We start from the raw sequence: 72089 nt of genomic DNA on the forward strand, positions 1-72089 counted from the left end.
CTGCATAGGATGTATTATTTATACCCTGTATCCTTTTAGTGCAGAACCTCTGTGGCTGCTTCAGCTGTTGCATATAAGCACATACATCTGCAGTACCTACTAACACACACTTGCATAACAGTGGAGTCACCAACCCTCCCTGGTCAGTCTACTGAGCTCTTCAAAATCTCATATCCATGCTTCACAGATACAGATGCACAGACACACATACACACACACACATGCACACACACACACACACACACACACACACACACACACACACACACACACACACACACACACACACACACACACATCACCCATTGTTGACACTTGTCACTCCAGTCCTACCCACATGTGCATATTATGATAACTATGCCCTGTCCATAGCACTGCTACTTGGGTAGTCTATATTTACTTCACAGTATGGCTAGTGCACAGCCTGGGTGTACTTTTGCATGCATACCATGGCGGCCATCTCCAAAGATGACATATAGATTTCATCACATTTGAGTCACCATCCCCCTTGACTAAACACTCACAAAGCTTTCACCATTCTTAATTTTTTTTAAAAAAGAGTTAATATAATGATCTGCTTATCTATGTATATATCTATATCTACCTATATCTACATCTATCTCTGTATATATATATATATATATATATATATATATATATATATATATATATATATATATATAAAACATTTTTTTTTTGTTTTGTATACCACATTTAATTTAAAACACTTGAGGTCGACTGCAAACATGTCAAAAACACAGTACTCAGCACACTACCATGCATGTGCTGAGAAACAACCTCAGCACATGCAAAATCTTTATTTAATAAAGAAACATTGTTTTCTGCAGGGGAGGTAAGCCCGCTTGCACCTCCGACACCCCCATGCTAATTTTACATACTAACTCCAGGACTGCAAAAACAAGGGATAAAGGTAATTTTTCCAAACCTAGGACTTTGTATGATCTTACATGCCTGTTGATCATCTGTTTACTCAACAGCTAATTAAGCAGCTGTCAACCTAACACATGCTTGGCCATTTTACTAGTATCCATCTATTATCCATATAAAACTATCTGTACATTTTGAACCTTCTTCTCCCTTTATTCCACATTTCCTTTTGGATAATGGTCATACAACAAATTCTTATAACCATTTTAAATATAATATATAGTAAATCTCCACTATGACCCCATAGTTGCCAGGTTAACAATGGGGTAAGCTACTAAACTATTTATGCTGCAAAGATCATGCAAGTTCACAAACAGCAGCATTCCTGATTGGGTTGACCTCTGACAGAACTAGGGGTGTTTCTACTCCATATTTTACCTTTTGCAACAATTGTGTCCACGGTATCCATCAAAGACCTCTAGTATGCAAATGGTTATGCCATATTTGTTCAGAAAAGCCATTGCTTATGGTGTTTTTGGTAAAAACTTATCAAATCTAGATACCATTCATCAATACTCAGAATACAATTTACTCTTTATCACCTGATCAAAGCTTACATAAATCTGTCCTCAGTTTACCACTGAGGAATGAAACCTAGAAACACTTCCACACCTCCATTATTTTGAAAGCTGCTTATTTATAGCAGTGAATATAAGTGTTGTGGCTCAAACAGAAGCCAGTGTGCTAGCAATTAGATTTAGTATCTGCCTGAATAGACTTCAGCAACTTTGCACTACTGGAAATCACCTAGACCTAGGTACCTAGTTCAGTTGTTATACAGTTATAGTCCCTGCTTTATTTATATATGAGAATCTTGAGTGATTTGCAAAATTTATATGAAGAACCTAGTAGCATTGCATTTATTATTAACATATCCTCATGGATTGTATGGGAAACCTACCATATCAATAGCCAGGGTATGAAGAAAGTCACTGTCATTAGCAGTGACTTTGGTTTTGTGTCACTATGTAAGGAAACTTTATTCTCTTTTAGAAATACAGTTTCATACAACTATTGTTTGCAGAGCAAGGAGTGGTATTATGGCTTGCAGTGTTATAAAACTTCATTGAGTTTACCCTAAGAAAAGAAGCATGGTTATAAAGAAAAGAGCTGGACATCAACTACTTCTGAGAACTAAAATCTTCATCAGCTTGGGTTGATTCAATATGAAAGAAGATGACTAGGAAATAATAACCAACCATTTGCAATTTCTTATCATATAAGTCACTTACACTAAGAGCAAGTCTTTTGGAATCAGAGCAGATGTACATCAAGAGCAACTCTGTTGTAATTTGGCCCATACAATGCATAGGGCTAGATTCCAAAAGAATTGCTATAACTGTAAGTCTGCCCTGATATTGAAAGACTTGCTCTCATTGTAAGTGAATTACTTCAATGTAAGGCCTTTAAGCAAGCTTACACTGGCAGCCAGATTTCAAAAGACCTGCTGTCAACCTGCCCTCAGTGTAAGTGGTCATTTACAATGAGAGCACATCTTTTGGAATATGGCCCAGATTGCACTTTTTTGGTACACTAACATTTAGGAGCAGGAACATTTTTGATTCATTCTGATATCTAGGTCAACCCCTTTATTAATATTTGTATGGACTACTATGATAGGACAAAGGAGTAGAAACATATGTTTCCTTTTTTTTTTTTTTTGCAAAGAGGAATTAATTGATTTACTTTTGATTCATGCTATGGGACTGGCTCAAAGGGTTTGTTATTCTAATAACAAAAGCCTTTTCTAGACACCATGGATTGTATTGCATTTGATGAAATCAACCAGCAAAATTGGTTTTCGAAATAAAATTCCTCTGAGACACTTTACTGGAGAATAAACATTATTTGAAACTTGATTTTTTTTTTTTTTTGTTATAACTCAGTTGTCTTACAAATGGACCTAATACCATCAAGGGCTCAAACACTCTTGGAGCTCTTCTCTGCTCTCATATGAATCCCCTAAGATTTTTGTTTCTACTCGTCCTGGGTGCAACCTGCTGGCATTTGCAGGTTAGTTTTAGCATAAATAGGATGACCACAATTATTCACACATATCAAAATCTATTTGACACTCTTGGGCAAATGACTGTCAGTGTCTTATTGTGATGATTTTAGATGTCAGCATTTCGACTCATATATCTAGCTATCTACATCTATCTATATCTATCTATATCTATCTATCTATGTGTGTATATATATATATATATATATATATATATATATATATATATATATATATATATATATATATAGATATGTGTGTGTATATATCTCTAGTTTGATTCTCTGCTGGGGTGCCTTCTCTGCGGAGTCTGCATGTCCTCCCTGCAGTCATGTGGGTTTCTTCTGAGTGCTCCGGTTTCCTCCCACATTCCAAAGACATGCAGTACATGGATTGGGCACTCTAAATTGGCCATAGGTGAGAGTGTGTGTCCATGAGTGAGTGGAACAAGTGAACTATCGCAGCAGGGCTAGCCACCCGGTGGTGTAAACCTTGGCTCGAATTGATTGTCACTGCAAAAGTGATACCCTGGTCCCATGTGCAAAAAATGGGAAAAGGGGTTGAGGATGGATGGATACACACACACATACACACACACACACACACACGCACATGCACACACACACACACACACACACACACACACACACACACACACACACACACACACACACACACACACACACACACACACACACACTCACACACACACACTCACAAATAAGAAATGGTATTTTTGCATAGAGACATGCCCCCCACACCCTGATAATTATATATACTACTTATACCATGACAGGAATGGACCTCATTCCTAATTCAAAGTATAATTAAAGTTCATGAAATTAGCATTGTTTCAATCTTTGATGTCAGCCAAAAGTGCTCTTTACAGCACCCTCAATGTGCCCAGTAATGGCTCCTTCTGCAATTTGTATGGGGTTACATGGATTGGTTGTTGTGTCTTTTGGCTTTTCCTGGTTAGGGGTCACCACAGCGGAACTCTAATCCACTAATGATCGACAGTAGATTTTTACGTGCCGGGTTGCCAGCTCTGACTCACAACCTTCAACAAAGGTACGCCCATTCACACATGTCTCCACACAGAAGACGCTCTAGCTGAGAATCGAACAGGACAACATCTTACTGTGAGGTGACAAAGTTACCGCAGCACCACCACTGCAGTGTGGTTACATGGAATGGTAACATATCTAAATATTCTTGGAGATTGTTTTTTATAAGACCGTTGCTCCTACTACTATTGGAACTGTCTGGGTATGTTTCTTCCATTAATGTCATTTCTGCCTGCAGATCCTGATATTTTATGACTTTGTGTCTCTCTGTATGCAACACACTGTAGTCACTTGGTGTGGCAATTTAAATGATCAATGCTACTTTTGCCTTCTTTTCATGGACAACTATATCTGGTTTTCTAGCATCTATCTTTTGAACTATTGGTAATGGGTGTTTCCTTGGGATGTAGACGTTCATTTTCTATGATGCTTTGTGGCTCATGTTTCCAGTGTTATTCAGCCACTTTAATAGCATAATGTTTGCACAGTCCCCAGTGCAACAGTCTTGCAACATTATTATGCCAATCAGTATACAGTCCTTCTGCCATTAGTATGTCACAACCGGCAATGGGGTATGTGATTGTTTCCAATTCGGTTTTACAAAATCAACATTTGTCTGTTTCTCCCAAATGTTCAATAGACTTTGTAAACCAGTGTGTACGTAGCTCACTATCTTGGGCTGCCAATATTAACATTTCTCTTGGTTTGAATTCGACTCTCCTTAACCATTCCTGCATTTGTTCCTGATCAACATGAGGTTCTTACAGAGGTTTTCCATACTTGCAACTATATTTAGGCATTTTCCACATTTCTTGCTTTCTCATCTAGTCTTTCTCCTTATATTCTTTCTTTTGTTTTTTTTTGGCACATTCAGTTTCTGCCTGATTTTTTTATTTACTTCTGGTTTGATTTCCATTCCAGCTTGACGCAGATACGCTTCTGCTAGATTAAGCAGAAAAGTCATCATAGATTTATTCTCCTCATGTTTAAAAACTTTCACAATGTTTGGGTCTTGTGAGGTCAGCAGATATGTATGGAGTCCCACAATCACATATCTATACATGTAATCAATTTCAAGGAGGCCCATCCCTCCTTCAGAATGGGGAATATATAATCTTGATATACACTGATTTTTATAAATCATTTGGTGAGCATGAAGCATCCTTCTTGTTTTATTATCTAGTCTATTCAACACATTTTGGGGCCAGTCAATCACTCCAAAGCTGTAAGTTAGGACAGGAAGACCAAATTGGTTTATAGCTTGGAATTTGTTTCTAGATATCAATGATGTTGTTAGGATTAATTTAGGTCATCTAAAGTATTCCTTACTGAGTTTTATACACATTTGTTTATGTTTTTTGTTGATCCTTCATCAGTTCCCACATATTTATACACTCCCTCTTGCTCAAGTTTTTTTATATCACATTCTTGTCCCAAACTGATGTTTTCCTGATGCTGCAGTTTTCCTGCTTTAAAGGTTACTTTTTCACATTTATCAACACCAAATGACATTCTTATATCATCTGAAAAACTTTTGACATCCTGCAGTTTTTCTTTTATTTCCTCATCTGATGAGCTATACAGTTTTAAAACATTGACAAAGAGAAGATGAGAAGTCTTTACATTTTGTTTTCTAGGAGCCAAATCATAGCCATGGCCTAAGATGTTAAGTAAACAGCTTAATGGGTTAAAGGCAAGGCAGAATAGCAACGGTGACAGTCACCCTGGAATACCCCCTTTGAATTTTTATCCCTGGTATAATAATTTATCCTTTATCATGGCTTAATTGCAAAGTGATCTGCCACTGTTTCACGGTCACTGTACTGGTCAGTCATTATCTGGTGTATCTTTTATATTATTAAGCACTCTTTCATCCATGAATGTGGGATACTATCACATGCTTTTTTTGTAGTCAATCTATGCCATACCTAGATTCTTCCCCTTTTTACAGTTCTCCACTATGACTCTATTTAACAACAAATGATCCTTTGTTCCATATGAATTTCTTTTATTGCCCTTTTGTTCTACTGCCATAACTGAATTCTCTTCTAAATGACTATAAACTCTGTCAGCATTATTTCCCATGTATAGATTATACATCGTCAGAAGGCAAGTTATTGGTCTATAATTTTTAGGGTAGCTTGCAGGTTCACTCTTAAGTAGGAGCATTGTTTTTCCTGTTGTTTTCCAGGTTGGTGTCTGTTCAAGGTGTGCATATAAATAGTTCTTACTCATGACTAAATATTTGTACAAAGATGTTAATACGTTTAACCAAAAGTTAGGTACTATGTCTGGGTCTGGAGTTTTCCAATTAGAGGCTTTTCTTAACTTTGTTTCAGTCTCTCTACCTGTTACTTCATCCCATTTTATATCCTGTACCTTTAAACTTCTTATTCATTCTTTTACTTCTTCTATCCCTTTAGCATCTTTTTTATGTTCCACAGGATATAGATACTTCTACAAAATGTATATATTTCTTCTTTTTTGACAGTCTTTCACTTTCTTTTACCTTGTTTCCCAATTCTCTATAAAACCTTTTTGGGTCATCAATAAAGTGCCTATTTTGTACTTCCCCTTTATATTTAATTTATCTTCTTATCTTCTAAGTCTTTCTACCTGTGCTGAAATTTTTAGTTTATTTGGGATAGTGCATGATAGATCTTGGTCTGTTCTAATACTGCACATTTATTTTATCACATCTATCTTTCTTAGTATTTTTGATGCTCTATTCCCTCTTCTATAGTCTTCTAACAGTGACACTTCTTGTCTTAATTGCTTTATAGTTTTCTCTATTTGATACGTCCATGATGGTATTCTATTTCTCCCCTTCCCTTCCCTCAATACCCTGTGTTTTTATGGCAGAACTTTATCAGTTATTAATTTAGCTGCACAGTAATATAGCTTGTTTACTTCTGTTATATCACATGGATCTCTATGGACAGTCCTAATTGCTGCGTTCATTTGTTTTATTAGATTTTAGACTTTTTGGGTTTTATTGACCTTCTATCTACAGTCTATTTCTTTCATTGATTTTAATATATCTATCTATGTCTATTAAATCAGGCAATTCTTCTCTTAGATCATTTTCTTCCAAACTGAGGGCACATCCCTTGTTTTCCATTTCTTGTGGGCATTCTATAGAAAGTTTTATAGAATCTTCCTGTGGCACATTCTCTTCAATTTCGCCCTGTGCCATCCATTTGTCTGTCATATGGGAAGCCACTGGCCTATCACTCCTCAACTTTGACTGCATCAGAGTTTCCACAGTTTCCTGTTCCTTCCTTGCTGTTTAGCTTCAAGAGAATGTTTATACTGGTTTCATGTGGAAGGCTCCAAAATATGTTCATATGGCACCTGACCAATAGCTTCTTTTTCCACTGTTTTCCCTTTACTTTGGATATCCATTTCTCCATCCTGTTGTGGTGCTTTCTGAATTAGATTTTCTACACTGAATCCTTCACATTGCAGGTGCTCCATAACCTCAGTTTCTATTTCATTAACTTCTCCATTACTGATCTCCTTTTCCTCTTTGTCTCCTTATTTTTTGTATTGTAAAGTTTTCCATGTCCAGATTCCTTTGCCTGTATTTCTCTTAAAATATCTTTGGTGCCGCTCTTCTGGTATTGGTTAGTTTTTCTTTCTCCTTTGCATTAATATTACACCATATTAAATCTCTTTTCCTTTCACATGTCCATATTTCTTCTTCAGATGTCTCCTAATCTTCCTGCTTCTCCTTACTTTGGTGACCTACTCCATCATGCTGTGATGTAACCTGTGTTAGATCTTCTACACCAAATCCTTCACTTCACAGGCACTACATAACTTCAACAATTTTTTTAACTCTACTTTACTAAACTTCTTTTCTACATTCCCTCTTTGCGATATATATATTTTGTTTATTGTGAAACTCTCCATATCGAATCCCTTTGTGTGTATTTCTCTTCAAATATCTTTGGGGCTGCCTTCTTTATATTATGTTTTCACAAATCTGTTGTATTAATGAACACAAATTTTCATTTGAAGCTTCTGATAGTTTTTCCTATGGAAGTACTTTTCTTTCCTCTAATTTTTCTCTTAATCATTTTGTATATCTTCTGTCTGAAAGTTCCGGGCTTTTTTTTGCATAACAGTAACAATACATAATGTCTTTCTTATCCTCAATAGTCCACTTTATCGTCTTTATAGCTCTTCTTTGGGCTATCAGTTTTTGTGATTTTTGTGGACTACTACTTTCTTCTACAATGGAGTGGGGCATCATCCTCCAGTGCCTGGCCCCATTGTAGGAATGTTTCTGTATTTTGAGGATTCTACACTGTCATCTTTCCAATCCTGACGCCAGTGTGCCTACCAGGATTGGGCACTTTTTTTATTCTGTGTCTTGTGCACCCAGCTCTTTTCTTTTAAATTTTAACCTACTTCTTTCCATGATATATGCTGTATAAATGAGATTTTGTGAAAAATATGGTCCACCTCGTGAAGGTACTCACCAAGACTTGAGGATGAATTCAGTTTCAACTATAATACCCTCCTTTACTTGCTGACTTATCATATCCCCATTTGAACCCCAATATACTACCTCTGAGATTGCACTACTTTAGGTAAAGGTCAAATTCCTTTTCCCTTGTGCAATGCAATCTTGCACAAAATGATGCCTGTAGCAGAAAAAACAGTCAAATATAACTTTCAGTCTTATGGGTGTAGAATAATAGCTATTGCACCTAATATTTCTCTCTTTTTATATGTATGTATGTATGTATATGTATATATATATATATATATATATATATATATATATATATATATATATATATACATATATGTGTGTGCGTGTGTGTGTGTATGTATATGTATGTATTGAGAGAAAAAGAGGGAGAGAGAGAAAGAGTCATTAGATATAGAATAGCATTTTGAGTTTTATCAACTATGTTTAGTTTTAAATGTACTTTTTAGAAATTTTCCCAAATTATTATATGGGATAAAACAATATTGTTTTTCATGCAGCTTTCTCTGTGGATTGCCACACTTCTACAAGCCAAGAATCTGATCAGCTGACTTGAAACATATATTTCTTTAATACTCTGCGATTACTGTATATTAACAAGCAGCTGATTTATTGATTGACTATAAAATGTTGTACAATGAAGCCTACATACAGCCTGTAATTGAGCATCATTCCATCCTCAGACATAGACTATAAGAAAGACACAGCAGGAACCAATGGATTTGTATATGGGACCATATCATCTCAATGTGTAAGCCTAGGTTAGTAATATAAAGTAGTTAGGTACCCCAAGGAACACATCAGCAACAGAAGATCTTGCTAGGGATATCTGCAGAGGCATACTAACAGATGGAGAAGCAAGACAATCATTTTCTTGAATTCATTTAAAACTGTGTGAGCTACCGCCCATCCCCATCACCCTGCTGCAGAAAAGGTAGAAACTGCTTGGTTGGCAGATGCAATAACAACTGAGGCAGGCACCTCTAGGAGTATACCTGTAGTGATAGTGTACCACTGTATGGAGATATCCAACATGGAAGTAGGGCATTCCCTGCCACAAAGAAAGAGCCTTCAGCAGATCACATGGATTTGCAACAGAAAGAGGATGGCAACCACCTTGAAAAGTTTCACCTCAGTATTGGATACATCAGTGAAAAATGTGCCCATAAAAAGAGGTGTATGCATAAACTGGAAGGGCAAGGTGAATGCTTCTGGGCAATGCATGCTCCTGATGACAATGTAGGGGAACCTAGCCAAACCTGAAAGCTCTTCTAGCAGTCTGGTTTAGTTTATGGATTGCACTTTACTGACAAGTATGTCAATGTATCACCAGCTATATGTGTTCTTCTGATAGCTGAGCACCACTGATGTTAGTTAGCAGGTGTGGCTTGAAATGTATTTCTGATACATTCAAACAGATAGAAGAGGTTTGATTGCTGGCTCAAGCAGGTAATTGTCTTGGCTGAGGAACATGGATTGCACTTGAACCAAATTAATTCTCCTTGACTTTGAAAGGGCCACTATTAATTCAATGCAGACTAGCTTTCCAATGTACTAGTTGCACATTTGTTGGCTCCATCTTAGGGTCATAGGTTCATAGGTAGGTACTAGGCTATTGTCCCTAGGGCCTATATAAGCCTAGCCAAAAAGGTACCCTGGCTTTTGCCACCCAAGACGTAGGATGTCCATCCACATCGTTATGAGTTTCGATTATGGCTCCTAGTTTGGACTCATCTGCGAACTTTGTTAGACAAAGACCTTCTGTGTAAGCCTGTACTTCAGAGAATTAGATACCAAACAGGAGAGGACCCAGGACTGAACCCTGTGGTATTCCACTTGTCACTGGTCTGAAGTCGGATTTGGAGTCTGCTACTTTCAAAGTGTTTGTTCTGTCAGTGAGCCAGTTGGCAACCCATGTTGTGACATAGGGATTTATACCTAGTTTAGTGAGTTTATCTATAATTCCAGAGTGGGGGATGGTGTTGAAAGCCATGGCAAGATCTAGATAGGCTGTGTGAACCACCTTACCCTCGTCTATGGTTTTGGTGACTACTTCAAAGAAGTCTATCAGGTTTAGGAGACATGATCTGCCTTTTACAAACCTGTGTGGGGTCCAGAGTTTGGAGATTACCAATGTATTTGTTTATAAGTTCCATGATGATACATTCCATGGCATTGCAGTCCAGGCTTGTCAGGCTAATGGGGTGGTAGTTCCCGGGGTCAGTGGTGGCTCCCACTTTGTGGAGTGGGATAACCGTCGCTGTGCACTATTCAGTGGGCTCAAAACCTGAAGTGAGGCTATGACTGAACATGGTACTTAGGTGGGGTGCCAGTTTGTTCTGTAGTTCATGTAGAATGCAGCCTGGGATGTTGTCAGGTCCCATGGATGGTGTGTTCTTGGGTTTGGAGAGTGTGTTTTTTACCTGTGCAGCCGTGATTACAGGAACTTTGCATTCTTCCACTACAGAGATGGGTCCTTTAGGGGGTGAGAAGGGGGTAAAGTTAGCACTGAACCTATCTGCCAGGATGTTGGCAATATCAGTTAGTTCTGTATATTCAGTGCCTTTGTGCTTTACCTCAGAGCAGATCTGAGAGTTGCCATTGAGATTCCTGACATAGCTATAGAATGCTTTGTGGTTGTCTTTAGAATCAGTGGCGATTTTATTTTCGTAACTAGCATTGGAGGATTTTATGAGGGATCTCAGCTTCTTACTGAGGCTGACCAGGGAGTTCCTCCAATCATGGGATTTTACTCTTTTTTTGCAACAGTTTCTTTCTTCTATTTTAGAGTTTGTTTATGGCAGGGGACCTCCAGATTGACTTCATTTTTTTGGAGGATAGCATCTTGGTTCTGTTAGGCATAGCACGATCCATGCACTCATGTAAGTGCTTATAAAGTGCATTTGTGTAGGATTCAGCAGTTGTACCTCTATTGTCCATCTGCATGGGTGTTGTGAAGTTTGCCACTTCTGTCTTAAGAAGCATGAAGTTGGCTTTGGAGAATTTTTTTACTGTGGTTTCCCTAATGGGGGATGGGGGCGGTATGTGTATGTGTATGTCTAGGGTGATTAGCTTGTGGTTGGATCTGACCAATGGGGAATTGACCTCTGGTGTGGAACACTGGTCACCCATGTTGGTAATGACCAGGTCTAGGATATTCTTGCCCCTGGTTGGGGTGTAGATAATTTGGGGTCTATATTAGAACACCGAACATTCAAAATGTCGAGTGTTCTAATATCGACCCGCTGAAAATATCAAAGAAACAGAAAACCAAATTTTTTTCTAGGGAAAGAATTTGGTTGTCCATTTCTGTTGCTTTGGTATTTTCAGCGCTGTTGTGGAAAGTTACGGGTCAGGTTCAGGTAAGTATGCGATTGTGTAGACATGAGGGTTAGGGCGGGTTAGGTGAGTTAGGGGTTAGGGTGCGGGTCAGGTAGGTCTGCGATTGTGTGGACATGAGGGTTAGGGCGGGGTAGGTGAGTTAGGGTTAAGGTGTGGGTGAGTTGACTGTGCGATAGTGATGGACCTTAGGGTTAGGGTTTAGGTTAAGATAAGTAGATAGTTAGTGGTGTATGTATAGTTTAGTGTAGGGTTAGGTGTAAGAGTTTTGGTGTATGTGTGTGGATTGTTGTTTGTTTGGTGTGCTTGTGTTGTGTGTATGTGTTTTGGAAGAGCAAATTTTTTCCCTAGGAAAAAATTCGCTGTTCTGTATGGTCGATGTTTTAAATTTTCGATTCGTAGGGTTCGATATTAGAACACTCGAAATTTTGAACGTTCGGTTTTCTAATATAGACCGAATAAGCTGATCCAAGACATTGGAATTTATGATTTCCAGAAAACATTGAGCAAAAGAGTTGGTACATGAGTAGTTTTCCCAGTTAATGGTGGGGTAGTTGAAATCACCCATTATTAGGGCGTTGGGTTGTACCCTAATATTTTCCAGTGTATCAAAAAATGAGGAGTGAGAATCCTGGGTTATGGTAGGGGATCTGTAGCAAGCTACAATTTGGATTGCGAACTTTCCCAGAGTTAGTTGCACTTGGATAATCTTAGATGCATTATTCTGAGCAACTAGCCTGGAGGTGAGGCTATTCTTAATGAATATGGACACGCCTCCACCTTTAGTGTTTCAGTCCAGGTTAGGTGGCCGAAAGGTGTGGTATGAATTATAGCTTGGTAACGCAGGGTGCTCTCTGGAGCCTTGAGCCGGGTCTCTGTCATGTCACAGATGTCTATGTTATCCATTTTAAGGAGTGACTCGAGTGAGTGCATTTTGAGGTTTAGACTTCTAGCATCGAGTAGCATTACCCTCAGATTTAGATTAAGAAGATACTGTGGTGCAGGTTCCAGAGCCTGATCCTTTGACTTAACCATGACATATACCTGGAAGTCCAATAGGAAGCCAAGATAATCCTTATGCATATATGCTGCATATCTGGTGCCACAGGATATACTACCAGCCTTTACAGCACTATAGGAGCAGTGTTCCCAGGGTATATTTCCTGGTTCAATGACAATTACTTATGAGTAAGAAACAATGTGTTGGCATTTACACAGCCCATTAATGCACACAAACCCCTGCATACCTTTGGCATAATTGGTGAGGGCTAGTTCACCATGCCATCAGTACAGTGCAGAAAAGGGACACCTCTGCCTCAGTATAATATGTGGAACATAGATTGGAGGCTTGCTTGATTTATTGGGTGCATTTTACCATGAGCAAAACCATGCTGATGGAATTTGTGAGTCTGGGCTACATGGACTTCCCCCATCTCCTAAGCATCATATGTGTATGGCAAGACATGGCAACCTGTGTCACTCATGGGTTTGTCTGTGCTATAGCATACAACCTTCAGCTGTGTCACTGGCAGCTGTCCATTTTGTAACTGCATATGCCCTGTCAATGCCTCTACTACATCTGTTTGGATTTTGGTATATACTACTAATGCTGGCTGTGACGTCACTTCCATTTGGTGGATATGGTGCCTGCCTTACAAACACCTTAATATTTGTGCTGTCATACTGAGGACTGCATGGCTATGATTATTAGATAGTGTGTCACTTTATTTATTTCCAGTATGTAAACTGGGCAAGTGTGTTGTTTTACTGGCCCTTTTCAGTTATGACCCAAGGACACTAAATCAAGCAACACGTGGTACAACTTATCAATAAGAAAATTAGAGATATAGGAAAATTAATACCAAAGCTGTAAAAGAAATGATAATACAAAGAACAAGTCACAGGAATTTACATAAACTGAACATTTTTACAGCTAATGAAATTAGATGCAGTTATATACAAGTATATAGAGATGAGCAACCTTGGGTTAGAACAGAGTGCTGGGTTCAAAAGGTTGCACTGAAATTTAAATACAAATGTTGGCAAAATAATGAAATTAGCTTGTGGCCAAAAGCAGTTGTTGATTGCTTCATTGTATCAATGATTATTTAATGGAGTTTTTAAGGTTTTTAATGTTTGGTTATTTTAGCATCATATGGGAAGTCATTCCAAACTACAGTCCTAATCTGAAGGAGGCAATTTCACCAATGGCATTTTTAACTTGGGTGTAGTGAGTGAACGTGAATTCTCTTTACTGCTTCTTGGTGAGCATTTTGCTTCTCTATTTGGTAGCAACCATTTCAGTATCTATCATTTTCCATTTATTTGTTTGACACATTGCCTGCATCATTGGTGGCATATGGACTGCTGCTACTTTGTGGAGTGGGACACTGTTACAGCAGCAGTTCCTAAATTTCCATTATCTACTTCTTTGTCTGTGATATTGACATGTTCCCTCAGTGGTGACATGTAGACTACAGTTGTGAACACCATGGGCTTATGTGAGGAGCTGATGTTTTATGTTGACTGCAATATGTAAAGATTATTATGTACTGCACCACATGCAGATAAGCATTTATTAGTGGCGTGAAGATTACAAGAAAGCTTCACTGCAACTAACATTCAAAGAATTATGTCAGGAGTTTTTTTTCTTCCTGCACTCCATTTAGTGTCCTTTGGGAAATGTTGTGACTTGGCAATTGCACTGAAGCTTTAGGATGGTTGTAGTTACCATCTGCTCTTTACAAGATTGGGTAAGGAGCCTGTTTTTTTTTTTTGTTGGCCTACATTCATACTAATATGGGAACTGTTGATCTCATGGGGATTAGCCTACTGCTCCCTGAGGACATATCTGCCTTTAGAGTTATTGGTAAACTGAGGATTATGATGGAATGAAGTCCCATATCATCCGCATCATCAACACCCTTGTTTCCATTTTTATGTGTATCCGTGATGTCATGTTAACCATTATCACTTATTTTGAATAAGAACCCCTTTCCAAGTTTCTTCAATGGTCATGCCTGCCTGTTTCTCTTACACAATCCATCCATCCATCTCTTGGCTGGATGTCGTCATATCATTTTGTCTTCTTTCCCCACAGCTGCTTTATCAAATCATCTTTTTTTCTGTAGATGAGACCAAACCACATTATTCTGTTCTCATTGATCATCTTTATAAATGGGGTCACTTTGCTTTCTACCCTGATGTAATAATTTCATCTGTCCCACATTGAGCATCTTACTGTCCATTTTATCCACGTCATCTCTATCACCTCAACCTGCCTGAATTGCTCTGCTTTGGATGCACAGACACAAAGATTTCATGACACAAAACCACTGGTTGCATCACTGTTCTGTATACCTTACTTTTTCAGCTTTTTCCATACACTGTTATCACACATACACCTGACAATTTGTTACATCTGGTTGCAGTACCTTTGATTAAAGTTTTGACCCCTTCATTCAGACTTCCTTTATCCTTACCCATGACTCAGAGTTACTTGAAACTTTTAACCTCTTCCTCTGTTTTTCCTTCTATTTCAGTTTTATGCATCTGATTTCCATTTGCTGCCATCATACCTTTCACCTGCCGAGATTTTTACCTCATATTTTTCATCTGTTCCTCATAGAACTTGTTTCTGCAAACCAGTGAGGACTGAAGTCATTGAATAATGACAGGCAATTGAATTTCAGACTTACATCCTTCAGAGAATGCATGTTAATGCAAAATGTATTATTCTAGCAGCTATGTTTATGAGCCATATTTAAATTCTGTTCCTATTTTTGGGCCTTTCTTACCCCATTATTATAGGCTTTGTCAAGATTTCTTGCATTAAGAAGTTGAGAGGTATGGTTGTCATTACAAATGTCTTGTTTTTACTTAATTTTATCCCATGTGCCTTCAGTTATACATTGAAGTCCCTTATCATTTGCTGCTGTTCCTGTCAGGAGTCTGTCCAGAGTCTGCTTGTAGTGCCACATCATCTGCATAAAGCAGGTTTGTTGATCAATCCAGTCTGGCCCATTTGCTGCTGTTATACATCAGGAATATGAACAGAAGTAGGCTTTATAACTAAGCCCTGCCTAAACAGTGTTCATACTTTAGTCAGAGTCGTCAGAGGACTGCCTGAATCAGCTTTTTTGTGATCTTGTCTTACATTTTCCATCAGTCTAGGAATCCTCATCTCCAGCTTCTTCTTATATCTTGAACTGAATCCAAGCTGGTCATCTCCCTTCTTACTTTTTCCTGTTCTGCAAATTTGCTTATCACTACTGCTTTCCAGCAGTTTTGCAGTGTAGCAGCAGTTTAATATCTCTATACTGCCCTTAGTCGTGAATGTCCCCTTTGTCTTGTAGTGTCATAGACTGGCACAAGAATCCTCATTATCCACTCAGAGAGATATGCATTTCCATGTCTGCACACATTTTTTGTACTGTCATCTGTCCTTGCCTAGGTGTTTATTAAACATTTCCACTTGTTTTTGGCAACTTGTTAACAGTGTTCTCTCATGTTCAAATCTGTACGACATTCAACATGTCTTCAGGGAGTACTTCAAGGAATACTTCTGTGTCTCACTTTTTGTGCTGTATATATAGTCTTGCCTACTTCATCTCCTCTAATTGTATATTGTTTGCTGAATTGCATGCAGCTATTTGTAAGTCTGTGAGTTCAACTGTTTGAGAACATTAATTCATTGAACAATAGCTGTGGTCGATGATTACTTGATGAAAAGTAGGGTAGTCATCTAAGTGCTATCTGTAATGACAAATGTCTTACTGTTTTGGGTTCAGTTAAAGTTACACCTGACTCCACTCTGAACTTGCCTGCAAACATCTATAGTTGTGTAATGCTTTGTGATTTTCATACAGAGATGCCGGAAACTGTTGAAGACTATTGTGGGGGGGGGGGGAGAGATGCACTTAGTGATCTACAAAGGGCAATTTTTTAAAAATATTTACTACCACAACATAGGTTCACATGGAGGACATTTTAAGCTTAGCCAATTTCCATTTTGGTGCTTGAATTAACATTTCCTGATTGGTCTAACCTATCCCATGGCTGTTAAATGTATATTAGCCTAGTGAGAATAAATGTGATCATGTTGTAGATAATTTGAGGGGACCCATGTAAGGGATGCAGCATTTAGGAACTACATCTATCCATTCGTGGCACGAGAGGTAATCCTGGAATACATTATTTTCTATTACCCATCCTTAGATCCAAGCTGCATTTGAATATGGACAGGGATGAGCTTTGTTTTACTTGACTGGATAGTCTGTTCTGGATATATATCCATCTCTCCACAACATTCAGTTTAGATACCTGGACTGAGTATTTCTGATGCTACTTCACTTGCTGATGTTCAGTAGGTCCATCTGTATTAGGTCAGAGGATGCCTTGAATGCCAGAAGCATCACCTCTAAGCACTCTGTAGGATACAGAGTATAGTGATAAATCTTTGAGGTGGTCCATGCAAGACCTACTGTTTAGGACTTGTATCCTTTTAGTAAGGTATCTCTGTAGGTATTCCAATTATTGCATGAGTATGGACAGATACATGCCAAAGTGGGTATTATACAAATGATCGACCTAATGAGGGCTTTGTAAAGGGGGACAAAAACATCTCTAGATCTAGTCACAATCAATTTGTTTATAAGCTGTGCAATATAGAAAGACTTTTTATGACTCTGGGTACATGTTGGTCAAATGTTAGGTCACTGTACACACAAGTTCCCAAATTCCAAATAACTGGGTCAGTTCTCAGGGGACATTGTCAGTTTGGCAGTTCCCTAGAGTAGATGACTTATCAAATGATACGATAATGTATTTCTTGGTGTTTAGTTTCAATTCATAATTCTGGCACAAGTTATTATTTGGGGCAAGCCTTTTTGCATGATAGTTAAGTCATTTGGGGATTCAATAACTGCTCCTAGCTTGCAGTCATCTCAATCTTAGTTGGCCAAAGCCCTTTGGTATTTCCTTTTACTTTTGAGATGTATATGCCAAACGGAAAAAGTCTCAGCTCCGAACCCTGGGTGACACTATTGGTGATTGGTCTCTTCCCCTGTTTTGATCTCCTGTATACTGTGAGCAGGCACTGGAAAATATTAGGGTTCAACCAAACACTCTAATAATGGGCGATTTCAACTACCCCACCATTAACTGGGAAAACTACTCCTGTACCAACTCCTTCGTTCACCGCTTTCTGGAATTCATAAATTCCAATGCACTGGATCATCTTATCCACACCCCCATCAGGGGCAGCAATATCCTAGACCTAATCATTACCAACATGAGTGACCGGTGTTACACACCTGAAGTCAACTCCTCATTGGTCAGATCTGACCATAAGCTAATCACCCTAAATATCCACATCCCGCTCCCACCCACCATTAAGGAAAAAAAATTTCTCCAAAGCCAACTGCATGCTTCCTAAGACAGAAGTGGTGAACTTCATGACACCCATACAGATGGACAATACAGTTATGACTGCTGAATCCTACACAAATGCACTCTATAAGCACTTACACAAGTGCATGGATTGTGCTATCCCAAACAGAACCAAGATGGTATCCTCCAAAAAAAGTAAGCCAATCTGGTGGACCCCTGCCATAAACAAACTCTGCAACAGAAGGAAGAAGCTGTTGCAAAAGAGAGTAAAATCCCATGAGTGGAGGAGCTCCCTGGTCAGCCTCAGTAAGAAGCTGAGATCCCTTATTAGATCCTCCAAAGCTAGCTACAAAGACAAAATTGCCACTGATTCTAAGGGCAACCACAAAGCATTCTATAGCTATGTCAAGAATCTCAATGGCAACACCCAGATCTGCTATGAGTTACAGCACAACAGCATGAAAATTGCAGAACCAACTGATAGTGTCAACATCCTGGCAGATAAGTTCAGTGCTAACTTTACCCCCCTCTCACCCACTAAAGGGCCCATATCTATACAGGAAGAATGCAGAGTCCCTGTAATCACAACGATGCAGGTATAAGCTGCACTATCTTAAACCAAAAACACAGTATCTATGTGACCGGACAACATCCCAGGCTGCGTTTTACATGAACTTCAGAACGAACTGGCTCCCCACCTAAACACCATGTTCAATCATGGTCTCACATCAGGCTTTGTGCCCATTGAATGGCACACAGCAACAGTTATACTACTCCACAAAGGGGGAGCACCACTGATCCTGGGAACTATCGCCCTATTAGCCTGACGAGCCTGGTCTGTGAGGCCATGGAACGTATCATCATGGAACTCATAAACAAAGACATTAGTAACCTTCAAACTCTGTACCCCACCCAGTTTGGGTTTGTGAAAGGCAGATCATGCCTTCTGAACCTGATCAACTTCTTTGCGGCAGTCACCAAAGTCGTAGATAAAATGAGGTTAAGATAGTTCACACAGCCTATCTTGACCTCGCCAAGGCTTTCAACACCATACCCCATTATGGAATTATAGCTAAACTCACTAAACTGGGTATAAATCCCTACGTCACAAGATGGGTTGTCAACTGGCTTACTGACAGAACCAACAATGTAAAAATTGCATACTCTAAATTTGACTTCAAACCAGTGACAAGTGGAGTACCACAGGGTTCAGTCCTGGGACCTCTCCTGTTTGGTATCTACTTCTCTGAAGTAAAGGCTAACAGAGAAGGCCTCTGGCTAATGAAGTTCTCAGATGACTGTAAACTATGAGCCATAGTCGAGTCCCCAAATGATGTGGACATCCTACAGAAGGGCTTCACTGAGACACATGCCTGGTGTCACAGGCATGGCCTCAAGCTCAATGCCAAAAAGTGCATTGTCATCCCCTTTGGTAAAAAATCTGTACCCATGAACTACCACATAAACGGCAGTTTACTTAACACCAAATGTGTGATAAGAGACCTTGGGACTCAGGTTGACAGTAATCTCTCCTTTGATAATCACATCACCACAGTAGTCAGGAGATTCTTCTATGTGCCACACCTCATCACAAAAGGGTTCTCATTCAGGAAAAAAGAGGTCATTGTTCCCCTCTACTCGGCACTCATTAGACCGATTATAGAGTACAACACCCCTTTTGGAATGTACCTCACAAGACATCTGCAGCAGCTGGAAAGGCCACAGAAGTACCTCACAAAGAGGATTACTGACCTCAAACAGATGCCCTACACTGACTGTCTCAAAAAACTCCACCTTTACTCTGTAGCATATCACCTATTCCGAGGAGATCTCTGCCTAACATATAAAGCTATGTTAAACCCAGAGCTGTTGGACATGCTACACCTAAAGAAATCCCAATCCCTCCAAGCAACATGCTCTAGGGACCTAAACCTTGTCACCACAATAAACAGGGCATGCTGGAGGGATATATTTCTGTCCCAGAGACTTCCTATACTCTGGAGCAAGCTACCCATCTATGTCAAGCAAAGTTCCTCATTAGCACTCTTCAAGAAAAATCTTGATGAGTGGATGGGAAATAGGAAATACACCCCAGGGATCACTTCTGTGGCTCTGCTCGACAGGGGCAGAGGCAATTAACTTTCTTAGGTGGGGTAGGCCAGGGAACCTTGTTAGCTAGGCTTACTTAGGCCCTTGGGGTGATAGCCTAGTACCTACCTATGAACCTATGAACCTATGAACATGTATAAGTTCTTTGATTCACCTTCCTGATTGTATCAACCTGATTGTATTAAATTATATTCCTTGTATAATACAGCTGTAAAAGTGTGTGTGTGTGTGGGGGGGCTCCCCCTGGCTCTATGGTTCCGGCATCCATGTTTTTATATAACATTTTTTTTTATTTTAGGATACTCCATCACATATTTTACAGATTCAAAATATCTTTTTGTCATGATATTATAAAAATACAAATGATTATAATATTTACTTATCAGCCAGCATATGTCATAGGAATAGGTTTATTTTGAATTAAGTTTTAGAGAACTGATCAATGTATTGACTATGCAGGCATAGTCATGGTCCTCACTCATACATGTCTCTTGTCTCAGAAATAGATAAATAATTTCTTACTGAAATGAATTTAATATCGAGCAACGTGTATACATTATGGTGGTAAAGGCCCATCATCATCATCTTCTTTCGGCTGTTCCCATTAGGGGTCGCTACAGCATATCACCTGTTTCCATTTCTTCCTGTCCTCTGCATCTTGCTCTGTCACACCAACCACCTGCATGTCTTCTCTCACCACATCCATAAACCTTATCTTAGGCCTTCCTCTTTTCCTGTTACCTGGTAGCTTCATCCTTAGCATCTTTTTCCCAATATACTCAGCAACCCTCCTCAGCACATGGTAAAGGCCCATTTCCAGTAAAAGAAACAGCATGTCATTTTATGCATATTCTATATGTCTCTGATATACTTTGACATTTTCTAATAAAATGTTCTGTACACTATGCCTAAAATTAAATTATAAAATGAACTTTCATTGCATTGTTATATGCACAGTTGATGAAATATCACCATCTTAAAATGCTGGGTACTGGGAACGGTTCCAAGATGGCTGCCATGTATTAGCTGTATTCAGATGCTCTGCATACGATTCAGAATTTTAAATAGAAACTGTACATTTATGACGGTAACACAGTAATAACTTGGTCCAGAAGTTGTAATGTAGGAGCAGAACTAGCAAAGGCGATGGCAGCAGCATGCTTTCTGAAATTTTGAGTTACAGACCATTAAAATCATGTAAAAATAGCAAAATGTAGACATAGTAACTGACGAGTTGTTTTTGAGTTATTGTTGGAAGCAACTAAGTTTAATACCTCAGCAAAAGCTTATCATAAAATGCAGAATTAAATTGATCAAGCAGTAGGATGTCAGGACATAGACTGTCTCAGAGACCATCATCTCTGAGTATGCAGATTTACAGGAATGGAAGCTGGACTGATACTGCTGTTGGATCAGTGCTTAACACATTCACAAGACTAAACTAATATCCAACAATGGAAAGAAAAAAGCATCTTTTCTGGAGTCAGCTACAACTCTAATTTCATCTCAGATTGTAGAAATACAAACCTTTGCTATGGATCTAGAAGCAACTATCAGATAGATACTGTAAAAATAAATCATAATTTAAGGCTCCTCCAGGGTTATTCATCTGATATGGTGATGAGGTGCAGACCATTCACAACCATTGCTAGAGTAAAGCCCTCACTGTCTTCAAATATTTAGCTACCCAAAAAAGGCAAATGGCACAATGGCAAAAGAATATTTGACTCTTGGGACGGTGATGCATTTCCTTAAGGCAACTACAAAGGAAACTGTGAGTAATCTCACTATACAAGAATATAGCACTGTGAGAGCTTCAAGTGACTGTCTAGCCAATACACAGGTACAAACCATTCCCTAATTCCTGATAGCCCCAGGGTAGTTTGCTGGTGTATCTTAAAGTGACAGCCCAAACAAGCTCAGATCCCTCCAAAATATACCCAGACAATTATTCAATATTACAATGAATAACATATCTGAACCACTGTGTCGTGATGATAAACAAGTACCAGACAATCTGAACTGTGAGATGATGGATGACCATGCTGAAGCTGCATTTCAATAAACTAGAAGGCGTCCACCTAAAAAATCATGCATCACTACTTTAGTGGGAGATCATCCAGGAGAGTTCTATTAGCAAATAGAAAGCAAAAGAAGCAGAAATGAAAACATAGATTTTTATGTCATTATTTGCAACAGTTTATGCCCCAGATCAAATGAGAGGCTCCTAATGTGTGCACATCTTTAGTGAATAACTGAGCACATAGGTAAGTGCTTACATGATAAGATTGGTTAGCTTGCCAGCACTAACAGCCAGTTTATTTTACCCAATAGTTTATGTATTATATTGATTGCTGCCTTTGTTTTGTTTCTGATTAGCAACACAAGTGCACTTTTATTTAATGTATCTATTTATTTATTTGACATTGGTTTACTATAAAAGTCTGACTGGAGAAATATCCAATTTTCAGAGAAGGCCTGCAGAGAAGAGCTTGACATTGATATAATATGGTTACAGTTAAATAAAGTTAATACAAAGCAGAATAGAGAAGATTGCCATACTAACTAAGCAAACTAAGCAATGTACAGTTTCCATTTAAAATTCTGAATCGTATGCAGAGCATCTGAATGCAGCTAATACATACAATGTGAACCTATACATACATAGTGTAAATATTTCATCAGTTACAACAAGTTGCACTGTCAATAGATAAAGTATTCAGAAATTGTTGTTCATGAGATGACATTAAAAAAAACTGAGTGCATTCCTTAGAATAGAGATGACTAAATATATTTAGCCTAGGCAACTATATATTTGATCTGTGTCTATGAAATAGATTTTACTAATGTATTCTCTGTGCTGGCAGTGGGAGGAGACAGGGATTAGTTCAGCCTGGGGCAGTGCATGAAGAGAGGTTTTATTTTGTTAGTCTTTTGATAGTAGCACTTTGAAGTGAGATGGATCTAATTTGCAGAGGGATAGACTTTCATTTTTAGTAACAGAATATGAATAAAGGGGGTCTATATTATAAACACGAAAGCTCAAAATAGCGAATACATCTACATTGACACATAAAGGTTGATGTACAAAAAGAGAAAAATACGTAACTGGTGAAATGAAAACGCCGAATGTATTTGCTTGGCCAGCAGGGCGATCTTGGGGATGAGGAAATATATAATTTCCCCCACTATAGTGCGGTCTCGGAGTTGGTATATTTAAGTAAGGGGGTGTGGGGGTGCAGGAGGGTTTGCCCCCCTTCAAAAGTGTGATAATTTAATTTTATTTAGTTAGTTTGAGCTTACCTGCATGGCACTGTTGGTTGACGAAATACATTTGGTGTTTTCATTTTCGCCGATTACGTATTTCGCTCTTTTTGTAGATCGACCTTTATGTGTCATTGTAGATGTATTCGCTGTTTACAGCTTTCATGTTTATAATATAGACCAAAAAAAAGACTTTAGCCAGAGAATATGTGTGGATTATATATGCTGAGAAGATTTTGTTCATTAGATCAAAGTAGTCTAGTAGGGTGAAAGAAATGGAGAGTAGTTGTAAGTGGAGATACGAGTATGTAATCTAAGTGGAGACACTTCAAGCCAATTCAAAGCATTAAGGGCAATACAGTGGTGGCTGTAGTATGTTCATCGGTGTCAAATTTTGCAACTTTATTATAACATGCCTCCAGCTTATTTTTAACTGTAGACTGAAGGTTGGTTAGGACAGGTGCACCATATGAGAGACATGGGAAAAAGTAGGCAGTGGCAAAAGTGGTTTTGTTAGTGTTGCTAAGGCAGTTTTAATGCCTGTAGACCATTTCTAATTTTTGTTGAGTCCTGAGAGGTGGAAGATGGTAGGTAGTGGCAAGAGTGGATTGGATGGTGTTGCTAAGAAATATTTTATGCCTGCAGAGCATTCCTAATTTTTGATGAGTCTTTTTATGCAATTTTGAATGTGCATGTCAAATTTAAGGTTACCATCTATAATAACTTCAAGAAGTTTTGTATGGAACAATACTTCAAGTTCAGTTTTATTCAGTGAGAGGATTTTACAATTTACTTTATTAGACGTGTGATTTTGGAAAAATAGCACTAACTGTTTTTTTTTGTTGTTGTTTGTTTTTTTAGGATTGAGTAGTAGCTGAGCATTATAGAGCCATTTCTCAGTTGAGGAAAAAGCTTCTTGTGTGAAATGAAGGAGATGAGGCAACTTATTAAATGCACATCTAAGTGTTGAATCATTAACATATTGCATAAGAGAGACTGGACATATATAGGTATAGAGGTTAATGATAAAGATATTAAAAAGGAGGGGACCAAGAAGAGAGCTGTAAGGTACATCAGTGTAGACTTCAGGTTTGGTGAGAGAGAGGGTAAACGATAGGGCCACATTCAGTAAAGCCTACACTAAGTGTACACTGTTCTGAGAGAACAGACAACACAAACATAACACACACTGTCTCCCTCCTAATTTTAGTTTTCCTACTGATAGTCTTGCAGCTTTAAATATTGACAGGGATTCATGAAGGTCACCACAAAGTGCAGATGACATGTACACTTACTGTAATCTTTGAGTGACTAAAAAACACAAAAATGTGATAAGAATGTTATTGAATACATACTGTGTACACTTAGTGCAGGCTTTATTGAATCTGGCCCATAGAGGATTCAGACATTTTATAGACTGGATACTGTCAGTTAAATAGCAATTAAACAACAGTAACAGCAAATGGAATATTGCCATGAAAAAAACACGCTATTTACAGTTATCAAAAATAAGACCTTTGTTACTACCATTTTAGTCTAGAACCACCAGGCAATTAAAATGGAGAATTAGGTCTTGGACTTTTATTTTTAGAATAGACTAATAAAAATCTACAGTTTGGTATGAAAAAAAATGCATAAAACATCACATTCACAGTGGATTGTGTCATCCCAGTTCAAATGTTGCATCTCATTAGCTTCTACTTAAATAACTAAATGGCTCTCATCAAGTGACATAACTTTATTCCAGTTAAAAAAAAATGGTACTGACTATACCAGCAAAGAAACACCAACTGTTGCCAATACAGATTGCAACCCTAGAAAATACTACACTTCTAAGGTGTAATCTAAAATGTCTCTTTACAAACAAACTTTTCTAATTCCGATTTGCACACAGTCAAAAAGTAGATATGTCTAGTGGCTTCTAATATCTGTTACAGCAAAATAAATACAACAATTTGAAATAATAATAATACATGACAATAGTGATAGAGCATTGTTATGCTAGTTTTCTTCAATTGAATTAATCATTGATACAAGTTGAGTTAAGATGATAGACAGCTACAGCATGTTAATGTCACAGACATGTTTTTTGTAAATACAAGATGATTTAAGATGACAGACACACAATTATATCATGTTTCTGTTACATACATTTTTTCAAACAAATATTGTCCCTGGAATATCTACTTCTGACTTAGAACCACTGCAACATGTGACTGATCAAATAAGTAAAAGAAATTCTGTCCACTGTAATACATATCCTCTTGCTTTGTACAAAGGCATGCAAAGACATATAATCACACATGTAGGCACAAACACACACACACACACACACACACACACACACACACACACACACACACACACACACACACACACACACACAGGTAACCTACAGGTGGAAGAAGTTTGAAATATCAAGCTTTAGTTGCCTGAAGTTCAACTCACCAACGATCAGAGTTCCTCTATAGAACATCGTCTGTGAGTTCTGTCAGCAGCTGTGCTCTTTTGGGGGAAATGTCCCCCTTCTGTAAGCCAGTAAGACCTTGGAGTTGATATATATATATTACCTGAGGGATGTGAGGGTCTTGCCCCCTACACCAAGGGATGAAGGGGGCTTGCCTTCCTGCAAAACCACTTAAGAATATTTTTTCTGGGGGCATTTTTCAGAGACTGCAGTTCAGAAAATTCTGATCCTCGGTTAATTCAGTTTTGTCCTTTCATAGTGGACCAAACACATGCAGACACACACACACACACACACACACACACACACACACACACACACACACACACACACACACACACACACACACACTTGCACATCATCATCAACCCCCTTTTTATCATTTTCTGCATGGGGTTGGGGTATCATGTCAACTGTTGCCATCTCTCTGTATTCAATGCCACTCTAATACCTTCATCAGCACTCATACCTGACTGTTGCAAGTCTTCTCTCACACAATCCATCCACCTCTTTGCTTGATACCCTAATTTCCTATTACCTTCTTTCTTTCTGTCCCAAATCTTCTTCATCAAATTGTCTTATGCTTTTCTGTACATGTGCCCAAACCACCATAGTCTATTCCCTGTGACATTTTTTATCAATTAGAAATAATTTGGCTTCTGGTCTTATGTCCTCATTTCTACATCAGTCCCACAGTGTGCATCCTACCTCCTGTCTAATGCACTGTATCTTCATCACCTCTAGCTTCCTCAACTGCTCTGCCTTTACTGCTCAGGTGTCTCTATCATTCAATACTACTGGGCACACCACTGTTCTGTACACCTTAATTTTCAGCTTCTTTGGCATTATTTTGTCATACTCTACCCTCCACACTCTGTGCCAGTTGGCTGCAGCCCATCTGAGTCTAGCTTTGACCTTTTCATTCAGACTTCCCTTTCACCTCAATTAATTCTTCCAGATACTTGAAGCAGTTAATCTGTTCCACTATTTTCCCTTCTAGCTCAATTCTCAGCATCCTCTGATTCTCCCCATTGCTGCCACTTCAATAGTCATAGCTGTACTCACTTTCATCCCATATCTTCAGTTTTGCATTCCATCCCATTATTCTTTGTTGAAATTATTGCCACATTGTCTGAATGCATCAGATTATTGATATCTCCCTTCTCATCTATTTGCTGATGTAGTCCTTTACCAGAATGAACAGCAGAGGGCACAGCACTGAACCCTGAGGAATACTCACTCCCACTTGGACCCCCTCTGTGAGACCAAACACTGTTTATACTTGAGTCATTGTCCCTTGTTCATAGCCTACACTAAACAATTTTTCTGGGACTTCAAACCACCAGTACTATCTACTTTGGTCTGTCTTTTTTATCTCCCAATTTTTTCTGACTTCTGATTTCTACCGCCAGCATTCCTAATGTACCTTATTTCAATACCTGGCTCGGTTGTATATCTGTTCTGTGGTCCTCACACATGCTGTTTTGAGGTGCTGCCTTTCTTCATCTCCACCTATTTCCTCTTCTTCTTGAGGTACTAGAGCCCTGAGTAATTCCTTGAACTGTTGTGCTTTCTCTCCAGCCACTTTTCAGGACTCTTCAGCCTTGTATCTGTTAACCTTAGATGCTTCTCTGGCCAATGCTTGCAGCTGACTGTGGCAATCAGTGCTTTATGCTGTGGGCCAACTGTTTCACTGGGAATGACTTTGCAATTGTTGATTCTACCCTACTGCTCTTTTCTTACCTAGATGAAGTCTACCTGAGTTGCATGTTAGCCAGTCTTGTATGTGATCTTTTGACTGTCTCTCTTGCTGACCCATCTGCTGTTCATCTTCAAGCTATTTGTCAAACCAAAGCCTAGAATGGTCTGTCCTTTATTCCTGTTGCCATATCCTTGTGGACTCAGGTAGTCTTCATATTCTGTTCTTTCTGATATGTGCATTCAGGTCATCCATTATCAACACCAATTCTTGTTGCCCTGGTTTACCTACTAGTTCCTGCAACTGCTGCCTGAATGCACTATTTTCCTAACTATCATAACCATGCTGTGCAGCACAAGCTGAGATTATGGATACTACCCTATCAGTACATTGGAGTCTGACTGCCATGAGTCCATCACTAATTCTTATGCAATCCTTTACTCTCTTCTGAAGCCTTTCTCTCATCACAATTCTAACACAATTTCTAGCCTGCCTTCCTCCTGAGTAGTAGACTCTGGATCCCATGACATGTGGCTTTGTTGCATTGCCCTTCCATCTTGTATCCTGGATATATAAGATGTTTAGCCTCATCCTTGCCATCAAGTCATCCACTTCCAAGGTCCATCTTGTCAGAAAGCCTACATTGAGGATAGTAATCCTCAGTTCATTTTTGTCAGGTACTGGTTTCACATCCAGCTTTTGCTCAACAGGTGGCCTAAGATGGGCAATTGGACACTGGCTGACCAGTAGTTTATTGACCCATGGCTGCTGGGTTTTATAGTGGCCACACACTGGCCAAGATGGGCACATACCCCCCTCCCACCATTTGCATGGGTTCCTGTCAAAGGTTGGAGTAGGCCTTGTCCTCAACCCACTTATCACCAGCAAATACTCATGCCCATTTAGAGACATTAGTTAAAATGACCAAATTGCCTACAGCCATATTTTACTGCTTCAAGTGGCTAGCCCTGCCATAGTGCACAGTCTGTGATCTCTGTTCTTCTATCTTGAGGGTACTGCACCCCAGAGAAGATGTCCAAAGCATAAATCTAACCTTCACATGGACTTAGTCTTACATGCCAGTTCCACCTCTGCTTCCAGTCCAAACTGATTTTATTTAAAGTTAACACAGTAAACAAAAAACTCTGCATAGATGTAGCCTATCTTTGACTTCTAGCCTAAACAGAATAATTCTAGACACTCACAATACAGATACTCCCAGTTGGGAAACCTCTTCTTTCTCAGTGCCTCGATCTTACTATGATTTATTCAAAATTACATCTCAGAGATGCTAGCTGACCTGTGTCATATTTAATTAGTTACTCAATCTACCCATCCTAAGATGGGATATTCAAAATGCCTTTTTCTAGACTGATTGCAAACAAAGGTTTCCACAATATCCCTAAGCCTTCTTGCACACCATTCAGCCTTATTCAACTAGTCACACAATCTATCCAGACTAACATGAAATCTGCAAAGTACTTTTTCCTAGACTTAGTGATTACTAACAATTCTTCAACAATATCTCAAATTTGCTTGCACCTCCCCCACATTGAGTAATTATTGACCCATAAGCACTAACAAAGCCACAGCTGACTCATGTAGTCCCCACTGCTAATCCCTGATCTGGCACCCCCTCAACTCTATGTTGAAAAGCAAAAAAAAGTTTGTTCTATGATCTGGTGTTTTCGTCTGTCTCCTAAGAAATTCCAAGCCAGTGTGCCCCTCCAATCTCCTTTGAAATTTTGTATTAAAGGTTGCTACAGGTGGAGCAGGCAGCTTACAACCAGTTATACCACACACAAAGCAAGTGCTTAAGTCTTGATAACAAAAGCAGTATTTCCATATGAATAGTCAGAAATGCTAGTATGGAAACGAATGCACTAACAACTGATTCGCATCTGCTGATCACACCTCCTAAAACCTTGCCCCAGGGTGGGTAACCCCTGTGCCCCACCCTAGCTATGCTTCTCAGATTTAATTAAAATAAATTTAAAAAAAAAAAAAAAAAATATATATATATATATATATATATATATATATATATATATATATATGTATGTATGTATGAAACTTCCTTACCAACGTATTCCCTTCAGACCAAAATCTCAACTGCTCATCTGAACATCAGCAGACTGAAAATACATCTAGCATTTATTAACTGGTCTACAAACTCAATGGACCAAAACCATGTAGCTGAAACTCTTCTTAACATTCAAAATACATTTTTCTAATAATTATCAGACTTTATAAAACAAACCAATGGATGAGACGTGAAATAAAAGCTTTTGCAAAACTTAGAAATAATCCTTGGCATGTTGTAAGTATAGTCAAGTAAGACCTTCCAAGATGGCCACTAACTAGGAAACACTAACTTCTGTAAGCTCTTACTACTATCAGCCAATCTGCTTAAATCACCTGCTACTGCTGCATCCAAACCTACAAAAAAAGATCTTACAAGACAGGGCTAATTAAATTATACTTACCTGTCAATTTTTTTTTTTGGATTTAAAGCACCGAAAGGTTAGCTGATCTCTTTTTCCAGCAGTGGTGTAGTGGTATATCCAACCACATGTTCTCAGGCCTGACAGCATTGCAATGATTCTACACAAGCAAATAAACAAAAAATCCTATCAAGATAGAACAAATGGAGTCACAATCCTCAAAGACTAGATTGTCATTAATATCATCTCCAGAGAAAGAACTTTCTATGAAAAGACAAAAAACATCTAAAACACAGCCTGAAGCTCCTAAGCAATCCCTGAAAAATAAATCTGAGCAACCCTTTTCTATGGAGGAACTCAAAGCAGCTTTAACTCCACTTCAGTCTGTAAATCAAGTCTTCTTTACAAAACTGACCTCATTTGGAAACAACTTGGAACAAATTATTTCTAGATTGGACCAAAATGAAGCAATAATTATGGTCAATGAGATAAAAATACAGGAACTACAAAAGCAATCTCCACAAATGAAGCCTCCATAAAAGACATGCAACAAAAAATAACAGATCTTGAAGCAAGGGCGAGATGTAACAATATGTTAATCAGAGGTATACCAGAGAAGTTTGAACAGCCCCAATTCCCCAACATTGCAAATTAAATCTTTGAACTTTTCAAAGAAAATAAAGAACTATCACAGTCGTTTACAAATGAGAGAATACATCGAGCTTTGAAAAAAATCACAATCTCCAGCTACACCAAGACAAGTCTACACAAGATTATTAAATGCTTCGCATGCTCAATCAATCTTGTTGTCTGCAAAAAAACGAAGTTTATAACATGGAAAGGAAATAAAATCACAATTGCCCAAGATTTACCACTTCCCATAAAGCAGTCTAGACAAACTCTCTCACCCTTCTGCAAGTTCCTGATAAACAAAAACATTAAATTCCAGATGAAATACCCAGCAACTCCTTCTTTTCAGTACAAAAGCACCATATACGCTATCAAAAACCTTCAAGAAGCGAAATCTGTATTTCATAAAGCATTTGATGAAGTGCCGACTACCTCGAGGTGAACAAATAATAAAATGATACACAAAACATTAAAATCAGACCTGGTCCTGAACAAATAAAAATGTCTCAACAAAATGATGCACTTGCATGCTTTTAAAGCTCCAGATGCTGGTCTAATCCCAAATAGATGAAAAACGGTAATGGAAACTCTCCTACAGCCTTGTGGTTTAGGTGAAAACTTTTTTTTTGTCTCTAATTTTCTGTGCCGCGACTGCTAATTCAGATAAAATCCATTCCTGATTTCTTTCCATCTCAGCGTTCTATGTGCAGGCCACAAAGCCAATCCATTCAGCCGTTTAGTGCCCCCTGACCTGCAAAAATCATCTTCCCGTCTTTCTTTCAGGAAGGACTACTGCTTATTGAGGTTATAGTTTCAAAAATGTGCTTTGCGCGTTACGTCATACAAGGCCAGCTCCGCCTTATCTCCTGATCTTCTCGAGCAGGTTTGGGGGTGGTTACAAGCAAAAAATGACAAAAGAAAAGGGGAGGGAAGAAAAGAAGAGGAAAAGCGATGGATGCCCCTGAAGGAGTCACTCTATTACATCCCGGACAACATACTATCACTTACACACTCAGCACAAGCGCAAACAGAGGATGAAATCTGTAGCTCCAGTTTTTTATCCAGACTCATGTACCAAAAGAACTATTGTAAGTAGAAATCAACGGTTGCCTTCTACCCCACTCTCATGTTTTTTTAAATTGGAGAAGAATTCTCTAATGGATAGTTCTAAATTATGTCTGGCTATAAGTTGATTATTTATTCATACTGCAAAATGACTGACTTCATAAAGTCCTTTTGATCTATGCATTCTGTTCTTGTTAATGCACAGTACACTTGGGTCTGCTTTAAGCCCTCAAAACAGTAAAACCTGATTCTGAATCGCGTGACACATAAAGAGCGAACTGCGAATATGTCGAATGAACAAAACTGCAAAAGAGGAAATATTGAAATCGCATAGTTGGCCCTTTCTGCGGTATAGCTCCGTAAGGTAAGTGTGCGATAGTTACGGACCTTAGGGTTAGGGAGGGGTTAAGGTAAGTACATAGGTAGGTAGTGTATGTAAGGTTTTGTGTAGGTAATGTATGTAAGATTTAGTGTAGGGTTTTGTTAAAGTGTATGTGTGTGGAATATTTAGTTTGTTTGGGTATAGCTTCGTAGGGGAAGTGTGCTGTAGTTACAGACCTTAGGGTTAGGGAGGGGTTAAGGATAGTGCATAGACTGTTGTGTATGTGGGGTTAGTATAGGGTTAGCAGTAGGATTTTGGTGCTTTAATTTATGGTTAGAAGTAGAGATTTGGTTAGTGCATGTTTGCGTTTTTTTTATTGTGTTTGGGTAGGTAATGTGTTGTGGGTGGTGGGTTGGCCGACTATGATGGTTTGTGGTTTACATTTTCATGCTTTAGTACATTCAACGTATCCACGGTTCAATCTTTATGTGTCACGCAATTCATATTCCGGTTTTTCATGTTTCGAGGGTATAAAGTAGACGCCAGTACCCTCCCCTAGTACTGCACTGTCCTACAGGTCTTTCAGCTGCTGATATATAGTATTTGACTCTGATTGCTTTTTGCCTAACTGTTGTCTGCGATGTTATCATCTGAAAGTAGAAAAAAAAAGGAGGGGGGTAAAGAAAAAGGAAAAGGGGAAAGGAGATAAGAAAAAAAAAAGTCTTCAGATCTTATATTTACATTTTTTCTCATTGTATCTAAGCTGTTGCAGTGTCTTTATATTGTGGTTTATGCTTGCAATTTATTTTGGGGTTAGCAGATCTTGCTGAGAGGTGTACTTAGTTTAATAATAAATGACAGGTAGCACTAACCTAAAACCCCTCTTTATACTAAGCCTAAGGTATCACATTTCATGCTCTCTGCCAGCAACCGTTTTATATATATATATATATATATATATATATATATATATATATATATATATATATTTTTTTTTGGTAAGGGTCTGGAGTTACTACGTGAGTTGTTTTTCATATAACAGCAGACGTCTAACTGATATGCATATAAATGGTACCTAAAGAAATACATTTCTCCAATGCTGCAATGCATTACTGCTCTGAGCCATTTTCACGTCCAGCCCATTTTATTTCTACATAAATAAGACAATTATGCTCACTTTTCATATTGCATGCTAGTTAACTCTTATACTTGACAGAACAACAAGAAAATTTATTGATCAGCTTAACACTCAACCAGATAGACTGAATGAACCAAGTAGTTTACATTTACAAATAGTAAGATGGGATAGCCGTTTCTTCAGTTGTAACTGCCCAAGTTATTGTCTGCAGTAGGCTACCTGCCTCCTCCATTTAATACTGACTGGTTTGCTACAATTCTAGTTCTAAGTCTTGTTGTGTAATAACCGTGACAATTCTGTGCCAATACCACATGTAGCAGTGGTATGTCCATAGTCCCCTTCATCCCATTTTACCTACATACTTGTGTTATTTTAATTATGTAGGTGTGGATGTGTATAGTTATATGTGTTGTTCTACAAGTAGATGTTTTTATATATATATATATATATATATATATATATATATATATATATATATATATATATACACACATACAGACACTTATTTACAAACACGCACAAACACGCTCATATAGATATACTCGCCCTCAAATAGAAACACACATACATACACACGCTTAGTCACATCTATAAGGGGATAATATTATATAGTTTAGTCATATGAAAATTTCCACACAAATCCTAAGGGCAGTTACATGGAATTGTAGTAAAAATGGGCTATCCTTCTGCTATATGTGACGCTATATCACCTATATGTTGCTCAGTACATAAATAATGTCAAATTTTAAATTGTACAGCTCACAAAGTGTTAGGTAAGAAGTGTTGCTGGAAGTTCTATAATCACCCTAGGATCCCTCTCTTGTTTTCCTTGTCCCTAGAAACCATAACTGGGCCATGTTATAATAACATCTCTCTATGGAAAGGTCATAAGACTGTTACAAATCATAAGCTGTTCCAAAATTGTTTAATACACTATTAATCTGCGTTCAAGTTACAGTTCAACCTTCACTGTATACCTACTGATATTTAAAGCTATTCAATTTGTAATAGTATCTAACAACTAATACAAGTAAACTGTTTAAATATATCATCAGGTACCATAATGCTACACTAGTCTACCATATGCTCTAAATGAAGGTATCATCCACTGGGTATTGGACAAAGTAATATTCTACTACTAAATATGACTGCTTTTAAAATTCTCTTTAAAATATCTCAATTATCAATATTAAGAGGTTTTTGTTACTTCCTTCTACTGAGCTAATGCATGTGAATGCTTACATTCTGCTTTAATTAGTTAAAGTTAACACAGAGCAGGAAGTTTTAGTGTGTGTAGTCAGATGGATCTTGGAACGACTGAAACTTTTTGTATAATAGTTAGATTTGTAAATAGTTTTCCTTTATCTCTTTCAGATAATAGTAGGATGTGGATAAGCATGGGGGGAGGTCTGAAAGGGGGGGTTGTCACTGTCTCTTACTATTACTATATATTTGACATATCTAAAAATGCTTTTAACTACTGCTACCTTGGTTATATTTTCCTATATAATTCAATCATACCTTCTTGTTTCACTCTATCTAATTTTAGTAAAAACTGTTGTATTGCCAAAATAACTCCCTAATGGTATTGTTGGAATCATGGAATGTCAAGGGTTTACAAAATAATAAGAAAAAGAACCTAGTCTTACATTTAATATACAAATCTACCTTCGAGATAACTCTTATTCAAGAAACCCACATGACAAAAGAACAATGGGAAAAGGATGCCAAAAAGAAATGGATTAAACAAATAATAGCTGCTGGGAACTGCACGGATTCTATAGGAGTAGCCATAATTGTTAAAAGCTTTTTTAAAGGCTCATTAATAGCAAGTGGATGGGATCCTAATGGAAGATGGTGTTACCTAACATGTTCTATTCCCTTCTGCAATAAAGAAATCCTTATATTAAATGTTTATGGGCCCTGCTTATACCAGTCCTCTTTTTTATACGAAATTTACTTACTCCTTGAAAAATTTCATAACCATCTACTGATCCGGGGTAGGGACTGGAACATGACTAACCGACCTGAACTTGACAGGACATACAAAGTTAACAAACAATCTGCAGGCCTTACCAACCTCCTAGGTGATATAATAGATGACTTTTGTCTGTATTATCCATTTGAATTTTTCAGTAAAGACCCTTCAGTTAGTAAATATACATTTTTCTCAGCATATCATAAATCCTGGTCTAGGATAGACTTTTTTCTAATCTCAACATTTTTCTCAACTTATAAAATAACTTACAGTAGTGACCCTAGAACTCTTTCTGATCATGCCAAAATTAATCTTAACATAAATAATTCTAGACCAAACATCGATGAACAAATCCCATCAAACTGGTCCTTTGACTTAAATCTCTTAAATAATAAAATTCTCTGTCAAGAAATCCAGGAATTCTTATCCCATACAACAAATTCCTTTGACAATTCAGATATTTTCCATGACACCCATTGGGCTGTAGCTAAAGCTATGCTCAGAGGTATCCTTATTCAAAAAGCATCTCTAATAAAAAAACAAGTTAAATCGCATGTATCGACATTAGAAGCAGAACTAAAAAGACTAGAGTCAGAACTGCAAACTAAATTCTCTATAGATGTTGAAAAACAGATGATCTCCCTGCAAAAACAATTACATGAAGTACACCTAAAACAATACTCTCTCACGGAACTTAGACTCCTTCATAGATATGCTGAATGGACCCATACCCCTTCAAGGCTTCTGGCCAGGATAATAATTATCAACCCCCCACCTACGTGAATAAAACAAATTAACTATAATGGCAAGTCCTTTTTCACAGACAAGGAAATCATTCATGTCTTTAAAGGGGTGTATAAAGAAGTTTATGGACCTCAATTACTTGATGGGGAGGTCTTCACTGACCTTTTCTTGGATGACTTACAATTCCCAACAATAAATGACACCCATAGGCAATCTTTCAAGGCTCCTATATCCATTGACATAATCCTTCTAGACATAAACAAACTGAAACCAGGAAAAGCCCCAGGTCTGGATGGTTATGTTGCGGAATTTTATAAATCCTTCAAGCAACTCTTAGCTCCCCTTTTACTCAAAGTCTATAATTATATAATCCAATTTGGCATCTCAGATTTATACATAAATAATTCCAAGACTATTTTTATACAAAAATCTAATGACACTAATTTCAGCCCAAATGACTACCATCCAATTGCTTTAATCAATCTAGACATAAAAATTATATCATCAATTCTTGCATATAGATTAAAAAATTTACTAAAACATATCATATCTCACAACCAATTAGGCTTCATAAATAATAGACATGTGTGAGACAACACTCTGACTATAGAAGCCATAACCAATATGACATTGAATGACAAATCACCCAAGTATGCACTCTCAGTAGATGCTCAAAAAGCCTTCGATAGGGTAAACTTACACTTTCTTTTCAAGATTATGAAGCGCTTTGCCTTCCCTGATGAATATATCAATATAGTCACAACGCTTTATAACAAGGCATCCACCACACTAAATATAAACAAAAAGAATTCAAACTCAATTCAAATAATAAATGGTACAAGGCAGGGGTGTTTACTCTCACCTTACTTATTTAACCTCTATCTTGAAGTTCTTTTGTTGAAAATAAGTAAAAAAACATTCCATCACTCTGTTTATATCTCCAAAGTTCCAGAGAAATATACTGCCTTTGCAGATGATTTAAATATATACTTTGAATTTCCCTCGACTGACCTTGAAAAGATCTTAAGTGCCATCGACAAGTTTTTACGAATCTCAAATTATGCCATCAACCCAAATAAATCAATAATTTATCCACTAAACCCCCTTGGACACAAAGAATTCTTCATACCAGAAACAAAGATCAAAGTTAATTATTCACTCAAATATTTGGGCATAGCCTTCACCCATCCCCAACAGGAATTAATTAAAAAGAATCTTTATAAAACATGGTCTAAAATCATGGATGATCTCTCAAGATGGAAAACTTGAATCTCCCCCTCCTTTCTAAGACAGCTATTATAAAAATGAATATCTTCCCCAAAATTATTTTCCATTTCTATGCCCTCAACCAGAACATTCCAAACAGCTTTTTCTCGAAAATGGAATCTACACTAGGGAAATTTATATGGTACCCCAAGAACACTAGGATCAGCTATTCTAAACTAACCCTTCCCAAAGAAAAGGGAGGCATGTGCCTCCCAGATTTTCTAACCTACTATTATATAATAAATGCTAGTCGTATTATACACATAACTAACTACGATCCTTTAAATAATGTTTGGAATCTCCTATGGTTAAAAATCTACCATTCACACCTAATAGCATCCAAGCTTAATCCTAAAGCAACCATTTTCCTTAATATATAAACTCTCAAAGACTTTAAGATTCACCCTACATTAATAAAAAATATTGTAGGGTTTCAAAAGCTTATAACATCTCTAGACTTAAAAACTTCCTTAATGGTGGCCCAACCAATTCACTTAAATCCTAACTTCAAATTAAACAACAACATGTTAAATCTAGATGAATTTCCTCTCATCAAGAACTGTATAGTCTGGGACTTTTATAAAATGAAAGATCTCCCATTTGAATCTATTAAAGCATCCTTAGCAGTCAACAAGAAATATTACATAACTGTCTGTCAAAGAAAAAAACTTCAAAGACCAATACACGTAAGGTTCAGTTAAGGCACTTTAATTTACTTGCAGCAAGGAGACAAAAGCATGCAAATACAAGGATTTGTCTAACTACTAACAGGAAGTATGTTCATTCTTGTACCATTTTACAAGACATGGCCTTCTAAGCTGATGTAATCAAACACAACTTTTAGCATTGTTCTACAGCAGATGTTACTTCAGATTTTCTGCTGACATGACTAGATTTGTGAGAAACTTTTCAGAAAAACAACCTGGCCTTGGTGACCAGTACTTCATTTACAAGCGTCTATTGTACACTGTTACTTTTTAAGGTACTTTTCTAATACAGATACAAGCAAATGCTGATTGCAGTTCATATTTTCAAGCAGGCTTTGTCCTAATTATCTGTTATTTCTACAGCTGTGTATGTTCTCATAGCACAGCAGAACTTCTTGTCTGAGTTTCATATAAGCAGTATTGTTCTATTCATTATTTTCCTAACGCAAGCAGACATCATCTGCTTCTCAGTAAATTTCCAAGGCAGAAGCAAGATTTAGCTGACAGTACAAGGTCAAAAAGCAACTGCAGTTTGTACAGATTTATGCAGTATGAAATAGAATAAATGTGTTAACTCTTTTCAAGTTCTAAATGCACTAAGCATATTGCTAATACACACATTAATACATATTTCTCTAACACTGTCAAACAAATAATATACCTAGTAACCCTGGTTACAGATAAGATCAAAGTGATGCCATTAGATTTCCATCTCTATCAGCAATTAATAACTCAGCTTCTGTTGAGGTCTAAAATGCTTTCAAACACTTACAGCTTAATAACAAAAATAAAACACCATGACAAAATTCTATATTCTAAGTATTGGGAGAGCCAAAACAAGGAAATAACTCTTGACCAAAAGCTTGAGGTGATTGACATAACACTAACTCCCTTCAAAAAATTAATCTATATTCAGTTTATGCTAAACAACAATGCTTATCATACGCCTTTATTTCTGAGTAAAATTAATTCAAACATCTCACCTCTCTGCCCTACTTGTCCTAATTCAGTAGCCGATGCTTTACATATATTTTAGTCCTGTAAAAACGTCTAAAACCTCTGGTGCTCTTTGAGAGCACAACTCGAGAAAATGGGATACATGAAGTCCACCCTTTCGTGGGAAATGGCAATTTTGAACATATTTCCTAGTTCCTACAACTCTGAGTCTAAACATATTATTGTAACACTTTGTGCGTTACTCAAAACCTATATTACACTCAACTGGCTAGATAGATCTAAAACATCTTGGAAAGAGTTTAAATCTATGGCTACCACATATATTATGGCAAGCAAGCTAAGTACAATAAGCAAAAAGAAAATAAAGTACTTCCAGAAATACTGGAGTAACTTTATAGAAGCTCTTAACTAGACCCTCATTTATCTTAATTTTTTTCTCTTTCTCCTCCTTTGCTTTTTCCCTCTCTTTTCTCCTCACTTAAATAGTCTCCCTCTTAAAACACTTTACCTTCTGTTTTAACTTTACCAGACAAGGATGGTAACCTCCAACCAATCCACTAACGGACATAATATATACTTATCACCACACCCTCTACCCCTACTGGTAGTAGTAATAGCCAATTTCTCTATGTTGATTATCTTTTATCAGTGACAACCGAGTGTACATATATGCATATATCTAATTAAAATAGGTTTAGATATACGGGTACATATTCTCTTATGAGATAATTCAGTTTGTGCAATTGCAAATACTTTCTTTTATGATCTTATGTTTAATTGTAAGTATTTGCTTAGTAAATGTTAATCATATATCCTGAAGTTTATTATTGAATGTACCTGACAACAAGCAAATATTGTAAGTGAATGCAAAGTTCTTTCTTTTATTGTTTGTTCTTCTTTTATCTGTATCTGTATTGTATACTGAAAATTGTAATAAAAATTATATTACAAAAAAAAGTATAATCAAGTAACCTTCACATACCACCATGTCACTCATCTACACAACCCAGCAAAGCAAGACATAAGACATCACAAGTGTAACCTCCTCAAGTTTAGACAAAACACCTCACTTAAGCTAAAACTCTTTTAGAATGAAGTTATTTGTCTTACTGGTGGAAACAAACATTAACCATCTAAACCCTCTAACACCCATTTTTTTCCTAAAGAATTCCTAAAAGAATTCACAAATCTACTTAGCTTTCCAGAAACCACTCTGAACCCTCCAGACACTGATCCATTCCACCTCCTTCCATTCCTTCATTTTTTCTTCAGATTAATTAAGTCTAAGGCTGGCCAGCCTGTAGTAAAATAACTTTATCTTGATGCCCCAACATGCACAGACAAATTACACAATTGGTTCTTATGCTGCACAATCATCAAACATCATGCCAAATATCTTGAAATCAGCATTAGTCAAACCCTTGCCTAGGCAAACCAAACCAAGACAATAACAGCATCATATTTCCATATCTTCTTCATTACCATCTTACTTAACCAAGGTAAGATATTTGAAAAACTGTTCTGCACTCATCTAGCTGATTTGATCAATAAATATAAACGACTGTCTCAAAAACAACATTGATTTTTGGAAAGGACATAACACTATGACTGAAATTTAAATATTAATAGATGAAATACTCCCTAATCTGGGCAAAGTCCTATTTATAGGAAAATGACATGGTAGTGTTCCATTACAGGGATTCCGTCCCTCCCCACTTTTGAGCATCACCTACAGCAAACTCTAAACCTTGATGTCTAACCAAAACATACTTCTGTAACCTTCCAAAAACAAACTCCATGATCTTTAGCACAAAATACAGACTCAACAAACTTACCAACTCCTTGCATATCAAATCAACAGGCAATACAAAACACGTTCAAAATATCTCTTCCTTTAACTACCTAGGAATTTGACTAGAGTACTCTCTCACCTCAAATCCACCTAGACAAAAATAGAAAAAAATAAATTACTTCATATCCTAGGCCAGACAAATATCCCACTTTATATCATACAAGATTAGATGTAGGCTAAGGCATCCTTCCCTCACAAACTGAACACAGCTTACAACTTATTATCACTGCTCAAAACAGAATGAAAAACAAACATTTTCCAAAATAATGTGCAGAGTTTTTACTCTTTCTCACTCTCTGTCTCTCAGATAAGATCACCGCTGCTAAATGGCAACAAAAGACAAATGGCTTCTAGTCAGTCAGAAGGCAGACCTCTTATTGGCCTATCTCTTATTTAAACTTCTGCACTCAGATTCCTTTAACTCATTAGCTATCAAGCTCTAACCAAAAACATCCTCCTACAATCTGAAAAACCAAGACCCCAGTGGGTCACTGCATGATACACCATTTTCCAAATTTCAGTCTACCAAGCATAGTTTCTCTGTTCTAGGTCCAAAACTTTGTCAATCTCTTCTTCTTTATCTCAAAGAAATTACCTCTTATCCAACATTCTGAAATAAGTTGAAATTACACCTGTTCACTGAAGCAAAATATAAATGTGTTTAGAAGAACACATAACTCCTCTTTCAACTCTGTCATCAACTCACTATATAGCATAATTTCTATTTGCCTGTAGACTTTTACTAAATATCTTTAAGCTTCTTGTTTTCCTTTCTCCTTCCTCCATTCTTTTACCATGTTTTTATTTATTCACTTTTCCCCTTCTTCTCTTTCTTTTATATTGCACATATGAAAAACATGTAAATAATGGTAGTCTGGGCACACTTTAATCTGCAGAACAACATCATTCTTGTCTTTACTGAGACATTCTAAAATTATTTAATGTTATATGTTCTACTTGTACTAACAATACCTATTATACTATCCAAGTTAATCTGTGTCATTGTTTTGGTGGTTTCGCTTTCTAGGGAGAAACAGAAATTGGTTTACTGAGATCAGGGCTCTACCTTGGTCAGCAAATTAAAAATTAAAATAAAACATATATTTCTGGTGGGGAGTTTTATAATATGTCATCAGTTAAAGAAATATTAGAGTCTTATTTTTCCTAGACTATGAAATATATCCATTATTTCAGTGGGATAGAGTCATGTGTATATCGGGAATGTTCATCTCTATCATCAAACATTATTTTTTTGAAGAGTATAATGTTGTGACTTTGCCTGACAAAATTGTGCATCATGTTTCAAATGTCTTTGACTCTGAAATAGAAAACTGCATGATGACAAGCTAATTAAATGTGTCACATATCTAACTATCCATTGATAAGATCACTCATATCTGTCATGTGTAAATGTTCTAAAAACTGTGGGCTGGATTCACGATGGCTTGCATGGAGTCTACGAGTAGAGTAAGACTCCATGCAGCCATCATGTCCGACGAGCGATCCAGGAACAGCCTGTAGGGGCATCTAAGAGAGCTCCTAAAACATCTCCTCCACAAACAGGGCTGGGATATGCAAATTACCTCACTTGCAGCCGAAAGGCATGCAAATGAGGTAAATTTGCAATCCATGAAGCACAAACCTATCTGAGTAGGAGACGTGTTAGCTGCAGAAATGTACTCAGTTGACAACTGAGTACCGTTCTGCAAATAGCACAACGGAGCCTTGTCAGCTCCAAATAAAGGTTGCATATGGTTGAGGAAGCATGCCAATGGCCAAATATGCGGCCATTGGAAAGTTTCTCAGATGCAAAATTAAAATAAAAAGAATTTTTTTTCGGCGATTTCCTATGTTTAAGCGTAGCGCAGCACCGCGCAAACGGGGTGCGCTATAAAAATCATAAAATAAGACAATAAAAGCCACAAACGGGGAATTTATGAAAATTGTTAAATGACAATGTAAGGGAATAGCAGGCTGAAGACAACATGGCCACCGAGTAGGGGTTGCTAAGGGGAGAAGCCCAGTCTAAGACATGTAACCAAGCATTAGTAGGCAATCCTATGTAAATGAGTGTTAGGATAGTGAATCACACTTTTACATAGCAAATGAGCACAGTCAGTGGAGTGTAGGAGTAGGATATGGGGAGGAACAGAGTAGGAGATAGGTGACATCACAAGGGGGTATGTATGAAAGTAGTGAAGCTCATTGGAGCACAGTGGCATGTGTTAGCTGTCAGTTAGACATCATGGAAAGAGGTGTGTCAACAGGTAGGCCAGGGAAAGCCAAAAAATAGAAGGTGTATACTGTGGATAACACTAAAGTTTCTTGCTAAGTGGGTATGCTCGTGTGTGCGTGCCTGTAAACTCGAGTAAGACCGACTGCGCGTGTGGAAGCGTAAGTGCGCGCATTTAAGCTGGAGTAAGCATGTATAAGGCTGTTGGAAGACCTGTAAGTGTGTTTGCACTGGTGTGCACGCATTTTAACCCGAATAAGCAAGTTTTAGTCTGTCTAAGCAAGTGTGCATGCGTGTGAGCTGCTGTGAGTGTGTTTCTGCTTGTATGCGCGTCGCTCCCCCCCGAGGAAACAGAAAGGAAAAAGGAAGCACAACAAATAGTAGGAAGCTACCAGGGAATACTAGTAGAGCTAGCAGGTGCAAACAATCAGAATCAGGCAATTACACAGGCAGAACACTAGCCCAGCCTAGCACTTAAAACTCTGCAAACAACAGTGCAGTTTGTTTCTCTCAAGAGACACTGCAACACTGGAGTAAGCTACTAGAAGTGAAAACTGAAAAAGCTACACTCACACAAAAAATGCTAGGAGCTGCCATTGCTGTTATAAGGCGACATATGCAACATGCTGAGGGTGGTGACAATGCAAATGCTGCCGGACAACCCACAGTGAGGAGACGGAGATGAGTGTACAGGCCCAGGGTCACTTACCAGGGGTTACATGAGCTGGAGATAGTGGAGCGCTATAGAGTGGACAGAGACCTCCTGCAGCAAATTGTTGAGCTGTGCAGGCCACGCCTCACACACAGAACCAACAGAGGGGAACCCATCCCAGTGGAAACCAAGGTATGTGTTGGCCTAAGAATACTAGCAGCAGGTACCTTTCAGAGACCAACTGGTGATATGATGGGGATATCACAGGCATCAGCATCCAGGGTACTGCACCAGTTTCTGGATGCCATGTCAGCACATGTCGGTGATCATGTATATTTCCCCAATTCCCTGAGGTATTGGCCAGCAATGTGCATCTCTTCCAGCAAATAGCAGAATACCCTGAGGTAGTGGGTGCAATAGACTGCACGCATATACGCATCAAAGCACCAGCCGGTGAGCGGGGTAGGGCCTATATTAACCGCAAGGGCTTCCCCTCCATCAACTGCCAGGTCATGTGTGATGCCCAGGGCATAATACTAAATGTGTGTGCTGGCTGCCCTGGAAGCTACCATGATTCCCATATATGGTATCTGATGTAGCTGTACCAGACATTTGCCAATGGGGACATCCCACATGGTCACTTAGTGGGGGATGCTGGCTATGCACTGGAGCCGTGGCTGATGACACCCATCAGAAATGCACACACACCTGAACAGGAATGCCATAATGAGGCACACGCAGAAACACAAAATGTAATCGAGAATGTGTTTGGGTTGCTCAAGTCACGGTTCTGGTGCCTGGACACATCTGGTGGAGCCTTGCAATACTCACCGACTACATGTACCCAAATTGTCATGGTGTGTGCTGTGCTACATAATATGATCCTGTGAAAACAGCTGCAGCAGGACCAGCATAGGCCTGGACCAAACAGCCCCCCACCAGTGCCAAGGCCAACACAGGCAGAGCATGACTCGGAGGAGGAACAACCTGATCCTGCCCCAGTAGGCAGAAGGAGGCATGTCCAGTATGCCTTGGCCTTGGCAAAGAGGCAACACATAGCACATACACTGGCTCAGTATTAACCCTGGAAATGATACCTCTCTCTGACTCGCACATATAGTAAAAGGGATGCCTAACTTGACACTACCTGTTTCCAAACATGTATAGGGAGTGCAGTATGTGCATCTGACATAGGCAGCCCTGCAGCACCACCTGAGGCATGATTGCCATGTGTTAAGCAATGTAAGGTAGTGCTAAACAGCATTTACCACCATGTAGTGTATGCAAACTTGATGACCTTGAGTATCATCCTACCCTCACCAAACATGAGGCCACAATATGAAGACAAGATGATCAATTACAACAATTGGCTTAAGTATTGGTGTCAGTGAAAGGGGATACAATGCCTGTCAGCCTGGGATGATATGCTCGACAATACATGATGCTTCACTATGGATGGATTTCACCTATCACCTGTGGCCTTTTGGATATTGCCAAAGGCTCTTGTCACCCCCATAGTGCCTTTTTTAGGTAAGGCTCAAAACACAAACCCACCTCCATAGGTATCACATGGGATAAGAAACTATAAGTAATGCTACTCAATGCCAGAAGTCTAAACTGCAAGATGCATGCACTCCAAACTCTCCTCAGCATGGAGAATGTTGATATCTGTGCAGTAACAGAAACCTGGTTCAAGGCTCCCAAGAGCACCCTAGCATTAACAGATTACACATCATACCATGCTTTACAGCTGCAAAACATGGAACAAACTACAAAAGGAGGGTGAGTATCAATATTTTTCAAAGATACCCACACCCCCAGGTTGGTGGCACAGCATGAAGCATCAGACACTATCCATGTGCAACTAACAGTGGCTAAAACCGCCTTCCAGTTCATAACCTGCTACAGGCCACCCTCCTAAACCCAGGAACCACACTTGGCCGACTGGAGAACACATGAAAATATGAAGATCTCCCGAAACACCATTATATTGGGTGACTTCAACTACCCAAACATAGACTGGGAGCATTACCCTAGCCCCAACACCCTAGCCCAAAGGTTTCCAGAATTTATAAACCAAAATGCTATGGAACAACTTGCTACCACTCCCACAACAGGGGAAAACATACTGGACCTGATCATCACCAACATGGGGACTCTATGCTCAAGACCAGAAGTGTATCCCTCACTGGTAAGATCAGACCAGAGAGTAATCTCACTGGATATTCACATCCCGATCCCAGCCCATGGCCAGAAAAACACAGTGAAAATTATTCACTAAAGCAAATGTCACACTCCTCAAAACTGAGGTGGAATCCTTCACAGCCCCTGTGCCTGTGGAAAATATGGCCCAGACCTCATAACCCTTTATAAATGCATTCTATGAACACCTTCAGGAATGCATGGATCATGCAATCCCAAATAAAACCAAGACCCAATCCTCCAAAGCCAGGCATCCTGTCCGGTGGACCCCAGCCATAAACAAACCATACAATACAAGGAGAAAGCTACTATATGATAGATGAAAATCCCAAAAAGGGAAGGCATCTCTGATCAGTATTATTGAAAAACTACAGCCACACATAAGATCGTCTAAGGCCATCTTTGAGATAAAAATTGTACAGGACACCAAGGATAATCACAAGGCATTCTTTACTTATGGTAGGAACCTGTGTGGGAATCCCCAGATATGCTCAGAAGTAGTCCAAAATGACAAACAATACACCAAACCCACAGACATTGCCAACATCTGAGCTGACAGGTTCAGTGCAAACCCCCCCCCACCAAAAGGGCAAATATCTATCCCAGCAGAGTGCTGGCCCCCTGACATCGTAGATGCTCAGGTAACAGCCAGCCTCTCCAAAGCAAAACACACAGCATCAATGGGACCAGACGGTGTCCTGGGCTGTGTCCAACATGAATCCCAAGAAGAATTGAACACAAACATAAAACCACTGTTCAATCTCAGCCTTACCACAGGATATGTACCCAAAGAGCAGTGTACAGCAACAGTGGTCCCTCTCCACAAAGGTGGTGCCTCAATGGATACTGCAAACTATTGCCCCAGAAGCCTGACTAGCTTGGTCTGCAAAGCTATGGAAAGGATCATCATGGACCTCAGAAATAAACATATTGGGGACCTACAGACACTGGATCCTACCCAGTTTGGCTTTGTTAAGGGCAGATCCTGCCTCTTAAACCTAGTTGAGTAATTTGAAACAGTCACCAAGGCAATTGACGAGGGGAAGGTGGTCCACACAGCCTACCTCAACCTCACAAAAGCCTTCCATACAGTACCCCACTTGTTTATCATAGATAAGATCACCAGCTTCAATATAAAACCCTATGTCACTAGATGGGTTGCAAACTGGCTTAAGGACAAAACCCACATGGTCAGAAATGCTGGAGCCATGTCAGACCCCAAACCAGCTACAAGTGGCATCCCACAAGGCTCAGTCCTGGGATCTCCCTTGTTTGATATATATTTCTCAGAGGTACAGGCCAACACAGAAGGACTGTTGGTGAACAAGTTTACAGATGACTGCAAACTGGGAGCCATAATTGGCCCTCCAGCTGACACAAGCATCCTACAAAAGGGCCTCATAGAAACAGACAACTGGTGCCAGAGCCATGTCCTCAAGCTAAACGCAAAACAGTGTATAGTCCTCCCCTTTGTCAAAAACTAAGTGCCCACAAATTACCACATAGGTGGTAACCCATTAAGTATGGAAGAAGTGATAAGGGACCTGGGGACCCAAGCTGATAGCAATCTCTCATTCAATAACCACGTGGCCAAAGTGTTTAGAAAAACATTTCATATAGCCCACCTAATCATGAAGGTATTCACATCTACATCAGGGGAGGTCATTGTGCCTCTTAACTCATCCCTCATCAGGCCCATAATTGAGTACAATGCCCCTTGTGAGATGTACCTTATCAGACACCTGCAGCAGCTGCAAAGACCACAAAAGTACCTCACCAGGAGGATCAAAGGGCTCAAACACATGCCATTCACTGCCCGGTTAAAGAAACTGCAGCTCCACTCAGTGGCATACTGCCTGCCCAGAGGCAATCTGTGTCTGATGTATAAAGCCATGTCCAACCTGGAATCAATGGACATGCTGCACCTTGGAAAATCAGAATCCCATCAAACTACACGCTCAAGAGACCTGAACCTCAGGACTGAAATAAATAGGACATGCTGGAGTGACAGATTCATAATCCAGAGGCTCCCCCCACTCTTGAGTAAACCCCCACTCCAGGTTAGCCAGAGTCCCTCATTGACTCTCTTCAAGAGGAATCTTGATGAGTGGATGGGAGATTGTAGGATTACCCTGGGTATCACTTCTATGTCACTGTTAGACAGAGGCACAGCATACTAACCTTGAAAAATGTCATGGCAAACTCCACTTAAAATGTGTGTTGAAAGCCAAAAACACTCTGGCTAGGATTATAAATGCCCTAGGGCAGATACCCTAGTATGAACCTATGAACAGAATCACACACACCAACTAGTACAGCTGTGGTCAATGTGGAGTAATGTTTGGCAATGTCCACCCAAGTTGGTGAATGCACAGGAATGTCGGACAAGCCTGGTTTAAGTAGGCCATAGCTGAACAAAATGCAACATGCTCATAGTTGCCCAACTGGCCTTTAACCAGTCTGGTCTGCTCAGTATGAACATTTAAAGCAGTGATGGGACTCAAACCCATGATACTGTGCACCATAGTGAAAGTACTGAACCACTACACCATGACAGTATTGCAGTGTTCAGCCAGTATGAGAGAATGTTGCCAAGTCTTTTCACACTATCACATGGAAACCCTGCAGGCACAGCATAATCCCTGTTGAGTTATGACACAAAGGAGTCTGGCAGTAAGAACACAACATGACTTCCAACACACACAGTATAAATGTCAATATTGGTCATGTTCACACACAACCAGAAATTTAGTGGACTCCAGATCACAACATATGGAGAGGTCACACTGGGTATGCTCACACACTTGGATAAATGAGACATATGTCAGGCAACAAACCATGGAAAGCCTGAACTGGGCATGCTCACACACTTATGCCATGTCTGAGTATAGCAGTCAGTCACACATATCTGGCAGTTGTATGTGTTAAGCCAGGAACATCCCATGATCCAGCAATCTGCCCTGTGCACACAGTTAAATGACAACAGACATATATTAATATACTGGAACCCTGTCATGATCAAACATGTTACGCAGATACACAAGTTGTTCATAGAAACTGGGAAAGCTACGGCAATAAAGACCTTCAAACAGTAGCAGCAACAAATATTGTGCATCCCGAACATAAACATAGGTGCAGAGGTTAATACTAGGCTGTCTGCCCTAGGGAATTCATAAGCCTAGGCAGAGTGTATTTGGCGTCCACCTCCCCAGTAGAATAGCCTACTGTGCCTCTGTAAAGTAAGTCACAGAAGGCACCCTTTAAGGCTAGTTTGCTGTGCCTCTGTCAAGCAGGGACACAGTGGAGATCCCAGGGGTGAATTTGCAATTTTCCATCCATGCAGCTGTATTTCGCTGGAAGAGGGTTGTCGAGGGGCTATGTCTAACTTTAATTGGGATTCAACTCCAGAGTGAGGGGAGCCTCTGGGTAATGAATCTGTCCCTGCAGCATGTCCTGTTTATTTTTGTGCTGAGGTTTAAGTCCCTGGAGTGTGTAGCTCTAAGGGTCTTGTATGTTATGAGGTGGAGCATGTCCATTACTTCTGGGTTTGAAATGGCTGCATACATCAGGCATAGATCACCTCTGAGTAGGTGTTAAGCAACTGAGTAGAGCTGGAGATCCTTTAGTTGAGCTGCATAGGACATCTGTGTGTAGCCCATGATCCTCTTGGGGAGGTACTGTTGTGTTCACTGTAGTTGCCGCAGGTGTTGGGTAAGGTACACCCCAAAAGGGGCATTGTAGTCAAACATGGGCCTGATGAGTGACTAGTAGAGGGCCCCAATGACCTCCCATGATCTACATGCAAACACCCATGTGATAAGGAGGGCTATATAAAGGTCTTTGCAATGACTCTGTCAATGTAATTAGCAAAGGAGAGGTTATGATCTATGTGGGTCTGTAGGATATTGCTCTGTTATGTAGTAGCTTCCTCCTTCTGTTGTACAGCTTATATATGGCTGGGGTCAACCAGACAGGTCTCCTGTTTTGGAGGAGTCATGGTTTTATTTGGGAAAGCATGATCAATGCATACCTGCAGGTGCTCATACAATGCGTTTGTAAAGGATTCTACAGATTGGGCTGTATTATCCTCCAGCAATCCAACTTGCCTTTGAAGTATCCCCCCCCCCAGTCTTCACAAGTGCAAAGTCTGCTTTTGAGAAATTCTTTACAGTGATTTCCTTGGCTGGGGGTGGGGATGGGATATGGATGTCCAGGGAAAGTTGTTCATGGTCTGACCTTAACAATGATGGTTCTACATCTGGTGTGGAACATAGAGTCCCCATGTTGGTGATGATCAGGTCCAATATGTATTCCCCCTTGTGGATGTGGTGACTGGTTGTGCCATAGCACATGGATTCACAAATTGTAGTGGCTGTAGGGTGATGTTGTTGAGGGCCTGAGTAGTATCCCCAGTCAATATTTGTGTACCTGAAGTCAACCATTATAATGGTGTGTGTGAAGACCTGCATATCCTACACTGTTCCCAGGAAAGCCAAGTGTGGTTACTGGGTATGGGGGGGGGGGGGGGTCTGAACTACACACCAAACCAAAAGGCAGTTTTGCACAATGGTAGTTGTATATGTATGGCCTGTCATGCTTAGTGCAGTGGTACCAACCCAGAGGTGTGTGTATCTGTGATGTATATGGATACACCCCCTACTTGTGTTGTGTGTTACAAGACCTGTGGTCACGAAGCATGGTATAGAACATAACCTGGCAGTGCCAGTGTGTATATGTGACCCTGAACTAGGCGTCTGTTAATGCACAGATATTGTTATCCCCCATACTGAGGGATAGTTAAAGATGTACATTTTTCTTTGGAAAGACTGATGATGTCAGCACCCTATAAATACAGCAGGAGAAGGGAAACCATCCAGTAATGCGAATAGCTGGTACTGGCTATGGGTTTGTTGTCGTCCGCGATGACTGCCAGCTGATAATGTTGCTGGCATACATCCACGCCGACACCTCAACCATCCTGTACTGTCCTGGCTCCAGGACATGTAGTTGTGTAAGAGATCTAATGTGTCCCCCCAATGTCTATCAATGACCTCGCTGATGTTACGGATGGCAGATGCAATGTCACGCATAGTGTCATTCATAGTGGTGCGATGTGCTCTAAGCTCCCTCAGACCCTGTCTGGTGTAAGATTCCATACGTGCCTGTGTCTGCGTTACAGCCCGGAACATAGCTGAGGTTGAAAGACCTCTGTGGGCACGTCTGACAGGGGCAGTATGACCACGGATGCTCCCATGAGAACCCCTGGACATCTGCCTGTGTGGTACCATGGCAGGAATCTGGCCATGGCTGCTGTGAGGGGATGCATGTGCCAATGATACCACACTACCTTGGTCAATGCCCACTGTATGCTGTCCCTCAGCTAAGGACATTGGTGACAATGGATGTATCGGCAGGATGACTGTGTGCATTGATGGGGTTGACTGCTGTGTAGTGTCAATTGGCTGACCAACAACAGACCCTGTCACACCTCCCTGTGCCATTACACATTTATCATTATAATCACTATCCCCAGCAGTGGCTTCAGGTTTCTTGATGCACTCCACCAGAGCAACATCAGAACCTGTGAGAGGAAGATAGGAAACACAGTTTACAAATGTGTACACGATCTTAGCACACAGGCGCATATGCACACATGCACACATGCACACATGCGCACATGCACACATGCACACAGGTGCACATGCACACAGGCGCACAGGCGCACAAGCACACAGGTGCACAAGCACACAGGCACACAAGCACACAGGCACACAGGCACACAAGCACACAGGCACACTCCTCAGTACAGCAGATACAAACACAGACACACCTGCAATCCAACACATACACAATACTGTTTTAGGGTGGGTGACAGTATCACAAGCAAAAACATCACTGCACATGTGTCAGCATGCAGATTATGTTTTGCACAGGAACATGCAGTGCAAGTGTAGACAGCCCTTGTTAATAACAGTGTACGTGAACGTGATGATTGTGTGTAGTTGTTCAGTGATTGTCTCCACCCTGGGACACAATGTGTACAAGGACATAACAATGTTGTGCAAGTGTTACAAGCTGTGGGTGCATATATTTGCACACACACACACATACACACACACACACACACACACACACACACACACACACACACACACACACACACACACACACACAACACATGGCGGTGCTACGCAATGACTGCTATGTGTACTTTTGTGGTCGGCGGAACTGGATGTGGTGTAGTAACGTGAGCCATGATCAACATGCTTCTTGTGGTCAGTCAATAATAATAATGTGTGCCAGACAGGCAGCTAGCATGCGTTACCTGATGTGCAGTAACATGACTACAGCCACAATTATACAGCCACTTGTTACATGGATTTGTAAGGTGGCCAATAGTGAGCATTGCCTAACATGAATGTATTATTTGTTCAAGACTGTTGCACAAAGACATGATAGGCCTCTACCCCTCAGGTACATTATGTGTGCTGCATAGATGATAAGTGGGATACTGAAGGGTGGCCATACAGCAGGTGTCATAATTGGACATGTGCAGCAGGCTAAGGTGTAGTGTGTATGCCAAACATGTGTGTGTTGTGTACATGTGTATCAGGTATGCCTATACAATGTCCAGTACTGTGTTGCCACACATGTGTGTCATGCTCTGTGTATTGCATGTGAGTGAGGCAGCTATTGAGAATAATGGGATATGCATAGTCTCACAGCAAACATGCACAGCATGCATTATGTGGTGTGTTACATGTGCACAGACTACACATCCATATGACATGCACATGTCATTAGCAATAGTATTGTTATTACACACTCACCAGCATGGATTGGCTGCCTTGCTGTCACTCCAGAGGGACCTGCAAAAATATGAGAGTGATTGCCAGTGGCCACAACTGTGCCATTGATACTGTGAGTATGATAAAGTACAGTAGTACAACAGGTGGCTTTCACAGGTGTACAGATTATGCTCAGAATATCAATCTTGCAGAAGAATAGGCAGGTTAACAGCTACACAAACAGTACACATCTCACACACGCATAAACTACCAGTACAGAGAACAATCAACTACAGATATGGGATGTTACCTGCACGCTCCATTTCAACATGCTGGGTGGCTCCTGCCTCCATGATGACACATGTTTATGGATGTTGCTGTTGTTGGCCTGGAGCCACAACACTTAGGAGGTGCTCCTCACACTGGTGAGGAGGTTGGGGGTGGATAGGTACCCCACCGCCTGTGGCAAGCTGTTGTCTGTGGATATCAGACGCACGCTGACGGACATGTCTAACTAAATCACTGCAGTGATGGCGTACCTGCTCATTTGCCCGGTTATGCATGCCTATGTCATTTACCCGACGGACAAGATCTTGCCACAGTGCAGCCCTCTCATGCTGGTTCTGACTGGTCCTGGAAAACAGCACACAGTAATTCTGCACCAGGCTCTGATGGATCTCCTGATCCTCTGCTGCTGTATAAGGTGGGTTTCGCTGATGCACCATCACCCTGGAAGGAAAAGAAAAATATGTGAGCAAGTCATGTGGCACACTTAATATTCTAATGTACTGATATCACTTAACTGTCATATATAGCATCTGTCTGTCAATCAGGGGATACACATGTTCGATACCACACATCAGTGCTCAGCCCACAACTGTCTGACAGTGCCTGCCACACTCCATACAACAAACTAGTATACACAAGCACTCGGCACACTGTGTGGGATACAATGCACAACCTAACACTGGGAGTATGTATCAAGCTAATGGATGAAGAATATTGTCATCCCATGCAATGAATTTACAGTTTCAATGGTAATCCACCCTAGTCTTTGATGCCATACCCCTACCTGACATATGTGCACAGTTATTACTATAGCCAGCATACTGCTGTCACAGAGTATACATGCTGCCAGGTACACACACATACCCTGTAACACAAAATGTGATTGCGGCCATGGTACAGGCATCATTACACACACATTACACATACATACAACACATAACTGTATGACAAAACAGATGAGCATTAACTGTGTACCTTATAGTACTGTGTGCCCCTACTTGCAGATACCTATGCATGAGGTATGTAATCTGTGCAGACTACAGGAAACACACCAGCCAGTGTTACCAGGGAATGTGAACATACACCATACTGTAGTGTTTAGGCCTACAACATCAGGTAGTACAACAGTTCATATGTGAGCTGGATTCAACAGCAGTACCACTTACTGAGCATACATGTATTGCTTCTGCCTACGATGGGATACCAGTTGTACACAGGAAGTACGGCACAACATATGCCAATCTACTATGTTTGCATCCCGATAACTGACACATCTTTCTCTGGCCTCACACCAAGGACACCAACTACCATGACAGACACAAACTCACACTAAGCTATCACACCTATAGATATATATATATATATATATATATATATATATATATATATATATATATATATATATATATATATATATACACACACACACACACCACTATACATAACCATATATATACATATATATATATATATATATATATATATATATATATATATATATATATATATCTATATATATAGACATTCATATCTATCTGTATATATGTATGTATCTATATATATATATATCTATATATGTATGTATCTATTATATCTATATGTATATACATATTCTATCTATCTATCTATATATCTCTGTCTATCTGTACATACCTCTCTATCTATGTACATATATATATATATATATATATATATATATATATATATATATATATATATATATATATATATATATATATATATATATATATATATATATATAGATATGTAGATATATATATATATATATATATATATACATATATATATATATATACATAGATCTATATATATACATATATATATATATGTATATATATATATATATATATATATATATATATATATATATATATATATATACACACACACACACTTCTAAACGTCCATTGCTGTACATATACATGCACATGTAAGCACATAGACTGCCCACCTTTCATGGTGGGAATATCACTTCTGAAACAGTTGTGAGACATACTGTTCTGTAATGATATTGCACAGTGTTGTGCATAATGCATTATGCTGTCCTCAGCCCATATAGCTGTAGCAGACCTCACTGGCTCAGTCCCACAGAAGTTCACCACCACATGACATATACCTGCACTGCATGCTGTTTTCAATGCCACACACTACAACCTACATTGATATGTGCACATAGCAACCTTCAACTACATATGTATGTCCAGCCTTCACTAACAGTTGCAGTATGTCCCTTGCCCTATGCACATCTGCATAAACATATAGATACAGACAGCTAACACATATGGAGGGTTTACAGTATGTAGATTATTAGATTATGTAGTTTACATTACCTTTGTCTCTGACAGCTTTTTTCTGCTGGCTTGCTTGCTGGCTGGCTTACTTTTATTTTTATTTGGTCTCTCTCTCTCTCTCTCTCTCTCTCTCTCTCTCTCTCTCTCTCTCTCTCTCTCTCTCTCTCTCTCTCTCTCTCTCTCTCTCTCTCTCTCTCTCTCTCTCTCTCCCCCCCCCTCCCTCCACTCACTGCAATGATATTATTGCATCTGTGGACTGGCAGTACAGGCTGCTTTTGTAGGAATCTGCACATGTGCATGTGATGGCCTCTGCACCAATTGGTGGCCAGCATTTAGTAATTGCATGCAGCCTGCTGTGTGGTAATTGCAGTTCTTACTGTGATTTCAGGACACTGCTATAAATCGATAGGTTAGGTAGGCATAGGCCTTTCAGTTTTGAAAGGTGGGGACCATGCTGGTTTGCTGTGGACACTGTTGTGTGAGTCAGAAGGTTGGTATATCTCTCATATCTAACGCTGTGTTGTAGCCACAGAAATGCATGTTGTACTGAAACCTGACTGTTGCTTCTTCCAGTTCACTCTTCTCAGTGTGTATGTTAACTCACACTTGCTAATGCTAACACTGTTTACATGGGAGTATGTACTTACCTGTGGGATTTGAGGATTAACTGGCATACAACAGTAGTTCTTGCAATGTGTTGCTATGGCTTTTGTATTTTCCCTTTACATTCACTCCTTGAATGCCTGATATTTGTCTTTACTGGAATGTGTTGCTATGGATTTCCTATTTTCAATTTACATTCACTCCTTGTAATGCATGATATATTTCTTTCAGCACTAAGTTCTTATATGTTTGCTGTGGCTTGGTGACACTTCATGCAGTCTGGTGAGCCCAAGGTCTGGGGTTTGACACTTACAGGGGTATTTTATTTTGCTGCTGAGCAGTACTAGGGCCTTGTCATACAGAGTGAATAAGGCACTTTTAAACAGTTGTAAGCAGGAAGCAGGAAGTCAGTGGGGACACCAGCTAGGGATGTGCAGGCTGGGTGTAGGAAAGGTCCATAGCTGCACATTTCTTTAACTGCAATAGCTGTACATATGTTTGACATTTGCTGTGACATTTGAAACCTTCCACCCCAGAGAGAGGAGTGAGGACAACTAAGTATATTGTACTAACAATTATGAATATCAGGCACATGCAGTGCTTGTGAACTGCTATACTGTCATTAGTATGTTAGATGGCTACATCCTTTGATATTTCTGTGTTGTACTCCTACATAAGGACATGCTTGTGGAAGTAATTCTACAGCTATTCGCAGAGTATGTAACAGCAGACAGGCTGATATGCCTGTGTGTTTCTGACACTTGCAGGCCTCAGATACTCTCAGCTATATATTTGACCAGCCTCTGGGAAAGGTACATATCAGTGGGATACACCCGTGATATATTTCAGATATTCTGCAGTTGTGACCGTGGGGTATTTTGAGCATATGTATTACTACACCATTTCTGACATGCAAGTAGTGTCTACTTTAACTTATTGACAGATACCATTACGTGGGATTCCCCACCTTTCTGCCTACTGTTAGTACATTTCACAGGGAGTCAGTGGGGCACAGGTAACAGTTGTTTGCAAATCAGGGACATCCCTGTAAATCAGTCACAGTTGGGAGGTCTGGCCTCTTACCTATTCAAATATGGCAGTGTTTATCCTGCTCTGATACTGAGTGTGGTTTGTAAGGTGCTACTGTAACATTATTACCTACTAGCATGGCTGTTTCTCTTCTCACACTAATGTAATGCAATTCCACAAGAATTGCCAGTAAAGATACACAGAACAAGCTTTGTGTAATGGCCTTTCTATTTTCCCTTTACATTCACTCCTTGTATTTCATGATATATTTCTTTCTGCACCAAGTTCTTGTATATCTGCTGTGGTTTAGTGGTAATTCATGCAGACTAGTGTTACCAAGGTCCGTGGTTCGAGACTGACAGGGGTATTTTATTTTGCTGATGAGCAGACTACAGGCCTTGTCATACAGAGTGACTAAGGCACTTTTAAGCAGTTGTAAGCGGGTTTGTGCGAGTTTGCACGATGCTTAGCTACGCTTATCTACGCTTAGCTAAGCGCACACAAAAACACACCTGCTGACTACTGCTTAAAAGTGCTTACTCCCGCTAACACCCGCGCTAATTTCTTTTAAAGAAAAGAAAATGGGGAAATAGGAAAGTGGTGAAAAAGGGGGCACAAAGAGGGAAAGACAGTAGGGAAACTAGCTCGGGATGTGCAGGATGGGTGTAGGGAAGGTCCATAGCTGCCCATTTCTTTATCAGCAACAGCTGTGAATATGTTTGAAATTTGGTGTGAAATTTGAAACCTTCCACCCCTGAAAGAGGGGTGAGGACAACACAATATGTTGTACTGCCAATTAGAATTATCAGTTTACATGTCCAGCGGACATGTGTGCGAATTGGGCAGCTATGTATGGGGCGTAATTTTTTTGTGGGAACAGAGTGCCCTTTTTTTATTTTTTTTTCAGGTGAGAGTGGAATGTGAGGTACAGGAAGTAGGTATATTTGGGGAGGTAGATTGGGGAGGTTAACAGACAAGACAAACAAGACGCATACAGGGGCGGAGTATGACACATGTGGGGGGTAAACACAATTGACGGGGACAGATGTTTGGATATCGCAAGCCCATGAGCCCACAGATGGCAACAGTGGAACTGAGATCCCCACCCATGGGCAGTTACCACTGCACCTTCACAGCCCAGGCAGGGGCTGTGCTGGGGGGCTGGATAGGACAGGCAGGCACACCCGTGAGTTGCGCCACTCTCGCCTCGAGCTGGCGTAGGTGATCAGTCACAGAACGCCTGATCTCACTACGCACCACAGACCGCACCCTATGGAGGGTGAGTGGAGGCTCTCCTCCGGCCACACTTGCAGAGGGGGGGCAAGCCCCATCCCCTGCAGCGCTTCCACCCGAAGGTGGCACAGGGCCACCGGAGGAGGAGGTCCCGGCCTGGGCACTGGTGCCAGGTGCACTTGCCAGCTGAGGTGGGAGAGGTGGGTCCGCTGGAACCCGCCTTCCCTGTTGTCCTATGTTTAGCAGTATTTTATGGCATTTTGGGTTAGTAACAAACAACACTATTCAAAATTAGTTGTAACAGCATGCATCAGTATTCCCATTAACCAAACACCCATGAATTCCGAACATTGAGCAGCAAGCATAACACATGCATATTTAGAACAACAGTGCACATTCCAACAGCATGCAGGGTTGATTGGTGGCAACAGGCGATCAGGTTTGGATATGTGAACAGGGCACATGCAACGTACATGCAGATATGTATGAACCAACAGGACAAATGTCCATGGGAATTAATTGTGAATACACATACCCAGTTTGGTGTGGAATGGCATAATTTGTGAAAATAGGGTAGGGTGGAGAAATATTACATTAACAACTTACACTACCTATACATATACTGTACATTCCTAGTAGATGCAGATATATATATCCCCTACATGTATTAGTACAGCTTCCTGTATGTAACCTTAGGAATGTTGATGATGGGGATGTTACTGCGACATTAATATACATTCCATTTTTATTCATATATGTTCATATCTGGCTGTGTTAAGGTACAGCATCCTGCTACATTTGATTTATATGGGTCTAGACAACTGTGGATGTTCAGCATTTCATACAACCATACTATCTCCATAATGCAAGGGTACAGCAACATATCCGAATTGTGAGACGGACACAGTCCAGGTTCTGTACTTTATTTAACACATTACACTCTTTGGTTGTGGCTGTCTCATTCATTTCATTATGTAGTGACTGCAGTATACCTTTATTCCAGACTTATTACAGCTTTCTTGGTAGCTTCAAACTGTCTTTCTCACACTCTCTCACTTATTTTCTATTTACATATCAGAATGGTACTTAATTCTAAGCTTTATTAACATTTATTACTGGGTTACAACAATCCTTTCCAGCTGACTCACTTATTTCATATTGCAGAATTTACAAGGATGTATTCAACACTTGTCTATCCTTTGTTGATTGATTACCACTCATTTTCAGGCTGAAGCAGTTATCTGATATTACAGTACACGTGGAAACTCTATTTGAGACTTGTTTAATCTTTATTACTGGATTGCAATACACTCTTTTCCAGGCTGCATCACTTATCTAATCTTACAATACTAGCAGAATCTTTATTCTAGGCTTATTTCATCTTTATTACTGGGTTACAACACTGAACTCTTTTACAATCTGTCTCACTTATATTCTATAACAATACCAGCTAAATAATTACTAACCTGCCTGGTGGCACAACCTCAGCAGCCTATCAGCATAGGCTCACCGATTCGTGGAACAAACACCTGCAGCTGTAATATAAATGAAGGAATATTGGAACATACCTCTCCATACTATAGGCTAGGATAGCATTTCTTACATATGTAATTACATGGATACTTAGTAGTGGGGCATTGGGCATTTGGTGGGCCTCCTGGATCCAACGGTTCAGTTAGTCCTCCTTATGTCACTTCAGGTCCACATGGTGGTGACGGACCTGTTCACCAGTCCTCGGAATGCCTTTGGCACTGGTGAGATCATGTGCCAACAGTTCCACGCCTCTGCCTTATACGCCCCCCATTGAACCTGGCCCTGCATGAGTTGTGCTTCATGATCATGGACTAGGAGCCAAACCATATATTTTGACTCCTCAACACCCCACCTTTGTGCTCTAAAGCGATTTCCCTCTCCTGCACCTGCCATCCTGACTGCAAATGGGTACCACAATCAGTTATGGTGTATATTCCCACCTATGAGGCTTATATATGCCGGTTTTCCCTCATTTATCTGTGATTGGCCATTTTGGATATTTATCAGCTTAAAGCAAACCTGCTTTGTCATGGTTCTATTTTCATTCATTCCTATATATATGCTAATACTGTATTTCTCAGTACAAATGTCATGGCTTAGTGGTTCAGTACTTTGACTATGGTGCACAGTATCCCGGGTTCGACCCTTGGCATTGCTTTTTTTATTTTACTACTGTCTAGACAGGCTAGGAGGTGTGCCTGTGTAAAGGCGACTTTGATACAGCTTGCCCAATGTTGCCCGCCGGTAAGCTGGTTGGCATGTTGCGCAGCTCCGCGCAAATGGCTTATGCTGGGTAATGCATTATTTAGCTATGAGCACTCATATTACGCTGGGTGAAGCGCTGCTGAGCTACGGGCATTCATATTAAGCTTGTTAAAGTGCTGCTCACCTCCGGGCACTCATATGCAGCTTGTTAAAGTGCTGCTCACCTACGGGCACTCATATGCAGCTTGTTAAAGCACTGCTCACCTATGGCCACTCATATTCAGCTTGCTAAAGCGTTGCTCAGCTATGGGCAATTATAATCTTTTTTTTATAAATTATTCTGTCAGATTTCTTCACAAATACATGGCCCATTTCATTATATTTTACTTAAATTATAGTTGTATATATATATATATATATATATATATATATATATATATATATATATATATATGTCAGAGGATTGTTTCATACTTATTTAAATAAAAATGGTGAATGATGTCGTGGGGGCTCGAACCATGACTACCTCCTCTTTGGCCAACGTCTCTACCATTACGCTATTGCTACTTGGCTGAATTTGCATATGCAGATCTTATATGCTTTTCAATGTCTGCTAACTGTGGCTGAGCGAAGGGCATACCCGCGCAAATGAGCGCAAATGTGTGCAAACATTTTTTAAATTATAAAAAACAAAGTGAAACTGCTATTTTTACGTTTTACGCATTTTCGTAGGGTTTAGTCTGTGTGGATGTGTGGTGTTGTGTTCCTTGACATTTCTAAGGACTCGCTCATGGGTGTTTACTTTCAGGCCTCTGACTCTTCTGGGGGCGTGTCCCTTTGCAGTACTTGGCATTCGGACACGCCCCCTACTTTCCTACATGGACCGTGTTAGCCTAGGGTATGATTCAGCATGCCCTCATGAATATGCATGGCATGCTGATGTCATACCATTCAACTGCAGCCTCCGAGTAAGACATATTAAGTCTTACATGGAGGTTTCGTGAATCCGGCCCTGTATCTTGCAAAAATCAACTCAATTAAATGGATACAATAAAAACACACATACATCCAAGCATGAACATATAGATGGTTATTCAGCCCCAACAAATCTGATAGAATTTTATGATGTTGTTAGCTTGGGTAATAATAATAATAATAATAATAATAATGACCTAGAATCACAGCCATGCATTGTATTCTTTTTTCTTCATTTTTTATATTTTTTTGCCAGGCTATTCCCACTAGTTTGTTGGCCTCATTTCAGGGGAAATCAGAAGTGTTTTTTAAATGGACCAGGGGAAAGTTAGCCAGAGCACTGGAGAAATTATCCTACTCTTCTTCCAATAAATGCCACAAGATCTTTTAAATCCAGCTAAAGTACCACCAACTCAGACAGCTGGGGCTTCAGTTTAATGTCTTCTTCTTAGGATGATGCACTCAACAGTGCACCACTGTAATGTCAGTAACTGAAAATGAATCTAAACTCCTGAGGCAATTTTGGTTTAGTTAAAGCTTTTGATATCTCGATGTCTCACAAAATGGGAATAATATCAACTATGGAAGGCTTGGCATTAGTACATATAATTTTAACTAGATAGGACAATGACAGACAGTGTAGTGGTGCAGGGGTTGGTGCTGTTGTCTCACAGCAAGAGGTTCCCAGGTTCGATTCTCAGCTGGGGTGCCTTCTGTGTGGAGTCTGCATGTCCTCCCTGTGCTCATGCGGGTTTCCTCTGGGTGATCCAGTTTCCTCCCACATTCCAAAAACATGCAGTAGGTGGATTGCATGCTCTAAATTGGCCCTAGGTGTGAGTGTGTGCAAGTGTGTGGTGCACCCTCTGAGGAGGGCTGGGCCCTGGGTTAGCAACCTGTCCCTGTTACGGAAACAACAAGTGCTGTAGGATGTTCATTGCCTGATGTGCTGTATGCACAGGAGCGAATCCAGGAAGACAATGGCAGACCAATCATATCCAAAGAGAATATGTTCTATAAGATCAGATGTCCCACAAGTATCTGTTTTTGACCCAGTACTGTTTAACCTGGTATTCTACACAGTCCCTTGATTACATAACAGGCAAACATTACTTATTTCCTTTGTTATCTGAGTGAATGGACTGAACCATAAGCCATTTTCACCCATGACCTAGACTAGCAGTGCAGTTACAAATTTCAAGAAATAATTAAAACTGTTAGATATAACATAATAATGACAAAGTAAAGTAATAAAAATATACAGACAAACCATAGCAACTGTCATGGAATACCAACAGTAAATTTGAGAGGAATAATTAATTATACTCTCAGATTAGCAATCATAGGCTTGTAAAGTATATATATTTTTAAAGGAATAAACTTCAGACTAACAATTTTTGATTGTTCTATGCAATTGGGATTGGAGAGATCTATATTATAGGAAGCCCAGAATTTTGAAAACAAATACTTGTGCATATATATGTAGGACATGGCTAGTTTATGTCTCCTAGATAGCACTCTGTCTTGGAGTAAAGTATTGAAGAGGCTAATTAATTTAGGAATTTTCTGAGTTCTTTGATTTGAACAATCATATTTCATTTTTTAAGTTAAAATTTGATTTGTTATCTATAAGTACCTTTTAAATTATGTCATTGTGTTCTTTATTTGTTCTAAGTGTTGTAAGAGGTAAAACCCCATATACTTTTATTTCTTATACTAGAAAATGTGTTGAAATCAAACATTTGATTATTAATCAGAACATTTGGATTTTTCACTATTGGTTGTAGTAAAAAATAGGAGTCATCGATACCTAACCATGTCATAAGTTTTTGAAAGCTATTCACTATATCAGCAAAGAATAATTGCACAGTTGGGAATACTATTGAATATGATATCTTCCATACTTTTTGGCATTGTAAATTTTCAAGTCAACTTTGGGAAATTTTGATATCCAAGATCGGCAATCAATTACCTACAAGTAAAGAAATCCCATGTCAGTTGACTATTCTACACCTCTGCTCTTCTGAAGGTCATAAATATAATCTGTTTATACTAGCTGTATGCTTTTTCTTAATTAAGATACATATAACTCAAAACTGCTTACATTTGAACTTGATGAACTGGACATAATTTATACATATTGCAAATGAAAAATCTGAAAACCCTTAATTAATTAATATTCATCACTTTAATAACATAAAAAGTAAAATATTAAGAAATGACAAAATACTAGTGAAAAATCTTAACAAGTTGTTTAATTCTAATAAATGTTTGTCTCTTGTGACAATTTGATTAAATAAACATTTTTCCTTTTTATTTGTCAGAGTTATGACTAACATAAGAGAAAACTCTTCTGAGATGTCTCAGATTTTTTTAATGTTATCATTTAATAGTTATGTACATATTGCATATAGCTGACTTAGTCTTTACTTTCCTTTTGTAGATGATTATTTTTAAATATATATTTCTTGCACTCTTATTGTTGTACATAAAAAATCAATAAAATTATTATTAAAATATAGCTGTATCATGGTAATGAAAATGAAATTTGTACAGTTTGAAAGTATGTGAAGAGTCTTGTGTGATATATCATAAGCACACATCTCAACCTCATAAATATATAAAATATGGACAATGACTAAAATAATGTGAAGTGGGGCAAAAATCCAAAAATAGTGAAAGATTTTAAATACTGCTCTTATTAACTTAGAAATTTGCTAGAATAACAGAATTTGTGTTAGCATGCATTTTCTGAAGAATATGAAATGTGAAACTCAAATGGAAGTCATTATTCAGTGACTTCAATCCTCAGTGATTCGCTAGAAATCCACAAATTTTATAAGCAACAGGCCAAAATGTGATGTAAAAATCTGGATATTCCATGAAAATCTAAACAGTTTAGAGGTAGGATCATAAGGTTTGCCATATGTAACTGCTGTTTGATGCTATTTGATGCCAGGTTTTTGCCAGTGTGAAAACAGCAGGACTTGTTACTAAGAAATTTATTTAGATAATATTTAATCCTTAATTGTGATTAAGTTCTGCATTTTGCTAATATTTTAAGGTAATGAATTACAGGTTGCTGGTGCAAGCTTAAAAAAGACAAGTTGGCCTTGAAAGTAATATTACATTTTCTAAGTATGAGTGAATTGAATAACTGGTGTGTCTGTAATGTAGTTTTGTGTGCTAGTGGTGAACAGCTGGTCTGGGTTCCTTATCTGCATGTGAGGCAGGTAAGTAGCAGAGTTGCCCTGGGAGTTATTTGCAATGAGTGCTTTCCATAGTGAAGACAAGTGATGTTGTTTTGAGCTCCCTAAAGACATGAATCTGCATAGTCTGTTTACTGTGACCTTAAAGTTATAAGAGTTTTGGTTCAGTATAGAGCAAATAAGGGTAAACAATGTTCAACTTTTTACATCATTTGTAACACCAAGACTTTACTGGATTCTGCAGAAAGCAGGTTTGAATATTTAAGTGTATGTCTCAACTGTATGTGGGCCACTGTTGTCATATTTTGTATACGTGTGGCACGTTAGCTATTGATCAAGTGTTATTATCAAGGATCTCTGTTTTGCAACTGTATCTAAATGGGAAAGATTGGGGGGGGGCAATAATACTCAGTGAGGGATATGATTTCTTGTTGTGATGCAGGTTAATTACAAGATGCATTCATGCCATCTTATTCTGTATTAAGTTGAAGTCACCTTGCAGTTTATTTTGTAACTCGTAAAATGAGTTCTTATAATGTAGAACAATGATATTGACTGCATAAAGGATACCCATTAAGCCTGGTAATTCCAAAGGAAAATTATTAAAATACAGAGATGGTTGCAGAACTGGTATTGTGGTTACATCAGACCAGAGTTCTGTTTAAAGTAAATGAACAATTAAAGGAATTAAGTGTCTTGATGATACAAAAGACATGAACTCAGCCTTGTTAAATGTAAATATATGATTATTGGGAAAAGAACTATCAATATCAGTGTTATGTTGTGTGTCACTGCATTAGATCATGCAGGATATATCAATGGTTTGGATATCATCATAAATGATAGGCTTCCATTCATGGACAACTCTAGCCAAATCAGAGCAAGAGTCATAATGTAAGTTATCCTTTTTTTAAAAACCATACACACTATAAGAATATAATTAGAATATAATTACACCTTTCCCAATTATAATCTGAGCAAAATAAACTCATTGGAGTTTGTACAAAGAAAAGCTACAAAGATAATTCCTACTCTTTTGGACATATCTTTTAAGGAAATGTTAACGTAATTGGTTTATATTGTTTTGTGTATCATGTAATAAGAGGTTAACTCTATTTACCATTTAGGGAATTTAAAATATGAATTGTTACAGGCAAAGATGGCTAAAGAAATGCTGGTCTTGGTAAAGGAGTAAAGAAATTATACTGCAACGATGGTATTACAATTTAATCATGCAGTTTGGTGGGACGGTTATAACTCAATCTGTTCCCTGTCTATGGAGCAAATTACTAAGTTTGAAAAAGAATGAAGTGAATATTTCCAAGATTAAATCTATACTTGATATAACCAAAGGTGTTAAAAAATATTACCATGATATTAGAGTGTCTGTGTTCCTAGAATACCCCATGGTCTGAAGACTTGAAAATGCAAACTTATGAACTTATTTTGTCAAAAAACTAGACATGTTTATCCTGAGATGAAACTAATTTTGTTAACATCTTTGTAGGGACATGGCTACATCTATGTTTGAATCCCTCGGAAGATATACATATATATATCACACACACACACACACACACACACACACACACACACACACACACAAATATATATATACCCGAATGCAGCAGTCAACTGTGAACACTCATAACAGCAAACATAGACAAAGCAATCATTTTACATCAAACTATAAAATGATCAAACATCCCCCAATACCACCTATATACTAACTCTGTGATTGTACAACAATGGTATAAGGACAAATTCCCTTACCCTGATGCAAAGTAATCCAATGCAAAAGGCTTTCAGCAGAAATTCCAATTAACAGAATGTTCACTCACATTTGAGTTTGCTTTTTTTTTTAAATTTTTTATACAGCAGTAAAAGTGTTCACTCATGTGAGCATTCTGTCTTGTCAATTATAATCCTCTATCGCTATCCGTCTATCTCTGTATCTATCTATATCTAGGTGTGTGTGTGTGTGTGTGTGTGTGTGTGTGTGTGTGTGTGTGCGTGTGTGCGTGTGTGTGTGCGTGTGCGTGTGTGTGTGCGTGTGCGCGCGCGCGTGTTTGTATACTGATTTTTGCAGCCATCTGATAACCTGTTTTTTTTTAAAAGGTTTGTGTTCCTAGATCTGATCTTATTAAGTCATCATCATCATCAACCCCTGTCTTCCATTTTTTCTACATGGAGTTGGGTTGTCGCACCAACAGTTGTCAGCTCTCTTAACTGAGTGCCACTTTCCTAACTTTTCCCAACAGTCATACCTGGCTGTTGCAACTGTTTTCTTATGCATTACATTCATATCTTGGTTGGATGCCTTCATTTCCTCTTAACTTCTTCCTGTTTCTTTCAAATCTTCTTTGACAAGTCATCTTATGCTTTCCTGCATATGTACCCAAACCACTGTAATCTGTACTCTTTGACATTCTCTGCAAGGGAAGCTTATTAACTAGATATCCAATGTGCCTTTCTCTCCATACCAGTTTAAGTAACCTCAGGAGCTAGTTTTCTCCTAACTCACTCAACATCTTGATCTAATCTGCAGTGTCTTCAAGTGAGATTTCCTTGACTTAATTTTCTGTAGTGATGTTCTCAGTTCTTCTAGGGAGTGGTCTTCTTCCTCTTTCTTTATAAGAGATGCATGGGGAATACAGGTTTTTTGTGGTGTTTTCTTCACTCAGACATTGCCATCTTTCTTTGATGTTCTATGAACTGGTGAGCAGATTGTTTCTGGCATCCATTATAAATGGTGTCTGATAGCTGTCATTTTCTTTTTGTCTCTGCCTTTTTCCTGTTAATGGTTCATTGTAGCATTTGCTGAAACACTGAAATCCTGAAAACTCAAAATCCTGAAAACTCAAAATTCTGAAAACTCAAAATCCTGAAAACACACAGGATACCAACACTTACTATATTCCAGCGCAAGTACATACAGAAACATATTACTCCAACTATACACATATACGTGTGTGTGTGTGTGTGTGTGTGTGTGTGTGTGTGTGTGTGTGTATATATATATATATATATATATATATATATATATATATGGGTCTACTTGATATAATCGAAATCTCACTTACCTGAATTTTAAATAACCAAGATGACAACACAGAAATTGCATTTCAACAAACACTCACATTACTGAAAGTGTAACCAGGGAAAGGTGGCAGTCAGCCAATATTTGGGGGTTTGCCCTTTACCCACTATAGCACGATGTGTGTGGGGGGGCAAACCCCCACTGGGATGGGTTTGACATGCTTCAGTATGTTTTTTTGTTCCTGCGACAGCAGTTACTTTGGCAGTCCTATTAATGTACATTGTACCAGCTAGTAAATCCTTTCAGCTATCTTTGCTGATTCAGAGTGAGTGAGCTAATAGAGATATTACATTGAGAGAAGATTTTAACTGTTTGTCAAGTCCCGGTGTTATAAACTCCCTGTACATGTCAAAGGAATAAGCTTGACTAAATTATTAAAGGAGATGTGTTGAGATATTGTTATTATTTATATTATGTGTCTTTGCTGACTGTGAAAGTCTGACTGGGATAAAAATGCCTTTTTTCAGAGGAGGCCCAAGGGAGAAAAGCTCCGCCGCATTTACATTCTTATGTTACAAGTGTTCACAACGCATAGACATGTTTATTACATTTCATTTTTACATTGTAGACAGTATTACTGTATGTCTTGGATTACTATAAAGTGTACGTGAATATGGTAGTTAGCTATATAAAAATGCTATGTCCAGAAAGGAAAACAATGAAACAAATCAAAATAAAAGCATTCATTTCTATTTGCATTTAGTTTTGTAGTTACAAAGTGAGGGTAAAAATGAGAGAGAGAGAGATAACAAACTAGACGCAGAGATGGGAGGAAAACAATACATTGTTTACAGTAGAGAAACTAAAACTGTACAAAGCTCTTCATCAACATGGGTTCCACATGTGGATGAGTTAAGAAGACAGAAGTATGGTTTTGATGGGGTTACAGTTGCTTAATAAGTTACTTTGGTAGATATTAACCAGGTAAAGAGCAAGAGCAGAGCTGGATGTGTTGTAGGTGCTGTTTTAGTTGGCTTTTAAAGCTTTCGTCATTTTCTGCAAGTTTTAGCTGATGTAGGTTGGAAGTGGATAGTATTGTAACATAGTAAGAATTCAGCAAGTTACCCACAGAGTTTTTTGATTTACTTACGACTAGGAGGGATTTGTTATTGGAGCCTAGTGGTCTACTGCTACTGAATGGTTGCTATATGTTTTTAGAGAGAGGCAGCTATCTGATCTATGAATAAATTTGTGGGCATTTGCGAGCTGAGAGTAAATTAGCTGGTTTGGGAGTTCCAGCCAGTTTAGTTCCTTCAAGGCTGTGCAGTGATGAATTTTGGTGGTTAAGTATGTGGCAAATGTAGGTACTTTATTACAGCATATTTCAGGTTTAACATGAGGGTGCTAAGATTTTTGAAAATGTGGGGTGCATACAAAAAAGCTGGGAGTAGGTGAGTTGATGCTATGGATCTTCTTGTGGATATTGCAAAATATTGATTTGCCTTATATAGGGTCCCTAGTTTCTTATGTATATTGATAGCTTGATGAATATGTCAGTCATATCTAAGTATGCCATCTATGATTGTTACAAATGAGACAATATGGAACTTATTTTTCTGCCCATTGTATTGTCTTGGTATAAAGAACATGAGTTTGGTTATTTTTGCTTTCGGGTGTAGGTCTACATTTCTTAGCCAGGATTCTACAGAGGATAAGGACACCTGGGTGGTTTCTGGGAGAGTTTACAGTTTTGGGGCAGAGCAGAGTATGGCTGCATCATCTGCATATATGCATACTAAGCTATGTTTCCCTGTTTGCAGTATGCAGGCTGTTGATGAATATCTTGAATAGTAGTGGTCCCATAACTAAGCCTTGTGAAACTCTGACTGTGACTGTGAGAAAGGAGGAGAAGTCATTTTTCCATTTTACTGACTGGTGTCTATTTGGGAAATAGCTATGAAACCATCTGAATGTAGATATAGGTATTTCATATGAAGAATCATATTTTGGGAACCAAGCAACCATACTATTTTTTTACCATTTCCGTGTTGTAATTTTTATACCATGATAAAAAGGCTTTATTTGACAAAATCACTGCTGCAAAAGATTTTGAGTTTTGGTGTGATACTTTGTTCCACCCTTCTTTCATACAATTTTCTGTTTCATACTCATCTCCCCTTCTTAAGTTGTCACCGGCCAACATTTGGTGGCTTAACTCTGTGCTGTTGAAGTATTTAGATATAAAAACACTAATGGTAAAGATATGGAGAAAAAATAGAGAAATGAGTAGGGAATAATTATAGATTATTCTGTGTAATACACTCAAGAGGTGTCCCTGTCTGGAAGCAAAGTCAAGGTTCCTCCTATGTCATTAGCAGATGCAGTATAAACATTTAAAACCCTGCTTGTGCTTGTTGTTTCACTTGTACAGCATTGTGAGAAATGAGGATGATAACAGAGTCATTCAGCACCAATAAATGATGTCCTTAATTACAAATAAAATAAAGATAGAAATGTCGCATTGGAAATATCAGGCCCTGTCCCCAAATTCGGTTTGGGGTCTAGGTTACAGACTTGCAGAATGTAATTAAGCATACTGTAATACTGATAGTTCTTCCATGTAGAGGAGCACAACAGTATGGCACAGGTATTATTTTCAAACCATTAGAATATATCTTGGGAAATTTTACGAAGTACCAGTAAATGACAAAAAAAATGACTAGTCAGTTTTTAAACACGTTTTTCTAAAAAAAATGTAGCTGCAGAAGAGCAAGAAAGCCTGCTCTCTCCAGTGTGTACAGGTAAAACATAGCAGGTGCTAAATTAACATAAAACATTTAAAGTGGCAGGAACTGATGCATTCCCATCAGAGATGCCCAAGTATATGGGATAGGACATTCTAAGTGACATGCCTCTGGAAAGTACTTATAGGTGCACCACTATCCTGTGCATAGTGGAAGATTATTTTTTTTTGTTTGCTATAATTATTTATTGTAAACTATCATATGACATTTGCAATAATATCATACAGGTACTTCGACATTCCACATCAACAGCAACACAGATTTTCACTAATTCTAATAGCAGAATTAATCCTACATACTGTTGTCTGTCATTCACACATATATGGATGGTGTATATCATTTCAATTTAATGTGTTGCTATTTTTCTTGAGTTTCCCATAGTCAAGAAATCCATTCACCTAATGCACATGGCACCACCTTCAGAATAGATTAATATATAGCCTGTTGTTGAGCAAAGGCATAGCTATCACAATGGCAACTTGGCAGTTCCCAGACTGGTACCCTCTTAGTTCAATGCTGTATACCAAAAATTTAAGCAACCATGATAGTGACCATGTGTGCTTAAATGAATCCTAGCATTGTACTTGCGCCAATGTGGCAACTCTTCTGAGGTGTTAATCATACTGCCTAAATGGCTGCACCCAAGGCATCTGCCCCATTCTTCCCACCCTAGATATGCTACAGTTATAGAATGTGAGTGCTACTTTCAGAATTCCACATTCACCTTGTTTTTTAAAAGATGTGATTATTTTTATTAATACTCTAAGAGTATCATCATTTATATTTATTCAGGTAAGGTCTAGCATTGTGGGTCTTTCTTCCTTTTATATCTATACAGTCTTGCTGGTGCCAAACACCATCAGTGATCAATTTCATCATTGACTCATACAACACCATTTATCTTGTTCATTGGCAGCTTTCAACACCTCACTGAACTGCTCATCACTGAGCTTAATCCCCTTTTTCTAACTTGCTACCACTCTTGAAATTTGGGCTAGGCCACATTACTTTTGGCTTCCCATAAATTCTTATATAGTGCCCTGTCTCCCTTTCTTACCTTTAGTGCATTTATACTGAGGAGTCAGGTAAAACCTAGTGGATGACTGGTTTGTATATTTGTGGTAAAATGTTGCCATTCAACTATTATGAAGCCATTAATCATTGTGCCTTGCCCAATGGGGTGGTGTTATACAGTAAAGGAAGACCTTGGTCCATCTTTGATGATATTTTACTGACTCTAAGTTGAAACAATTGTTGTTAAGTGTGAATCATTTATCCATGCTAGATCTTAATGTTGTTTGGTTGCATTATCTTCAACACATTAAGATTTTTCAAAATCTCATGGTTACATCCTTCACCACAGGTCATGGCGTCCTTTTTAAGATGTCCCTTAACCTATCTCACTTCTCACCCTTCATGCCAAAAAAGGGGAGTGCATAATGTTTATTGCCAGAAGCTTCATATATTTGTAGTTTCGTTTGATAGTTTCATGCAGTGCACCAAGCTGAAGGTCTCCACAAAGTAGAAACATTTGGCAACTTCTGTCCTCCATATACGATAAGAAAAATTATATTTTTTTCTATCCTTACTTCTG

The sequence above is a fragment of the Protopterus annectens genome, chromosome 6.part0 (assembly GCF_019279795.1).
Source record: "Protopterus annectens isolate FY-2018-M chromosome 6.part0, PAN1.0, whole genome shotgun sequence".
Lineage (NCBI taxonomy): Eukaryota > Metazoa > Chordata > Ceratodontiformes > Protopteridae > Protopterus > Protopterus annectens.